This window comes from Salmo trutta, chromosome 12 (genome assembly GCF_901001165.1).
Source record: "Salmo trutta chromosome 12, fSalTru1.1, whole genome shotgun sequence".
Lineage (NCBI taxonomy): Eukaryota > Metazoa > Chordata > Actinopteri > Salmoniformes > Salmonidae > Salmo > Salmo trutta.
Genome location: NC_042968.1, coordinates 83,330,263 through 83,386,174, shown reverse-complemented (window position 1 = coordinate 83,386,174; position 55,912 = coordinate 83,330,263). Strand labels below are relative to the sequence as shown.

Here is a 55,912-nt window from a genome sequence, read left to right as displayed (position 1 = left end):
GGTTTGAAGGATAAGGTAAACATGCAACACATGCAAGAGCAATGAATAATATACCACCCTTATCAATCACTCTTGAGGGGTCAATAAAGGGTCAATGGTAGGGAGAAGGGAACAGTATTTATCTGTTATATTTCTAAGCCAATAAGAATTCCATCTAGATAGCCATTACTATTAGGAGATACGTATCACATGTCATGTAATGGATATCTAAATGGCCTACTCATTGACAGCTTAAGACTGACTGATAAGAGTGGGATATTATTCACTGCTCTGGCCTTTGTGGCATGCTTGTCTTATCCTTGATGCTCATGACAATGGCTTACTTCCAACAATAATTGCATAATTGCAGATGAAGGGCCATGCTGTGGTACTTGCTAAGATCTTAACCCCTCAACCTCTGATCTGTTACTGGCCATTCATTTGACCCCTGTTGTCATGTTTGTTGGGGAATCTTTTCATGTCACACACACTCAGCCTCAGGATTAAATACAATAATTGAACTCTTCTTACTGTCTGTGAGGCCAGCTATTAGTTCATGTGTGAGGCCAATCTCATGTGTGAGATTTGGTAAATCCGACCACAACTCTATCCTCCTGATTCCTGCTTACAAGCAAAAATTAAAGAAGGAAGCACCAGTGACTCGGTCTATAAAAAAGTGGTCAGATGAATCAGATGCTAAACTACAGGACTGTTTTGCTATCACAGACTGGAACATGTTCCGGGATTCTTCCAATGGCATTAAGGAATACACCACATCAGTCACTGACTTTATCAATAAGTGCATCGAGGACATTGTCCCCACAGTGACTGTACGTACACACCCCAACCAGAAGCCATGGATTACAGGCAACATCCGCACTGAGCTAAAGGGTAGAGTCCCACTTTCAAGGTGCGGGACTCTAACCCGGAAGCTTACAAGAAATCCTGCTATGCCCTGCAACGAACCATCAAACAGGCAAAGCGTCAATACAGGGCTAAGATTGAATCATACTACACCGGCTCTGACGCTCGTCTTATGTGGCAGGGCTTGCAAACTATTACAGGCTACAAAGGGAAGCACAGCCGTGAGCTGCCCAGTGACACGAGCCTACCAGATGAGCTAAATCACTTCTATGCTTGCTTCGAGGCAAGCAACACTAAGAACATCAGCTGTTCCGGATGACTGTGTGATCACGCTCTCCGTAGCCGACGTGACTAAGACCTTTAACTTCTTATGGGACGGTAGCGTCCCACCTAGCCAACATCCGGTGAAATTGCAGAGAGCGAAATTCAAACTGCAGAATTATAAATATTTAACTTTCATAAAATCACAAGTGTAAAAACATCAAAATAAAGCTTAACTTCTTGTTAATCCTGCCACTGTGTCAGATTTGATATTACCTATAGGGCGTATTGCTGGGACCATGGCTGGCAAGTGAGCAAAATCCTAGAGGAAAACCTGGGTCAGTCTACCTTGCATAAGACCCTGGGAGACAAATTCACCTTTCAGCAGGACAATAATCTAAAACACAAGGCCAAATATACACTGTAGTTGCTTACCAAGACAACATTGAATGTTCCTGAGTGGCCTAGTTACAGTTGACTTAAATCAGCTTGAAAATCAATGGCAAGGCTTGAAAATGGCTGTCTAGCAATGATGAACAACCAATTTGAGTGAGCTTCAAAACTTTTACAACGAATAATGTGCAAATATTGTTCAATCCAGTTGTGCAAAGCTCTTAGACTTACCCAGAAAGACTGACATCTGTATTCACTGCCAAAGGTGATTCTAATATGTATTGACCTAGAGGGTTGAATACTTATCTTATCAACATATTACATTTACATTTACGTCATTTAGCAGACGCTCTTATCCAGAGCGACTTACAAATTGGTGCATTCACCTTATGATATCCAGTGGAACAACCACTTTACAATAGTGCATCTAAATCTTTTTGGGGGGGGGGGGGGTTAGAAGGATTACTTTATCCTATCCCAGGTATTCCTTAAAGAGGTGGGGTTTCAGGTGTCTCCGGAAGGTGGTGATTGACTCCGCTGTCCTGGCGTCGTGAGGGAGCTTGTTCCACCATTGGGGTGCCATATATTATATTATGTATTTTTTGTAGATTGTTGAAAGAAAAGGACAGTTAATTTTAATCCCACCTTGTAACACAACAATTGTGGAAAAAGTCAAGGGGTGTGAATACATTCTGAAGGCACTGTAAATGTAAAAAGATAAATGTAATATCATTTACATTCTTATGATATAAACCAATGTTATTTGGTATTTGAAAGATTCAAACAAAAAAACTTAGTGTGGCCACAATTTTATCACCACAAACATGGCTGGCTTCCAGTTTGAGGGGATAGAGCACAACTAGCTTTTACTGAAGGCATTTTACTGGAACCTGAGTCACAATCAGTGCAGGGATTGGCTATGGTGGCTATGTTGTGGACAGCTGATTGGTTCACTCCAACTGGTAGGAATAGAATGTGTCTGAAAGGTACGTTTCTGGAACCTGTCTTCACGTGTGTTGTCCCCTTTGTTTCAGTCAGATGGAGCCGATTCAGACTGCCATTAAGGTGATGAGTCTATAGAGTATAAATAAGCTACTCTATCTACACAGCAACCCAGTGAAATTAATTCCTCTAATGGGAGGAAGTGCAGCATCTGTCTTCCTCACTGCCTGCAGCTCTTTCTGGGAGAGAGATGGAGAAGGCTTATGATTGGTTGTTGCACTCATTTTAGGGTCGTGATTAAAAGCTGCCGAAAAGTACACACTTTACTTTGGCAGACCAGACTTTCCAGGAAAATTACAGTTAAAAAGCTACATTAAAAATGAAACAAAATATTGCGATTTAACTTAAATCATTATATTTTATGTTCTCAAAGGGAAAGAGTGTTCTGTTCTTCACTTCTCTGACTCAGCATAAAATGCATCTGCATACAGTTAACGGAATAAGTCATGTTTATTAGCTGTGAGCCCTGATTACTCCAGAGGCTTACAACTTGTACTGTAGTGTACACAAGCACATCCACCATGCTTTCATAAGTACAGAAGGACTATAGCAGTAGGCCTAGCCTTCATTACCAGGCATATACAGGAAGACAGTGTTCTTCCAAGATGTTCCGTTTCCCCTCTAGTAATACCTCTATCTATTAATATGTTACAAATTCAATGTACTGCATAGAGGTCACAGGTAGCCTAGCAATTAAGACCATCAGGCCAGTAACCAAAAGGTTGCTGGTTCAAATCTCTGAGCTTGCAAGGGGGGAAAATAGTCATTTTCTCCCCTTGCGCAAGGCAGTTAACCCCCAACAACTGCTCCCTGGGTGCTGATGACATGGAGGTTGATTAAGGCAGACCCCCACACCTCTCTGATTCAGAGGTGTTGGGTTAAATGCAGAAGACACATTTCAGTTGAATGCATTCAGTTGTGCAACAGACTAGGTTTTCCCTTCATACTGTGACTGTTGTCCTCGTGTGTGTTCCTCACCACGGCTTCTGTATTGTATAAAACATCCCCACTCCAGGCAGGCCTGTGGCACTCTTTCACCCCAGCACCTGATGAGCACCATTACCATGCAGCTCAGGCCCTCTGTCTGCAGAGAGAGAGACAGTACTCTGGAATAGAAATTACCTTGTTGACTCTCTTCCCTCATAGTTAGAGTGGACCTTTTCAGATCCTGCATGCATTAATGGAAAATAACCGCAATGTATAGGGACCCAATGCGTTGCTACGAACTGGTAGACAGAGATCACAGGGACATTAGGTAGAATGTTATCTGCTGATATATCAGAGGCTAAAATCTCATCACAAGGGGTTCTGACAAGGTCAACAGCGATGTTCTTCACTAGAAACAAACATCCTACCTTGATATAACAAATTATTGGTTTTGAGTCATTGGTCGTATTGAAATTGGTCCAATAGGTTCAAATGAAAAGGTTGGGGTTAACCAAGGCTCTACATATTCAAGGTCTCAGGCCTTGTGTTGGGGATATGAAAATAATTTATTGTGAATGAGGTGGAATTCTCCACTGGGCACACACTTTGAAAGAATGCAGATGTGTAGCCAATGAGAGGAGTTCTGCAGCAGCCTCTCCATCATCTGTGAGCACTGGAGTCGCCATCTACTGGTGAACAAAGGGAGACACCTGTCCATTCAGCCTGGTCTCATAGACTAGACGTAACATGGTAAATGTAAATCCGTGACACTGAAGTTAGGATGATATGTTACGTTTGGTATGGTTACATAAGACAGACAGTTACTTAAGGCAGTTGTTCCCAAACAGTGGGGCGCGAGGGGTCGGCAGGGGGGGTGCGGGGGTAGTGCATCATCAGTTAGGTAGTGCATCATCATACTGTCTAGAAATCCAAAGTTTGCGTGTTCAAATTTCATCATGGAAAACTTTAATAATTTTGCAACTACTTAGCATGCTAGTTAACCCTTCCCCTAACCCTAACCTTAACTCCTAACCATAACCTTAACCCTAACCCCTAGCTATGCTAATGTTAGCCACCTAGCTAACGTTAGCGTCAGTCACCTAGCTAAAGTTAGAAACAACAAATTGGAATTCATAACATATCATATGAATTGCAAATTCATAACATATTGTACAAATGGCAATTTGTAAGATATCATACAAATTGGAATATGTAACATGCGTGACAGACATCCACAAATTAATACATACCATACGAAATGTAGCATATCACGTAACACACTAAATGGGTGTCTTGGATTATGTACATAATAATATGAAATACTCTGAGACCAAGTTGTTCCATTTAATGTGGAGAAGCATGCTGACTGGACAAGGTATTGTCATCTGTGCACTTCTACAATGTCCAAGCTCAACTAATTAATTGCTTCAGTAATACAATCCAATTAATGATAGAACAACATACCATACTGGTCTTTCAGAAGAATATGGTGACTTGAGGTTTTGTTCAAGCAAACAATACATTTCTGCTGAAAGCACTTACCCTGTCCTGCCTCTCTATTGTTAATGAATTATTAAGCAATGAGAAAACAACACCTCTCAAACCTGATCATATGACACTATCCCTGTCGTCTTGGTTTTAGAAAATATTATTTTTAAATAAATTAATTGGTATCTTTTATATCATCTTTGTTTTAGAATAGTAACATTAACCTGTCCCAGTGTAAACCCCATTGGTTAATCTCTCTGGCTCTCCTCTCCTCTCTGGCTCTCCTCTCTGGCTCTCCTCTCTGGCTCTCCTCTCTGGCTCTCCTCTCTGGCTCTCCTCTCTGGCTCTCCTCTCTGGCTCTCCTCTCTGGCTCTCCTCTCTGGCTCTCTTCGCCTTTCCTTGCAGTTAGTCAGTGTGATGATGAGGGCTCATTCACTTGTTCAAAGGTGCAGTAATTGAGTGTATTCGACATCTGGTTGTTAAGGATTTCTGATGTAGTTTTGGAGTGTGCAGTCAGGGCTTGATTCATGCCATCTGGGTAACTGTCTGTAGAGGCCAACAAAGCCCACCAACAGGGTCATTATCTTAATGCTATGGAATCTCACTGGACAGCCATATCATTCTGGTTTGAGATGTGTCAGGGCCACAAGCGGCCATTGTTGAAAACAACGGTAGGATTAAGTTGGGCTGAATCAATTTTCACGGCAGAACATATAGAAAGAAACTCTGGGGTTTTGTTTACCCAGTCACACGGCCATGGTTGGTCTTTCCTACACAGTGGGATTGGTCCTCTAAACCAGTGGTTCCCAACCAGGGGTACTAGGACCCCTGGGGGTACTTGGCCTATCCACAGGGGAACTTGAGAAGACTCATGAGACCATAGTCCCACTGATAAAATGCACATGAGGGGTTCTTCAGGGCTTCAGAGCAAAATTCAGTTGGTGGTATAGTAACCGAAAAAGGATGGGAACCACTGCTCTAACTCCTCTCTCATCTGCCTCACCTCAACACTTACATGGGAACATGGACACGGCTGGTGCTCTCCTCCCAGCTAAAGGTGCTTCCTCCTCAACACGTTCTATAGGAAAGTGCTGATGGATTTATCAGGTACCATTTTGACAGGACAGGAAATGTGTTAACGCCTAAAGATTGAGTACAGCACTCCAGATGAATTGCTGCGTCAACCATGGTGTGCTGCCATTATCTATGCAGCAGAGGGCACTCTCTTCCAATGTGAATGTTATTGTTCTGCTAAACCTTTTCGTACTACTATTTTGGATAGCGCAGGATATATTGAATATAAATGAGATGAAATGATACGTGCCATCATGTAAATGTGACGACTTCATTTATTTATATTGAAACCAAACCCACGACTTGGACTACTAAGGGTTTTATCATAGTAAGAGTGCTGCGAACAGCATCGTCATCCTCTCATCATAACCATTCAAGGAAAAAGATAATAGCATTACAGAAGATAGAGTAGACCACAGGAGGCATAAGGCTTTGTCTCTCTAGCCACGTTTATACCTGGTTCTAACATGTGTCCTTTGTCCTGATCTTGTCGACATTCTGATTGAGCTCATATTTTTAGACAGGTGTCGACAATTAAAAGACACGTTGTGATCTGATTTTGATCAGATCTTATAACTGTAAATAGACAAGATCAGGACAACATCGGGACAAGCTCAATAAGAAGTTTGCATGTTAGCAGCAGGTATACACAAGGCTTTTCCCCCCTGTTGTGTGTTGGAAGAGGCCTCTAACCTATGTGCCTGACAAACAACCACCTATTCACTCTGTCATCCATTACACTCGTCTATTCTCTTCTGTCAATTACATAAAGTGCTTCTAAGTTGTAAGTATAGCTAGTAACTCAATACCTTGTATACTATTGTCAAAGAGTCATTAATAGGGATTCCAGGGCTCAATATTGATGCTGCTTCTGCTTTCTGTTAATACGAAAACACACAGTGACACGGGAAAGTTAAACACTGTACTGCAAAATATGATATTTACTGATTAATTATATACTGAATAAAAATCTAAACGCAACATGTGAAGTGTTGGTGTCACGTCCTGACCATGGTAAGCTGTTATTTTCTATGGTAGAGTAGGTCAGGGCGTGACCTATGTCTATGTTGTTATGTTCTTGTTTTGTATTTCTATGTTGGGTTGTTCTAGTTTTTGTATTTCTATGTTGGGCTTTGTTTGAGCTGATCTCCAATTAGAGGCAGCTGGTCATCGTTGTCTCTAATTGGAGGTCATATTTAAGTTGGTGTTTGTCCCACCTGAGTTTGTGGGAGATTGTTTTTGAGTTGTGTATGTTTCACCTCTGCGTCACGGTTTGTTGTTTTTGTTCTTTCAGTTTATGTTGTATGTGTCGCATTAGTTTCACGCTGAAAATAAAATGTGGAACGACACACACGCTGCACTTTGGTCCGCTCCTCCTTTCGACAACTGTGACAGTTGGTCCCATGTTTCATAGCTGAAATAAAAGATCCCAGGAATGTTCCATACTCACAAAAAGCTTATTTCTCTCAAATGTTGTGCACACAATTTGTTTACATCCCTGTTAGTGAGCATTTCTCCTTTGCCAAGGTAATCCATCCACCTGACAGGTGTGGCATATCAAGAAGCTAATTAAACAGCATGATCATCACACAGGTGCACCTTGTGCTGTGGACAATATAACAGAACTGACGTAGGACCTCCACATCCAGCTTCTTCACCTGCGAGATTGTCTGAAACCAGCCACCCAGACAGCTGATGAAACTGAGGTGCATTTATCTCTGTAATAAAGCCCTTATGTGGGGAAAAAGTCAGTCTGATTGGCTGGGCCTGGCTCCCCAGTGGGTGGGCCTATGCCCTCCCAGGCCCACTCATGGCTGCACCACTGCCCAGTCATTTGAAATCCATAGATTAGGGCCTATCATTTCATTTCAATTGACTGATTTCCTTTTAAGAACTGTAACTCAGTAAAATCGTTGAAATGATTGCATGTTGCGTTTATAATTTTGTTCATCATACAATGAGCATATTGAGAGAATGATTGTAAAGTTCAATTGAGAAATGCCACAGAAATAACACAGAAATTAGACAAAGCCACAAACAGTTTGGGATATCATTTGTTCTGTTACATTGACACTACTAATAATGGACTAGTTTCATTTACAAATGTTCTTCCATATCATAGGTTGTGATAACATAAAAATATTTCACAAACCTAAATCACTGTTGTGAATAATATTTCAAATCTGTCTCACTGACAAAAAAATAAACATTATCAGTCTCTTACACAACATGGAGGACCCAACTGACCCAACCTCCTACCAGGACATCTCAAAATGGCTACCCTTCCTGAATCTTATTTTTATTAGCAAATTGATGCAGCGCATAACAGCTCATAACCTAATCTCAGCCTTTATTTACATATAAAGACATGGTTGTGTACATTTTGGGGTGCCTCCATTAGATTTATTTCATCAATTTGGCCAGTGAACGAGGAATTTGAACTGATTCGGTCAATCAAATCAAATCAAACTAAATTGTCACATACGCCAAATACAACAAGTGTAGACCTTACCATGAAATGCTTACTTACAAGAAGAGTTAAGATAATATTTACCAAATAAACTAAAGTAAAAAAAAAAGTATAATAGTAACACAATAAGAATAACAATAACGAGGCTATATACAGGGGGTACCGGTACCGAGTCAGTGTGCGGGAGTACAGGAGGTGTTGAGGTAATTTGTACATGTAGGTAGGGGTGAAGTGACTATGCATAGATAATAAACAGCGAGTAGCAGCAGCAGTGTACAAAACAAATGGGGGGGTGTACATGTAATAGTCCGGTGGCCATTTGATTAATTATTCAGCAGTCTTATAGCTTGGGGGTAGAAGCTGTTGAGGAGCCTTTTGGTCCTAGACATGGCGCTCCAGTACCGCTTGCCGTGCGGTAGCAGAGAAAACAGTCTATGACTTGGGCGACTGGAGTCTCTGACAATTTTTTGGGCTTTCCCCTGACACCACCTATTATATAAGTCCTGGATTGCAGAAACCTTGGCCTCAGTGATGTACTGAGCCGTATGCACTACCTTCTGTCGTGCCTTACGGTCAGATGCCAAGCAGTTGCCATACCAGGTGGTGATGCAACCGGTCAGGATGCTCTCGATGGTGCAGCTATAGAACTTTTTGAGGATGTGGGGACCCATGCCAAATCTTTTCAGTCTCCTGAGGGGAAAAGGTGTTGTCGTGTCCTCTTCACAACTGTCTTGGTGTGTTTGGACCATGATAGTTCGTTGGTGATGTGGACACCAAGGAACTTGAAACTCTCGACCCGCTCCACTACAGCCCCGTTGATGTTAATGGGGGCCTGTTCGGCCCGCCTTTTCCTGTAGTCCACGATCAGCTCCTTTGTCTTGTTCACATTGAGGGAGAGGTTGTTGTCCTGGCACCACACTGCCAGTTCTCTGACCGCCTCCCTATAGGCCATCTCATCATTGTTGGTGATCAGCAAACATAATGATGTTGTTGGAGTTGTGTTTGGCCACGCAGTTGTGGGTGAACAGGGAGTACAGAAGGGGACTAAGTACACACCCCTGACGGGCCACAGTGTTGAGGATTAGCGTGGCAGATGTGTTGTTGCCTACTCTTACCACCTGGGGGCAATCTATACTATCTGTATTACAGATCAGGTTCAGAGATGTTTGAACTACTTGATGCCTCAATTTTCTCTGTCACATACTGGTGCCCTTATGATCATGAGAATGTGTTGATGTTGATTTGATAATGGAACTGTATTGGTTACTATGAACTGAATTGCATATGCAACTTTTTGAGTTTTGAATTAATATGGAGCTTACTATTGAGACCTGCATTCAAAGCTTTGCATTATGACCAATGACAGAAGGAGAGATCATCTTAAGAAATTCATTCATGTTATTTCTGTGGTTACGGTGAACGCCCTTTCAATGCCAAAGGCCTCTGAATACTGCTTGCATGAGATTGCATCAGTGGCATTAGCAAGCAATCTGAATGAATGAATTAATGACTTAATGAGTGGTTTGAGCACATGTTTTTGTCTATCACAAACATAATCATACAAATCAGATTCGTTTCTTGAGTGAATCGTGTCAATTTGTTTGATTGTGGGGTACCACTGCACATTGATCTGGTACCGAGAGCTTGGAAACATGTCAAAAATCTCAGGTCAAAAAACCTACAGTTCCCAGTCCTCCCACGTAGGGAAATAAGAGCCTGTGAGAAGAGCCCTGTGGCTTTAGGCTATTTGGCGTGGGAAATTGTGGGGTTTTGTGTCTAAGTACACGTAGCTAAAATGTTATCACAGGTAAGAAATGTAACTTGTTTAGTATAGTCCGTTTGTAACTCCACTCACTACTTGTATCTGTATAATTTGTTTGTGCAGTATTGGCTAGCGTTAATGTTCCGGTCGGTAGCTAGCTAGAACTCACTCACGTGGCTAACGTTAGCGCCATTATGAAAAGACGCATGAGAGGGAAGCCCTACAATATTACAGTATTGAGTATTGAGAACGCTCAGGAGCAGGCAATGTTGGAAAGTCATGTCTTTAGACATGTACTTTTCTTAAATGTAGTTTTGTAACTGACTAAAACAAGCAGACAAGAAAATGGTGTTTGCATTTTTTGTTGTTGCTGTGAGCCAATGGGGTAACCTAGGTAACCACAGGTTTATTTTTTTATGTTTAGAACTCTGATATTATTATTATTTTTATATATTTTTTTAATTCAAAATACAGATCAACAATTTACATTGTTACATCATACAAAACAGAACGCAGGTATTAACGAGAAAATACTAAAGCATACAAAAAAATCTATGAAGTAATAGCAATTCTAGTGCAATTGTAATCACTCTGAAAAAATCGTATTATAATGATTCAGGAAAATGTTATTCTTGTTGTTATTCACTAGGGTTAATGTTTTAATAAGATAGTTAAATTCAATCAAAAATATGTGTAATTTTGGTATAGAATTTTGGAATTTTTGTTTGTGTATAAGGTATTTGGCAACAAAAATAAAACAAATTCCAATCATTTCAATGGTCTTGTTATCATTGCAATAGTAACATATTATATCCTTCATGTCAAAAACATGGGTAGTGTTCATAATGGTAAATAAGTATTTTGCAAGGTTTTCCCAAAATTCTGACACAAATTTACATTCAAAGAACAAGTGAGACAGATTGTCACCTTCCTTTTCACAGAAAATGCAGATATCATCAATAGCCATAAATTTGGATAACATAGAATTACATGGATATATCTTATGTAAAACTTTAAAGTGCACTTCCTTAACTTTGTTTGGTATACAATATTTGTAAGGCCTTAACCATGCATTTTCCCAGACAACAACCACAGACACAGGTTGTTTTCCCCTGGGACTATGGGTTGACGCACTAGGCCTAACTTTTCCAATCCTTCCAAACTGTAAATTGTAGCTCTGTTTTCAGGAATTAAAAAAGTTCATAGACCAGGCTGCCTGGATAGTTAATTCATAATTGTATTAGTTAGACTCGTGAAAGCAAAAGTCTCACATTAAATAATGTACCACATATTTCAGACATTTTCTTTCGAACGCTAGGGGAGAGCGAGGTATGTTGTCACACTTTTTACGCAGTCTATCATTTACTGGGCACAATGCATCACAATGGTATAAATGTCATACCTAATGAAAGAAGATGGTATTGGGCACATATTTTGTATTCATTATATCTTCATATCTTCTTTCAGTATGGACTTGTAGACCGTTAAATAAAGAGTGTGCACTTGTGACAATTCAACTTCATTAAAGAACTCAAAATAAAAACAATCATGCCTAGAGAATCTGGCAAATCATGCCTTTCAATCAAGACAATAATGCTGGCAGAGTACACATTAATTAAGTGGCACGACCACTTTACTTTGAAATCGAACGTTCTCTGGCGTGCACATAGATCCACGGTAATTGTTGGAATGGAATGTAATGCTTCAGATAACTTGCTTAAATGTTTAAAGTCGTTTAAAAAACGTGGTGTTTAAACACACTAATGCACTAATGCACAGTTTTGTAACAGCCTATACGACGTACATCCGTATCTGACTAATCAGACTCCTCTTCAGAGTCACAGTTCTGGCACACATAAATTGCCTGGCCTGAGGTGCAAGCATCATGGGCCCATTTGTTGCATCTCACACACTTCACCCAAGTCTCCTTTGGAAGGCAGTTTAAAAATGGCTCCACACAGATGAAGCAGAACCCCTCCTATTCATCTGATGATGACTCTTCTATGCTTTTTCATTTTTTAGCTGCCTTCTTGTTCTTTGCAGATCCAGATTTTGACCCCCCCCTTGCTTCCCTTTCTTCGGAAACAGCCTTTTGTTAGATTGTGCCTTATTCTTTTCCATTTCTAGTGCCTGCTTCACTGGTGTGTCAATTAGAATTGCTGTTTTGCACCGTTTTATTCCTTTGCAAGCTGGTTTTCGGGGGCCAGCTTTTGGATAAGGCCGGATGTCAAATCAAATCAAATCAAATTTATTTATATAGCCCTTCGTATATCAGCTGAAATCTCAAAGTGCTGTACAGAAACCCAGCCTAAAACCCCAAACAGCAAGCAATGCATGTGAAAGAGGCACGGTGGCTAGGAAAAACTCCCTAGGAAAAACTCCCTAGAAAGGCCAAAAACCTAGGAAGAAACCTAGAGAGGAACCAGGCTATGAGGGGTGGCCAGTCCTCTTCTGGCTGTGCCGGGTGGATATTATAACAGAACATGGTCAAGATGTTAAAATGTTCATAAATGACCAGCATGGTCAAATAATAATAATCATTGTAGTTGTCGAGGGTGCAACGAGCACGTCCGGTGAACAGGTCAGGGTTCCGTAGCCGCAGGCAGAACAGTTGAAACTGGAGCAGCAGCATGGCCAGGTGGACTGGGGACAGCAAGGAGTCATCATGCCAGGTAGTCCCGAGGCATGGTCCTAGGGCTCAAGTCCTCCGAGAGAAAGAAAGAAAGAGAGAAAGAGAGAATTAGAGAGAGCATATTTAAATTCACACAGGACACCGGATAAGACAAGAGAATACTCCAGATGAAACAGACTGACCCTAGCCCCCCGGCACATAAACTACTGCAGCATAAATACTGAAGGCTGAGACAGGAGGGATCAGAAGACACTGTGGCCCCATCCGATGATACCCCCGGACAGGGCCAAACAGGCAGGATATAACCCCACCCACTTTGCCAAAGCACAGCCCCCACACCACTAGAGGGATGTCTACAACCACCAACTTACCGTCCGAAGACAAGGCCGAGTATAGCCCACAAAATCTCCGCCATGGCACAACCCAAGGGGGGGGGGCGCCAACCCAGACAGGAAGACCACGTCAGTGACTCAACCCACTCAAGTGACGCACCCCTACCATGGACGGCATGGAAGAACACCAGTAAGTCAGTGACTCAGCCCCTGTAATAGGGTTAGAGGCAGAGAATCCCAGTGGAAAGAGGGGAACCGGCAAGGCAGAGACAGCAAGGGCGGTTCGTTGCTCCAGCCTTTCCGTTCACCTTCACACTCCTGGGCCAGACTACACTTAATCATAGGACCTACTGAAGAGATAAGTCTTCAGTAAAGACTTAAAGGTTGAGACTGAGTCTGCGTCTCTCACATGGGTAGGCAGACTATTCCATAAAAATGGAGCTCTATAGGAGAAAGCCCTACCTCCAGCCGTTTGCTTAGAAATTCTAGGGACAATTAGGAGGCCTGCGTCTTGTGACCGTAGCGTACGTATAGGTATGTACGGCAGGACCAAATCGGAAAGATAGGTAGGAGCAAGCCCATGTAATGCTTTGTAGGTTAGCAGTAAAACCTTGAAATCAGCCCTTGCCTTAACAGGAAGCCAGTGTAGGGAGGCTAGCACTGGAGTAATATGATCAAATTTTTTGGTTGTAGTCAGGATTCTAGCAGCCGTATTTAGCACTAACTGAAGTTTGTTTAGTGCTTTATCCGGGTAGCCGGAAAGTAGAGCATTGCAGTAGTCCAGCCTAGAAGTAACAAAAGCATGGATTAATTTTTCTGCGTCATTTTTGGACAGAAAGTTTCTGATTTTTGCAATGTTACGTAGATGGAAAAAAGCTGTCCTTGAAACAGTCTTGATATGTTCTTCAAAAGAGAGATCAGGGTCCAGAGTAACACCGAGGTCCTTCACAGTTTTATTTGAGACGACTGTACAACCATCCAGATTATTTGTCAGATCGAACAGAAGATCTCTTTGTTTCTTGGGACCTAGAACAAGCATCTCTGTTTTGTCCGAGTTTAAAAGTAGAAAGTTTGCAGCCATCCACTTCCTTATGTCTGAAACACAGGCTTCTAGCGAGGGCAATTTTGGAGCTTCACCATGTTTCATTGAAATGTACAGCTGTGTGTCATCCGCATAGCAGTGAAATTTAACATTATGTTTTCGAATGACATCCCCAAGAGGTAAAATATGTAGTGAAAACAATAGTGGTCCTAAAACGGAACCTTGAGGAACACCGAAATTTACAATTGATTTGTCAGAGGACAAACCATTCACAGAGACAAACTGATATCTTTCCGACAGATAAGATCTAAACCAGGCCAGAACTTGTCCATGTAGACCAATTTGGGTATCCAATCTCTCCAAAAGAATGTGGTGATCGATGGTATCAAAAGCGGCACTAAGATCTAGGAGCACGAGGACAGATGCAGAGCCTCGGTCTGACGTCATTAAAAGGTCATTTACCACCTTCACAAGTGCAGTCTCAGTGCTATGATGGGGTCTAAAACCAGACTGAAGCGTTTCGTATACATTGTTTGTCTTCAGGAAGGCAGTGAGTTGCTGTGCAACAGCTTTTTCTAAAATTTTTGAGAGGAATGGAAGATTCGATATAGGCCGATAGTTTTTTATAATTTCTGGGTCAAGATTCGGCTTTTTCAAGAGAGGCTTTATTACTGCCACTTTTAGTGAGCTTGGTACACATCCGGTGGATAGAGAGCCGTTTATTATGTTCAACATAGGAGGGCCAAGCACAGGAAGCAGCTCTTTCAGTAGTTTAGTTGGAATAGGGTCCAGTATGCAGCTTGAGGGTTTGGAGGCCATGATTATTTTCATCATTGTGTCAAGAGATATAGTACTAAAACACTTTCGTATCTCCCTTGAGCCAAGGTCCTGGCAGAGTTGTGCAGACTCAGGACAATGGAGCTTTGGAGGAATACCCAGATTTAAAGAGGAGTCCGTAATTTGCTTTCTAATGATCATGATCTTTTCCTCAAAGAAGTTCATAAATGTATTACTGCTGAAGTGAAAGCCATCCTCCATTTGCGAATGCTGCTTTTTAGTTAGCTTTGCGACAGTATCAAAAAGAAATTTTGGATTGTTCTTATTTTCCTCAATTAAGTTGGAAAAATAGGATGATCGAGCAACAGTGAGGGCTCTTCGATACTGCACGGTACTGTCTTTCCAAGCTAGTCGGAAGACTTCCAGTTTGGTGTGGCGCCATTTCCGTTCCAATTTTCTGGAAGCTTGCTTCAGAGCTCGTGTATTTTCTGTATACCAGGGAGCTAGTTTCTTATGACAGATGTTTTTAATTTTTAGGGGTGCAACTGCATCTAGGGTATTGCGCAGGGTTAAATTGAGTTCCTCGGTTAGGTGGTTAACTGATTTTTGTCCTCTGACGTCCTTGGGTAGGCAGAGGGAGTCTGGACGGGCATCAAGGAATCTTTGGGTTGTCTGAGAATTTATAGCATGACTTTTAATGCTCCTTGGTTGGGGTCTGAGCAGATTATTTGTTGCAATTGTAAACGCAATAAAATGGTGGTCCGATAATCCAGGATTATGAGGAAAAACATTAAGATCCACAACATTTATTCCATGGGACAAAACTAGGTCCAGAGTATGACTGTGGCAGTGAGTAGGTCCAGAGACATGTTGGACAAAACCCACTGAGTCGATGATGGCTCCGAAAGCCTTTTGGAGTGGGTCTGTGGACTTTTCCATGTGAATGTTAAAGTCACCAAAAATTTGAATATTATCTGCTATGACTACAAGATCCGATAGGAATTCAGGGAACTCAGTGAGGAACACTGCATATGGCCCAGGAGGCCTGTAAACAGTAGCTATAAAAAGTGAGTGAGTAGGCTGCATAGATTTCATGACTAGAAGCTCAAAAGACGAAAATGTCATTTTTTTTTTTTTTGTAAATTGAAATTTGCTATCGTAGATGTTAGCAACACCTCCGCCTTTGCCGGATGTACGGGGGGTATGGTCACTAGTGTAACCAGGGGGTGAGGCCTCATTTAACACAGTAAATTCATCAGGCTTAAGCCATGTTTCAGTCAGGCCAATCACATCAAGATTATGATCAGTGATTAGTTCATTGACTATAACTGCCTTGGAAGTGAGGGATCTAACATTAAGTAACCCAATTTTGAGATGTGAAGTATCACAATCTCTTTCAATAATGGCAGGAATGGAGGAGGTCTTTATACTAGTGAGATTACTAAAGCGAACACCGCCATTTTTAATTTTGTCCAACCTAGATCGAGGCACAGACACGGTCTCAATGGGGAAAGCTGAGCTGACTACGCTGACTGTGCTAATGGCAGACTCCACTAAGCTGGCAGGCTGGCTAACAGCCTGCTGCCTGGCCTGCACCCTATTTCATTGTGGAGCTAGAGGAGTTAGAGCCCTGTCTATGTTCGTAGATAAGATGAGAGCACCCCTCCAGCTAGGATGGAGTCCGTCACTCCTCAACAGGCCAGGCTTGGTCCTGTTTGTGGGTGAGTCCCAGAAAGAGGGCCAGTTATCTACAAATTATATATTTTGGGAGGGGCAGAACACAGTTTTCATCCAGCGATTGAGTTGTGAGCCTCTGCTGTAGAGCTCATCACTCCCCCTAACTGGGAGGGGGCCAGAGACAATTACTCGATGCCGACACATCTTTCTAGCTGATTTACACGCTGAAGCTATGTTGCGCTTGGTGACCTCTGACTGTTTCATCCTAACATCGTTGGTGCCGACGTGGATAACAATATCTCTATACTCTCTACACTCGCCAGTTTTAGCTTTAGCCAGCACCGTCTTTAGATTAGCCTTAACGTCGGTAGCCCTGCCCCCTGGTAAACAGTGTATGATCGCTGGATGATTCGTTTTAAGTCTAATACTGCGGGTAATGGAGTCGCCAATGACTAGGGTTTTCAATTTGTCAGAGCTAATGGTGGGAGCCGTCGGCGTCTCAGACCCCACAGCGGGAGGAGTAGAGACCAGAGAAGTCTCGGCCTCCGACTCCGACTCACTTAATGGGGAGAACCGGTTGAAAGTTTCTGTCGGCTGAATAAGCGACACCGGTTGAGCATTCCTACAGCGTTTCCCTCCAGAAGCCATGAGAAAGTTGTCCCCTGGAGTTGGTAGTCCGCTGTCAGCAATGGCATTGTTGGGCAAGGGTGAGCTGGTGCTAGCATAAGAACTGGGCAGGTTTGTGTCTGAGTTTGTGCTAGGCAGGGCTGGAATGGTGCTGGGGCCTGGCAGGTTGGTGCTGGGCCCTGGCAGGGCTGGAATGGTGCTGGGGCCTGGCAGGTTGGTGCTGGGGCCTGGCAGGGCTGAAATGGTGCTGGAGCCTGGCAGGGCAGGCTTGGTGCTGGGGCCTGGCAGGGCTGAAATGGTGCTGGGACCTGGCAGGGCTGAAATGGTGCTGGGGCCTGGCAGGGCTGAAATGGTGCTGGGGCCTGGCAGGGCAGGTTTGGTGCTGGGGCCTGGTAGGGTTGGGTTCTGAATGGGGCGATATGTAACGTAGGATGTCGCAAACTCGGTTTCCAGAAATACATTCCTGTTGTAAGGTTGTACCCCAGCCACCCTAAAGCCAGCCTGAATGTTCAAGGGGGTTGCAGCCAGAGGATAGGCGATTGCCACAATCCCAGGAATGTCATAAATTGACATTGTCTTCCGGGGTTGTTCTTCATCCAGGCATCACACGCGGTGTTGATGTGCCTCTTTAGCTGCCCATAGACAGACCTGTCTAAGGGTTGAAGCCGATGAGAGCAATGTGGTGGGAATGACAGCATAATTATGCCATTTTCTTTGGTATAATTGAGTCCATCAATGGACAGATGAGACTCGTGATTTTGTCCAAAAGGAGTAAACAGGGCTTTTCCTTTGAGTACTTCGTATGCTCGACAAAATGTTTCAGGAAGTCAGGAAGTCAACAAAGTGCACATCTTTCATCCACCCAGAGGGATTTGCCCCTCCTTTGCTGCCAGGTGGCCCATTGATCAGGAAATGATCGCGGAAGTTGACACGGGGGAATATATAATATGGAGGAATACTATTCCCTGTGGCTGAGACAGCACAGGCCAGTGTGACGAGGGTTCCCCTTTCAGCGGACGTCAGTGACCCTACTTGTTTGACTCCACGTCTGCCCACCACTTTGTCAGGTTTATGTACAGTGGTCACCCCAGTTTCATCGACATTCCATATGTCTCCTGGTCCAAATTGATATTTCTGTAGCACTTCGGCTACATTGTCGAAGAAAGTATTAACATTTTCTCTGTTGAAGCTAGCTAGTTGCCTCTGGCTTTCTCAGTGAAAGGGTTGGGTGACGCTTTAAGAAGCCTGTAAACCACTCCGAGCTGGCCTTTTCTTTTTCTGCCCACATTAGCGTGAACTTCAGCTGGTGTGCCACAGCAAACTGGTAGGCAAGTCTTCTGACCTCACTTTGCGACAGACCAAAATAAATGTCAGCTGACCTGGTAATGTACTGAACAAGCTGCATCTCCAAATCATGTGTTCTGCAACTTCACCTGCCTCACTGCCTTTAACATTATGCCAGGTGGTGTGCTGCCATTCTCTGTCTTCCTTTTATCATTTCTAATCATCTTTCTTTCCTTCCCTTCTTTCCTTCCATCCTTCCTTCCTTCCTTTCTGCTTTCCTTCAAAAAATAATTTACTCATTGCAATTACATATACCATTGCAGGCTTATTAAGCCCACCTCCCTGTCTACTACCCTTGTTGCAACAATGCAATTCATAACACCACACTAAATTCATGACACTGCATGAAGTTGTGTGTGTGTGTGTATACTGTCTGATACAGTAGGCATGTAGTGTGTTAGTAGACACACACACACACACACACACGCCAGAGCCTGTCTTGTGTAGTCCAGGGATATGTCTGCTGCTCTAAACTATACATGTATATATGTGTATATATAATATTGCATTTACAGTAACATTTCATACTATTATTAGAGCTGATTACACAATATCACAATGTTTTTTGAGCATGTTCTATGTGTCTATGTATACTGGAGCAAGTTGTCACATGTGAAGACTTGCCCCTAGGTCATTGAGACTACTTGCCCCAAACTGACATGTGTGCTAATGTTGGCTAAATCACAAGGTTAGCTCAACATAGGACTGCAGCTAAAGTATCAAAATACACGTTATTGTCTCCTCTACTCAGTGCTAAATTATAATTTTGAACATTCATCCCTAACAAAGTTTTATTGCATAAAATGTAAAGTGCCAATGTTTTACTTCTGAAGGGGAAAAATAAGAAACTTGTGCTCACCTCAGATTAGAGTGACATTGACCATAGAACATGTAGTCACACAAAGTAGCTATTTGATTTTTGAGATAGCGCCTCTAGTGTTGGAGGTATGAACAGTTTGACAACTTACCTGTGTGAAAACTTACCCCGCTCTCCCCTACTCCTCTTACACTAGGCTAAAAACGCAATTCAAACTTTAAAACGTGCAGAACGTTCTGGAATAGTGTGCTTTTGAAAACATTTATACTTTTAACTCTTTGTCCTTCGAAAACCAAAAACGAATCCACTTTAATGGGATTTCTTCAAAGTTCTAAAGTTCCCATTGTTAACTTCCATGACTTCTAACATTCGATTCACTGTAAACATTTACTTTTGACACAAATCAACTACTTTTACAACAAGCAAAAACTTAGAGGGTATGACATATTGGCCTTCTTCTCTGCTATTAAAATCAGAAGAGAATTGTGTTCTACTAAAAGAGGTACAGCTGTTTTAGGAACTGCACTAACTACTTTCATTAAGCTAACTTCCCACTGTTGAATTAACAACTGCAATAGAACATTCAAAACGGACAAATTATAGCACTGGTTGAGTACATTGTAAGCATTAGACAATGAGTAAACATTGTGATTTATGACACACATCAGCTACTTTGACCACTTTCCCAACAAGGTAGCCTTTTCCTGCAGTCACTGACCAAAAGTGACCTCTTTGGCCTCATGGATGGAATGTTATTCATATTTTTTACAATTTCATAAATAATGAATTTTTTTATTTTATTTTTTTAAATCGACAAATCCGGTATTTCTATGTCAAATGGTTTTGTTACATTTCAGTCTTCTGTGATGTATATAAAGTGTATTATTGGGATGCAAACTCAAAATTGAACACATTTCTATATCTGACATGGTACAGGTGTCTTCTTTTATTTAAGCCCATAACCATGGGTGTGAGGCTAATACTTTTGTTTCAAAGTAGATTTGTTTGACTACCAATAATCACTCTGTGTAGCCAGTGCAGTAATAGGTTAACTTAGAGGGTATCAAATCTGACATTTTACCAATCCATTGATACAGCTGTTTTAGTAACCACATCAACTACATTTTATTTCAACTTTTAAAAACCACTGCTGTTTTGACCACTTTCCCAAGAACTTACATAAAGAGTATCTGCTTTTTCCCTCATGAACTTCTACAGATGCACCATCGAGAGCATTCTGTCGGACTGTATCATCGCCTGGTACGGCAGCTGCACCGCCTGCAACCGCAGGGCTTTCCAGAGGGTGGTGCGTTCAGCCCAACACATCACCGGGGGCACACTGTCTGCACACAAGGACATCTACAAAGCTGTGACTGAGATACCTAAAAACAGCTATCTCCAGGCCATCAGACTGCTGAACATTCATCACTAATCGGCCTTCCACCCGGTACCCTGCCCTGCACCTTAGTATAGTAATGTTTACATAATGTTTATTGCTCTGAAATCATTTCTGTAGTTTTAAACAGATAAGATTCTCATTCCTGCATCTTTATCTTGTTGAAATGTAATTTGATCTCTGAAAATTACGTTGATAGTTTTTTCGGTTTATATGTAAATACTGTATTCTTGACATAGCTCATCCACATAACTATTGCAGTACATTCCTTTTTCCTACATGTATATTTTCCATACTGTCTATATGTATTTATATTCCGGACTCTGATATAGTGCGTTCCGATATCTCTTGTTTTTTCCTCTTTTTTGTTGTTGTTGATTATTTGTGTATTAGTATTGTACTGTTAGATATTTACTGCACTGCTGGAGCTAGAAACACAAGCATTTCCCGGCACCTGCTTTAACAGCTGCTCATCTGTGTATGCCACAAATAAACTTTGATTAGATTTTGACTTGATTTAGATCTGAAATCAAAATGCAAATATCTTCTACAAATCCAACAATACAGCTGTTCTAGTAAACACATCAATTACTTTCTCTCCACTTTTCCAACCACTTAAGAAACAACTTAGAGTGAAATCTTAGTCTGCTTCTCTACTTTTCAAATCTGAAATCAGAACAGAAATATATTCTACAAATCAAATTATAGCACTGGGGGGAGCACATAAGACTGTGTCGCATAGATCACCCCACTAAACTACACCCACACTGACCAAACTACAGTAGCGACCCCATTTACTATAGCTAACCCATGGCCTACCTAAAACATTCAATTTTACTACTGCATTGTACTTCTGGGCTACTTACTACTATGTAGTCTCCCACTGAAGGCAACTATGTATATAACAGTCCCTCCCTCTACTACACCAGCCTCCATTGTTCAACACACATATTCCTTAAAAGTGTGGTAGTCTGAGACTAGTTATTTGTGATGAAATGTGCGATCTAACGCGATAAAAGTAATAATGTTGATATAGTAGTCTATCAAAGAAATCAGACCAGATATTTTAATATTTAACATTGACTAGGCTATAGTTCACAGCTTCGCCTAAGTAAAACTTATTTCACTGCCACAAATACATTTTTCTTCATGAAAAATTACCATGTAGTTTATTTATTTTGTATTTATTTGGAGCTCCTGTTTACTGCACCTGGTAGGTTACTCCATGTGATAGGCTACCTGGGGAGGGCCTCCACATGCTCCAATCTGATCCGTGACTGATTATTGGCAGTGGCTTCAAACGCCTTGCCAAACCCTTGGCGCTTAAGGCCGTTTGCAAACACTTAAGCTAAATGAGGCCCAACCTTCTGTCGCTCGAATCCCCTGTCAAGGAAAGTTATAATAGTTTGAAAGTCTTTGGTCAATTAGGCCTACTTATGACGTGAGAACAACATCTGATTGCCAAGTCGTAGTAATTCTACAGGGGAACCGCATTAGGCCAACCTTTTTCTCGTTCGTTTTAATTTGAAATGTCTGAAAACTGGGTTATAGCCCACCATTGTAACCAATGCTACACCTGGAAGCAAAACCGGATACAATTGTTCTGAAACATAAGTGATTATTGAGATAAATATAAGCTATAGCCTACATTAAAAAAAAAGAATAAAAAATCACTGAAACGTTTCATCCTTTAGGCACATGTACAGTAGGCTACACAGGAACATTACCATTCAATTAGCCTGTTTGAAATAGACCTACACTACAGTTTTTACGTGACATTGAAGTTTGCCTGTACAGGTCAAGTGTAATAAGCTATTTTTATGCATAATTGGGCAAAGTACGCACATATAGGCTAGTTGTATTATTTGGAGGTATTTACTTGTGCATGGACCATAACAACCTGCCTGGTAAATCATAGTGCAGGGGAAGCTACGGTCAAAATACTGCAGTGCAAGTTTGGTTGAATACACCATAATTAAATTCCCAAACATTGCCAATCTAAAGCAGTGTAGTGGTGGTAATTAAGCAATGTCACGAGTATAGCAACGACGCCCAGGAAAGTCATGGAACCCAGGGGAATAAGGCTACACTTTCTGATAGACAAGAAATACGACAGCTTGACGGGTTCGATGTTACTACAGACGCTTTCTACGTATATATGCAGTCTGCCAATGAGGAAATGGCTTTTCAATTCATTCACTGTACGAAAATCACGTGCCTAAAGGTTATCTTGGATGTCATTGGTTACTGTATGGTTGCTGCTGGTGCCGTATTTGGGCGGAGTGATTGACTTGAATCGACCGAATACATCGACTAGCCTAGCCGATAGCCCACGCAATCGAAAAGGGTGGGAGTTTGACCACCTCTCACATTTTGTGCCCTCTAAAAAACTTGGGATTTCAAGGAACTGTGGGTTAGCCTATACATTTAACAGAATGGAAGCGTACATATGCTTTTCGCACATTATGGACACTTTGGCCGCTATAAAGCAGTAAAAGGTTTATGTACTTCTTTACATAAGTTATATCTTCGGCGCTTCAACAACCAAGCTCACTGACCACGATGCGCAATTCTCCGCGCTTGGTGTCGGGGCGTTGGAATGCCAAGACATCTTGAACCGGGGGGCAAAGACCTTCGGTTAGGGATCATCCCGTATGGAGAGACCTCTCACTTAGCAGCCTTCAATCTAAGCTCCCCGTGTCAAGACGTTGCCGCGGCACAGAAGTCCCCGTTTATTCCCCAAGACTCCGGATACGCAGCTGCGCTCGGAAACAACTACGGCGGTCACTTTGGTTCACATGAATATAGAGCTATTGACTCCATGGATTTTTCGATCAGGTATCGCACTTCAGACATTGTCGATATAGCAACAAGGGATGCTGAGCACGGATTTTTCAGCCGCACCTCAACAGAAAGTTTGCGAATGCCCCTGATGATCTCTGAAAACCCGATGCACCCTCTATTTCCATCTATATACGACCAGAGCGCATCCCCAAATGGATACACAGCGAACCGCAGGGCGCATGTGGGTTCACGGGGAGACATAAACGTGGGAGCAGATCCGCATCAACCTGTCTCCAGCCCTCACCCACACGTCAGTGCTACCCAGCTCCACTTTGATCACAATGTGGACATGGGTATGAGAGTAGCAACACAGAATGGTAACGGTGCTTTCTTTCGATACATGCGACAGCCCTCTAAGCAGGACGTCGCCTGTAAATGGATAGATGAGAATCAGACAAATCAACCCCAAAAAACGTGCGGCAAGATGTTCTGCTCCTTGTTTGAACTGGTTACGCACGTCTCCATGGATCACGTCGGCGGTCCAGACCAGGGTCATCATACTTGCTTTTGGAAGGATTGTCCGAGAGAAGGCCAATCTTTTAAAGCAAAGTATAAATTAGTCAACCACATTCGTGTACACACTGGAGAAAAGCCATTCAACTGTCCGTTTCATGGCTGTGGGAAAATATTTGCCAGGTCGGAAAATTTGAAAATACATAAAAGGATTCATACAGGTAATGAGCCAGCCCTACATTCTATCAAATCAACATGCCTAACATAATATGCAATGTGTTATATGAAACTGGTTGAAGTTACAATGCTCTCTGTTTTAAGACTGCTATGGGTCTAACTTTGACTAACTACCAGTCAATAGGCCTATCCAACTGCAATTTTGACGCACAACGCAATTGCAATTTATTAAATTAATTTCTACATTAAAATTACTCATTTTCTTTGGCAGGTGAGAAGCCCTTCAAATGCCATTTCGAAGGCTGTGACAGGCGGTTCGCAAATAGCAGCGACAGAAAAAAACACATGCACGTACATACCTCAGACAAGCCATATATCTGCAAGGTGTGTGACAAGGCCTACACTCATCCCAGCTCTCTGAGGAAACACTCGAAGGCAAGCCATCTTTTCTGGTGAAAAATGCCAACGTATATGACCTATATTTATATGACGTAGTATATAGAAATCAAATGATTCTCCATTGTTATATGTAACTGAAAGAAAACACAAAATATAGGCTATGGAAAAAATTGAAGGACTAGGCTACATATCCTGTGTTTGTAAATTTGAGCAATCAAAAAATACACTTTTGAGTTACCACATCTACAATAAATGTTCTCACTTTACAGGTTCACGAATCTCAAAGCTCAGGGACCTCCCCAACGGGAACATCTGGATACGAGTCATCCACGCCACCTGCTGCGTGTAGACCTATGTCCTCAGCCATCGAAGACTTGACAAAACCATCCATGCTGGTCAAGCATCATACGTCAATATTTAAAGAGGATCTCTCATCCAATGTGGTTGAATGGTACGTTTGAAACGGTTAGAGTTAACAGTCCAAGTGAGAACACTAAACGTTTATATAGTTATCCACTGGGCACACTGGTTGAATTAACGTTTTTTCCACGTCATTTAAATGAAATTGTGGACGGTAGGCAGGAACTCAGGCCCATAGCATAGGTTTGCTCCGTTTTCAACAAAAGTTCAGAAAACACAGCGTAGTCCTATGCATTGCCTTAGTGTTGAGCTGTAAATGCACACTCAAAATGCAGAGCAAATGCAATCAAATGGCAATCATTCTGGAGTGATGTTTCTTCTATAGCCTCCCAAATGTTAGGAAAAGTCTGATCCTTGGAAAATACTGCACATTTACTACGGATTTACAGATGAAAATGTGGCCCACTGCACCAAAGCCTTTACATTCATAGATAGGCCTCCATATAAGCCTACTGATAAATGGACAAAGACATCCCCCCCCCCCTGTTTATTTTACCAGGTAGGCCAGTTGAGAACAAGTTCCCATTTACAACTGCGACCTGGCCAAGATAAAGGAAAGCAGTACGACACAAACAACAACACAGAGTTACACATAAACAAACGTACAGTCAATAACACAAAAGAAAAGAAAAATAGAAAAATCTATGTACAGTGTGTGCAAATGTAGAAGAGTAGGTTAATTAATACATGAAAGAAAGAAAGACATACGAAATGAATCATCAAAAGCAACATATAGAAACCGTAAAGTGCATAAAAAGAAAGGAAGTAAGTTTAGAGAGAAAAAGGAACCAGATAAAGGAGGAATTGAAGTATTACAGTAGAACAGTATTTTCATGTGTTGTTAGATTTCAGCTCTGTTTTCAGAATGAGTTTTAAGACAGAAAAAGATGGGTTTACTGTCATCCACATGGAATGTTGCCTTTTGCAAATAACAATATAAACATGTATTCCTTCATTTCTCTATCTTAAAATATACTGTTTACAATATAATTCATACAATTGTATTTTTGTTGCAGTTTATTGTAATGTTGTTGTATACATTTACAGATATAAACGGTTATATATAAATCAACATGATTTAGGCATGCAACTTTAGTCAACACTTCAATGAAAAACATGTTTATGGATATTTTGTACATTTTGTTTATGAGTGATGTTAAATCTAATAACTAGATACACTTGTATAGATTTTGGGGCTTTTATTTTTTAGATGTTGGATTTTGGAGTGGTAGCCTACCTTTTGCTAAATGATTTACAAGATCCAGCATTTGTGGACAAAGTAAAGTTGACAATCCATTACGGCCCAGAAGACAAAATATTCTTAAAGTGTTCAGTGGAACATCAAGGAAAATATTTTAAACAGGCAATTTAAATATGTACTGCAGTGTATCCCAAATTACCAATAAATTGGTAAGACTTTGATTTGGGTTTTCCCTGTTTATTTATCATGATGATGCTGTACATTATGTGTGGATCTGTACACAAATATGCTCTCATTATAGCCTATTAGATATCATTGGTGTAGCAAATTAACCAATTGTGTTGAAATATCAGTATATCTTTTATCCGATTAACCCTCATGCTACCAACATATTTTACATACTGTACATCGATTACCAACTGGGGTCATTTTGACCCCAAGAAGAAACTATTGAAAAAGGAACAATCATAGCAAAATATCAATTTATTAGTTATCAAAACATCCTTAGACATGTAAATAATGTTATCTGAAGCAGAAAATGACCAAAACAGACTGTTATTTTAGTAAAATTACCATTAATTAGTAAATTCTGTCAAATGAAAATATGAATGTTTCCTTCATATAATGTGCAGCTTTTTCCCAAAGTGCAATCCACATTAGAACTAAGAAGGTAATTGACCATAATTTGATTGTATCATTACATTTTTCAGAATCCTTAAGTATATATACATGTTTTTTGGTAAAAACGACTGCCTATTTGAAATATACTTAATTATTTTTACAAAAAGTGATTCTGATAGACATTGACCAAAAATATGGCTTAGTTTTCTTTATTTCCTTAACCCACAGCCAGCATTAGCATCGCTGCTGGTGAAACAGCTGGAGTGGGATGGGCTACGGCAACATGCTTAAAAAAACATGCCCGAATCTTTTTAGTCACTTCAAAGTGACTTAAAAGATTTTGTATACCATTGGCAGATTTTTATATGAACAGAAATAAGGTCATTTTGGTTTTTGTACACAGTCATAAGAAAAGTACAACCTTAGGCGAGTACATGGGGCGTTATATTGCTGCAGGTGATCTGTCTATCTGGTCAAAATCACTATCCTCTGGTGGTATGGATAACTTGTAATTCTGTCTCCAGAGAAACCTAGATTCAAATAAAGGTCATATAATTGATCATATTATATAGGCGGAATCAGGAGCATTTTTATTGATACAGTTCAAATTGATACAAAAACACGAAACAATGATTTAGATTTGTTAAGAACAAGTTGATTGACAAAATCAGGAAAAATATTAAGAATTGAATAAACCATCTTTGGACTATGATGTAAAAAAATGCCTCTGGGGTCAAAATTACCCCAGTCGGTAGCTTGAGGGTTAATAAAATACCTTCTGATGATAAACCCATGCGCTGCACCATTCATATATTGTCTTTTGCAGGTGTTTATTTTGCTGTCCGCCATGAACGGGCACACAACACTCCTCACCTTTTCAGCCTACCCTTCAGCTCTATTAGTCTATATCTGCTGGCTTAGCTAGGAGTACGTTCTAAGAGGATCAACCCATAAGCAGTTTCCAACGGCCCTTTGTCACGCAAATGTCTGTGTCATCTTTGTGAGAGTCTGGTCCTGTGTTGTTTTCTACGGATAGCCATGTCAACTGACTTCCGGTCAGCTCTAGCCCTGCTTATTGGTAGATACCCTCACCAATATCAAGTACTCCCCTCAGTAATATCACACCAATTTGGTTGTCACATTTTTAACAAAGATTTTTTTATTCTCCAAAATGCCTCCTAATCTTCATCTTCCCTGTTCTCCACCTTCCTCTTCACCATAATCATCCTCTTTGCCCTCCATAGCACTCTTCTGAGGACACCCGTCATATGAGCGGAGCCATCAGCCATGGTGGTGGTAGTGGTGACAGGCTGGAGCCTGCAGTAATTGTGCCCCTGCTGAGATGCTGGCCTGTCTGGGATCAGGGCCCAGCAGGAGGGGGGGCCCAGCCCCGCAGCCATGGGAACAGCCAGGGGAGGAGGAGGAGCCTAACCTGTCAGAGATTTAGACCTACTGGTTGATCTCTCATCCCACATACTCACTCAGCTGAACAAAAATTAATCTTCCACCTCTTTGGACAATTTGGGAGAGGAGAAACTGATGAACAAACATAAATTCCACCTACAGTTGGGGTTGATAAGGAGAGGAGGGAAGTTAGAAGTTACCTAGTGTTCACAAAACCATTTATTGTCAGTCTCCTTTAAGTAGATTATCAGAAGAGATACGAGACTGAGAAACAGAAACTATTTGTAGAAGATATATAGGAAATCATCAGATGTTTATTAGCAAAAATCTGTCGCTCCACTTTTCTGATTCCAGTCAGTCCTTTTTTCTGTGTGTATGTGCGCGCTTGGCGTGCATGCATGGGTGTGTGTCTACTCCCATTCATTACTTTTTTTTCAGCAGTCTCTCCTCTCAGTGCCAGACCAAGCTTCTTGCCCAGTAGGGTACACATCTACCCCTGATCACCTGCTGGGCTCAGAGCACGGCCCCATGCATGACTCTCTCCTTCGCCTTCCCGGTTCCCTCCATTCCCTCTACAGACTTTTGCTTTGGTCCATATTTTTGTCCACTTTCTTATCTTTACATTTAGGTCATCATGGTCAGCCCCTCTTACAGTAAGTGTATGCAAAAAGCAGAGGAAGACTCAACCACAGGACTTTCAACTGAAAAGGGGGTGGAGACATCCTGAATCACATGGGTTTGAAGTGGCTTAACTCTAGTGACCTCCCATTGGGTTATATTTGTGAGGTGTGGTACATTGAAGAGAAAAAAGCCAAGTTGGGCTAATGGTACCATCCAGAGACATATATTTAGAAAGTTAGGTCAACTTTTAGAATTTTAGAATTGTAGTCATTCAGTTAAATAGCGTTAAATATTCCCCATGTAATGTTAATGAGGAGCTAACGTGGCTGCCATAGAATGTTGAAGTGTCATGCAAATGCATCATAATACAGAAACCACATTGGCCCAAGTCTCTAAATATATATATACTGAACAAAAATATAAACGCAACATGTATTTCTGTCTGTAATAAAGCCCTTTTGTGGCAAAAAAAAACTCATTCTGATTGGCTGGGCCCTGGCTCCCCAGGAATTGGGCCTGTGCCCTCCCAGGCCCACCCATGGCTGCACCCCTGCCCAGTCATGTGAAATCCATAGATTAGGGCCTAATGCATTTATTTATATTGCCTGGTTTCCTTATATGAACAGTAACAGTGAAATCGTTGCATGTTACGTTTATATTTATGTTCAGTGTACATGGCCCTGGTGCCATCTAGTGGTAAAGAGGAGATACATTAAGCAGCCTTTTAACAGGGTGGTGGTCAAAATAATACTGAATCTTCCTTTTTACTTTCTAAAACATCGTTATTGAACAGATCACTACATCAATAATAACCTAATGTTAAAGTCAGAAGAGCCTCCTAGTAATGTGACAATCATCTTGTAAAATAATGGTTATTTTCGACATGAATATCGGGAGCATTGTGAATGTTACTGTGTTTGAACATGCATAGACAAAAAATAATCAGATTTATAGTAACATTATAGTAACATACGAAAGAGAGAACCCATCATGATGAATGGGCTTTTTTCTCGGATTCTACACAGGAAAACAGCCGGTCAAGTTCTGCAGACACATCAATTCACAGACTGCTTGATACACAGATTATATCACAGAAATAGAATTCTATTTCTATCAATGATATACAGGAGATCTTCCATTTGCTGGGTACAAGGGGCTGGGCTAACTAAGAAAGATGAATGTGTTTTTTCTCTACATTGGCCATGTTAAAGCAGGCTGCTAAAACAGGACACATTCAGCCACAGGGGGAAGGAAAAGGTTGCTGCAACGTAGCTACCGTTACATTATGATGGCAACTGTAAATGGTATTTACACATCCAGGTGACAACACATGATCTAATGAAAATAGAGATAGTTTGTTACCTTAGGTTCACAGCAGCCTAGACAACCTCTTATCATATCATATTTCAGTGTGGGCACCATGTGTCTTGGCTCCTGTGAGCAGTGGAGTGAACTCTTGGCCAAAAATACCCCAGCTCCTAAGGCACAACCGGGTTGTCAGGTTTCTCGCTCTGCTGAGACCTAGAGTGGGGTCCCACTACTGTCCAGGGGCTTGCATGTACCAGGGGATGTACCAGGCTCCTCTTGGGCAAGGGGAGTTGCCGTTAGGGCCAGTGACTCGGCTGCTGGGCAGGGTGCAGATGGTGTGGCTGCCAGTTGGCTCTGACCCACAGCTCATGAAGGCCAGGAAGCACCTGTAAAACTGTAACACATGACCTCATCAATGCAACGCATCCTGTGTGATAATGGAGTACTGATGTAAAGGTTTCAATTTCATCATCAAATCATTGACATGTGAGAACAATGGCCAGTGTGTGTGCCACTGACAGGCTGTTACCTGGTTGTTTAACAGCATATATATGATAGGGTTGAGAAACGTGCTACTTTTGGCACCTGGCCGAAAGTGGCTAGCAGAGCTACCACGCCGTAGGGCATCCAGCACAGCAGGTAGCAGGACACCATGGAGACAACCGTCACCAACACATGGGTCTCCCGCTGATGTGCAGACAACTGGTTTGTTTTGGCTACCTGAGGAGATGTGACATTTTATAATATAAGAATATATGCCATTTAGCAGACACTTTTCTTCAAAGCGACTTTCAGTCATACACTTTGCATGCATTGGATATACGGGTGGTTCCAGGAATTGTCATGATGTTGGCCTGTGGGTAAGGTTTATGACCCCCCATAAATACCTTTCTCCCTTTCCTCTCTTGACTCTACTGAAGGACTCTTGAAAAGCCTTTGTTAAACATAGAGAGTCGGGGAACATCAAAGTTGGGGGGAAAGGAACCATGTTTCGGTAATCCAAACAGTTGAAAATATGCGTTGGGACTTAATGAATATGATGTCAGTTCAGTTGGTGTCTGAGACATGATTACTCATGATAGGATGACATAAACTGTATCTGTCATAGTCCGTGTATGTAGGTGGCAGGGAAGTCAGGCGCAGGAGAAAACAGAGTGGTTTAAAAAATGGAATATTTATTTCCAAAACCAACGTAGAAAAGAATCCGGGTAAAACAATAACCCGTCGCACACCGATATAGAAACAACACGTACATAACAAACAAACACCGACAGAGAAATGAGGGGAATCAGAGGGTTAAATACACAACATATAATTACTGGGATATGAAACAGGTGTGTAAAGAGACCAGACAAAACCAATGGAAAATGAAAAACTGATCAATGGTGGCTAGAAGGCCGGTGACGTCGACCGCCGAACACCACCTGAACAAGGAGGGGCATCAACTTCAGTAGAAGTCGTGACAGTATCCTGGAAAGTCTACACATTATAGTTAGCAGATTCACATGGAATTGTTGTGCAATTTAAATGTTTAAATATGAAACTATTTGTGAAAATATGAAATGGACTTTTAGCTTCCAAATTAGAGAATTGGGTTTTCATAAGGTTTGAGCTCTGCTCACTCAGTGGCCCGCCCATGTGAAGAGACATTGGTTATAAACTATGAAACACGCCCTTCTCTCCCCTCCTATATATAGCCTTTTACGAAAATATTACTTTCTGTTCCGAGTACGCGAAGCCTGCAGCCTTACGTTAAAAGGACTCAGATAATAAGCTGTTCCGGGTACATTAGGGCGACGGTCTGATGTCAGAAGGATTCAGATAATAAGCTGTTCCGAGGACGTGAGGACGACGGTTCTACGTTAAAAGGACTAACATGTCAACTACAGAACTAAGCCAACCTCAGCGTGAGCTTTGGATGCGAATGGTATGAACTTTGAACTCTTATTCACTACAGAAGTGATACCTCCTAGCCGCTGAGTTAGCAGCGGCCGCTGTAAACATGGGCTAGGAAAGGACGGATGACGGTTCCAGTCTACCACACAACGACGATACTACAACGTATCCAATTTACCACCAGAGACATTCTTCCAAGGACAGGAAGATCTCTTTTGGGCAACACGGCCAGCATCTACGACCAACCTACCGAAGCGCAGCTCAGAGTAAATATTTATTGCATTTTCCTTTTCCAAATGGGAGGTAATTTAGAATGCATAAGATACTGTATTTATGATAGCATAGCTTCTCCCTTTGTTCCTCAGTCTTCCCGCTCTTTCACTCAAACCCAACCCCCTTTCCTTTGTGTAACCAGCCGTCATGTCGGCTCCGTCCACCAGGGACGTTTTCTGTATGACATCATTTGCATTCTGTGTATATGTAATTCTGTGTGATTATTTAGGTATTTAGTAAATAAATAATTAAACCAAAGTTTCTATTGTTGATTCAACTTGTTAGCCAGGGTTTGTGAAGATAACCAAGAATTTACAACTTTCAGATGAGACTGAAATAAGTTGACGAATAATATTGACTGCTACTGATGTAAAATATTACTAGGTCTTTAAGAGTTTATTCGGAAGATAACAGCTCTATAAACACTCTTTCGTGGTGCCCCGACTTTCTAGTTAATTACATTTACATGATTAGCTTAATCAGGTAATATTAATTACAGAGAAAGAAGTTTATAGAATAGCATGTCATATCACTTAATCCGGCATAGCCAAAGACACGACAGAATCAACCCACTGTCCTGGCGTTGCAAGTGCAATGCTCTACCAATTGAGCTACAGACTCATAGGACTATTTTATTCAAGTTACTTACGCTGACTAATTTCTCCAATCAAACCAACCAATCGAATCACTACCATCTAAAGAAGGCCACTACCATCTGAAGAAGGCCACTACCATCTGAAGAAGGCCAGATCAACATCCTTATGTACTGTAGATTATTGTTGTTATTCGAACTCGTTGTGTCAGCCACCTACAGTGCAGTCATGCGGTCATTATAGACTCCTTATTTGTAGAAGCTGTGTTGAAGACCTAATCTAATGCACAAAACCACAGTAGGTCTACAGTGTATAATAAGCATGGAAAAACTGATGCTCAAAATCATACCCAGTGTCACGCCTGCTCCCACTCCCCCTCTCTGGCGCTTGAGGGCGCTAGGCGGCCCATCATTACGCACACCTGTCACCATTGTTACGTGCATCAGCGATTCACGGGACTCACCTGGACTCTTACTTTATTGATTGCCTCCCCTATATCTGTCCTCACAGAATGCAGACACCAATATTGGAAGCATCAGGGAGTTTTTTGTTGTTGTTGGGGTTGGTAACGTCGGGTCCGGGTGCCCTTGCCGAAGGAACCGCAGGTGCCTCAGCTGGCTCGTCGGGCTTCCATGCTTTAGCTGGCTCGAGAGGTTTCCTTGCCTTGGTTGGCTCGGCAGGCTCCCATCCCATGTCATGCCTCAGCTGGCTCGACGGGCTCCCATGCCTCGTCACGCCTCGGCCGGTTCCCCCACCTCGGCTGGTCGGCTCCCCTGCCTCGTACGCCTCATCACGCCTCGGCCGACTCGTACGCCTCGTCGCGCCTCGGCCGACTCGTACGCCTCGTCACGCCTCGGCCGACTCGTACGCCTCGTCGCGCCTCGGCCGATTCGTAACGCCTCGGCCGGCTCGTACGCCTCATCACGCCTCGGCCGGCTCTTACGCTTCGTCACGCCTCGGCCGACTCGTACGCCTCGGCCGGCACTTACGCCTCGTCACACCTCGTCACGCCTCGGCCGACTCGTACGCCTCGTCACGCCTCAGCCGACTCGTAACGCCTCGGCCGGCTCTTACGCCTCGTCACGCCTCAGCCGACTCGTACGCCTCGACCGGCACTTACGCCTCATCACGCCTTGGCCGACTTATACGCCTCGTCACACCTCGGCCGGCCATTACACACACCTGTCACCACCATTACGCGCATAAGCACTTCATGAGATTCACCTGGACTCTATTACTTTATTGATTGCCTCCCCTATATCTGTCTTCACATGCAGGACATGCATTTGTGGCCCAACACTCAGGAAATGTGTTCCTAAATGAACACAGGGAATATCTATCTGAATGAAAGGAGAGTGAATAAAGAGTTATGTTTATGTTTATTTTATTTTTTATTTCACCTTTATTTAACCTGGTAGGCAAGTTGAGAACAAGTTCTCATTTGCAACTGCGACCTGGCCAAGATAAAGCGTAGCAATTTGACACATACAACAACACAGAGTTACACATGGAATAAACAAAACATACAGTCAATAATACAGTAGAACAAAAGAAAACAAAAGGTCTTATATACAGTGAGTGCAAATGAGGTAAGTTAAGGCAATAAATAGGCCATGGTGGCGAAGTAATGACAATATAGCAATTAAACACCGGAATGGTAGATGTGCAGAAGATGAATGTGCAAGTAGAGATACTGGGGTGCAAAGGAGCAAGATAAATAAATAAATACATTCTGGACCCTATTCCAACTAAACTACTGAAAGAGCTGCTTCCTGTGCTTGGCCCTCCTATGTTGAACATAATAAACGGCTGTCTATCCACCGGCTGTGTACCAAACTCACTAAAAGTGGCAGTAATAAAGCCTCTCTTGAAAAAGCCAAACCTTGACCCAGAAAATATAAAAAACTATCGGCCTATATCGAATCTTCCGTTCCTCTCAAATATTTTACAAAAAGCTGTTGCGCAGCAACTCACTGCCTTCCTGAAGACAAACAATGTATACGAAACTCTTCAGTCTGGTTTTAGACCCCATCATAGCACTGAGACTGCACTTGTGAAGGTGGTAAATTACCTTTTAATGATGTCAGACCGAGGCTCTGCATCTGTCCTCGTGCTCCTAGATCTTAGTGCTGCTTTTGATACCATCGATCACCACATTCTTTTGGAGAGATTGAAAACCCAAATTGGTCTACACGGACAAGTTCTGGCCTGGTTTAGATCTTATCTGTCTGAAGGATATCAGTTTGTCTCTGTGAATGGTTTGTCCTCTGACAAATCAACTGTAATTTCGGTGTTCCTCAGGTTCCGTTTTAGGACCACTATTGTTTTCACTATATATTTTACCTCTTGGGGATGTCATTCGAAAACATAATGTTAAATTTCACTGCTATGCGGATGACACACAGCTGTCCATTTCAATGAAACATGGTGAAGCCCCAAAATTGCCCTCGCTAGAAGCCTGTGTTTCAGACATAAGGAAGTGGATGGCTGCAAACTTTCTACTTTTAAACTCGGACAAAACAGAGATGCTTGTTCTAGGTCCCAAGAAACAAAGAGATCTTCTGTTAAATTTGACAATTAATCTGGATGGTTGTACAGTCGTCTCAAATAAAACTGTGAAGGACCTTGGCGTTACTCTGGACCCTGATCTCTCTTTTGAAGAACATATCAAGACTGTTTCAAGGGCAGCTTTTTTCCATCTACGTAACATTGCAAAAATCAGAAACTTTCTGTCCACAAATGATGCAGAAATATTAATCCATGCTTTTGTTACTTCTAGGTTGGACTACTGCAATGCTCTACTTTCCGGCTACCCGGATAAAGCACTAAATAAACTTCAGTTAGTGCTAAATACGGCTGCTAGAATCCTGACTAGAACCAAAAAAATTGATCATATTACTCCAGTGCTAGCCTCCCTACACTGGTTTCCTGTTAAGGCAAGGGCTGATTTCAAGGTTTTACTGCTAACCTACAAAGCATTACATGGGCTTGCTCCTACCTATCTTTCCGATTTGGTCCTGCCGTACATACCTACACGTACGCTACGGTCACAAGACGCAGGCCTCCTAATTGTCCCTACAATTACTAAGCAAACAGCTGGAGGCAGGGCTTTCTCCTATAGAGCTCCATTTTTATGGAATGGTCTGCCTACCCATGTGAGAGACGCAGACTCGGTCTCAACCTTTAAGTCTTTATTGAAGACTCATCTCTTCAGTAGGTCCTATGATTGAGTGTAGTCTGGCCCAGGAGTGTGAAGGTGAACGGAAAGGCTCTGGAGCAACGAACCGCCCTTGCTGTCTCTGCCTGGCTGGTTCCCCTCTCTCCACTGGGATTCTCTGCCTCTAACCCTATTACAGGGGCTGAGTCACTGGCTTACTGGTGTTCTTCCATGCCGTCCCTAGGACGCCTGCTGCTATGGAACCCTGACCTGTTCACCGGACGTGTTACCTGTCCCAGACCTGGGGTTTTCAACTCTCTAGAGACAGCAGGAGCAGTAGAGATACTCTCAATGATCGGCTATGAAAAGCCAACTGACATTTACTCTTGAGGTGCTGACTTGTTGCACCCTCTACAACTGTGATTATTATTATTTGACCATGCTGGTCATTTATGAACATTTGAACATCTTGGCCATGTGCTGTTATAATCTCCACCCGGCACAGCCAGAAGAGGACTGGCCACCCCTCATAGCCTGGTTCCTCTCTAGGTTTCTTCCTAGGTTTTGGCCTTTCTAGGGAGTTTTTCCTAGCCACCGTGTTTCTACACCTGCATTGCTTGCTGTTTGGGGTTTTAGGCTGGGTTTCTGTACAACACTTTGAGATATCAGCTGATGTAAGAAGGGCTATATAAATACATTTGATTTGATTTGATTTGATAGATGGGCTGTTTACAGATGGGCTATGTACAGGTGCAGTGATCTGTGAGCTGCTCTGACAGCTGGTGCTTAAAGCTAGTGAGGGAGATATGAGTCTCCAGCTTCAGAGATTTTTGCAGTTCGTTCCAGTCATTGGCAGCAGAGAACTAGAAGGAAAGACGACCAAAGGAGGAATTGGCTTTGGGGCTGACCAGTGAAATATACCTGCTGGAGCACGTGCTACAGGTGGGTGCTGCTATGGTGACCAGTGAGCTGAGATAAGGCGGGGCTTTACCTAGCAGAGACTTGTAGATAACCTGTAGCCAGTGGGTTTGGCGATGAGTATGAAGTGAGGGCCAACCACCGAGAGTGTACAGGTTGCAATGGTGGGTAGTGTATGGAGCTTTGGTGACAAAACGGATGGCACTGTGATAGACTGCATCAAGTTTGTTGAGTAGAGTGTTGGAGGCTATTTTATACATGACATGACATGTTAGGGCATAATACAGGCAATGTGGGTATATGTCCCACTACTGCACTAGTGGTAAGGTGGACTAGCCAGCCTGCCTCACCTTCAGAGTGACTGCAGACCTTCAAGCTGGCAGAACTGAGCATGAATGATGGTGGCCCACTGGAATTGCACAGCTGTCTCAACATGATAAATGGTTTCACTGTGTTGAATGTGTAGTGTTAAGGATTTCCAAAGGGGGCATTTTCTTGCTATTATCTTTAGCTAAGGTCTGCTGTACATGTCACAGATTTAGGACATACATTGTGACATTTCCACTTCCTGCTTTTTCAAAGATTGTCACTGTCTTGCATATTTCACCATAGTTTATCCTCCTTTGTATTATTACCAAAACACATACAGTGGGGGAAAAAAGCATTTGATCCCCTGCTGATGTTGTACGTTTGCCCACTGACAAAGAAAGGATCAGTCTATAATTTTAATGGTAGGTTTATTTGAACAGTGAGAGATAGAATAACAACAAAAATATCCAAAAAAAGGCATGTCAGAAATGTTATAAATGGATTTGCATTTTAACCTGTTGGGGCTAGGGGGCAGTATTTACACGGCCGGATAAAAAACGTACCCGATTTAATCTGGTTACTAATCCTACCCAGTAACTAGAATATGCATATACTTATTATATATGGATAGAAAACACCCTAAAGTTTCTAAAACTGTTTGAATGGTGTCTGTGAGTATAACAGAACTCATTTGGCAGGCAAAAACCTGAGAGATTCCTTTACAGGAAGTGGCCTGTCTGACCATTTATTTGCTTTATTTGACATCTCTTCCAAAAACTAAGGATCTCTGCTGTTACGTGACACTTCCCACGTCTCCAATGGGCTCTCAGAGCCCGGGAAAAACCTGAATGACGTAATTCAAAGCCCTGGCTGAAACACACGAGCGCTTTTGCTAAGTGGTCTATCAGCAGACAAAAGGCTTAGGCGCGTGCACTGCCCGCCCTTTCTGTTTTTCCCTCTATTTACAGACAGGCAGATTCCCGGTCGGAATATTATCGCTTTTCTACGAGATAAATTGCATAAAAATTGATTTTAAACAGCGGTTGACATGCTTCGAAGTACGGTAGTGGAATATTTAGAATTTTTTTGTCACGTTATGCGCCATGCGCGAGACCATGATTTACCATTCTGATAGTGTCTAGAACTCACGAACAAAACGTCGCTTATGGAACATAACGATGGATTATTTGGGACCAAACCTACATTTGTTATTGAACTAGAAGTCCTGGGAGTGCATTCTGACGAAGAACAGGAAAGGTAAGACCATTTTTCTTATAGTCAATATGATTTTGGTGAAGGCTAAACTTGCCGGGTGTCTAAATAGCTAGCCCGTGATGGCTGGGCTATGTACTTAGAATATTGCAAAATGTGCTTCATCCGAAAAGCTATTTTAATATCGGACATATCGAGTGCATAGAGGAGTTCTGTATCTATAATTCTTAAAATAATTGTTATGCTTTTTGTGAACGTTTATCGTGAGTAATTTAGTAAATTGTTAGTAAATTCCCCGGAAGTTTGCGGGGGGTATGCTTTTTCTGAACGTCACATGCTAATGTAAAAAGCTGTTTTTTGATATAAATATGAACTTGATTGAACAGACATGCATGTATTGTATAACATAATGTCCTAGGTGTGTCATCTGATGAAGATCATCAAAGGTTAGTGCTGCATTTAGCTGTGATTTGGGGTTTTGTGACATTATATGCTAGCTTGAAAAATGGGTGTCTGATTATTTCTGGCTGGGTACTCTGCTGACATAATCTAATGTTTTGCTTTCGTTGTAAAGCCTTTTTGAAATCGGACAGTGTGGTTAGATTAACGAGAGTCTTGTCTTTAAAATGGTGTAAAATAGTCATATGTTAAGTTATAGCATTTATCAGGTATTTGTATTTCGCGCCACGAGATTCCACTGGCTGTTGACTAGGTGGGACGCAAGCCCAGGGAGGTTAAAGGGAGTGCTCCTAACTGCAGCTTGTTACCTGTAAAAAAGACACCTGTCCACAGAAGCAATCAATCAATCAGATTCCAAACTCTCCACCATGGCCAAGACCAAAGAGCTCTCCAAGGATGTCAAGGACAAGATTGTAGACCTACACAAGGCTGGAATGGGCTACAAGACCTTCGCCAAGCAGCTTGGTTAGAAGGTGACAACATTTGGTGCGATTATTCGCAAATGGAAGAAACATAAAAGAACTATCAATATCCCTCGGCCTGGGGCTCCATGCAAGATCTCACCTCGTGGAGTTGCAATGATCATGAGAACGGTGAGGAATCAGCCCAGAACTACACGGGAGGTGCTTGTCAATGATCTCAAGGCAGCTGGGACCATAGTCACCAAGAAAACAATTGGTAACACACTACGCCGTGAAGGACTGAAATCCTGCAGCGCCCGCAAGGTCCCCCTGCTCAAGAATACATATACATGCCCGTCTGAAGTTTGCCAATGAACATCTGAATGATTCAGAGGACAACTGGTGATAGTGTTGTGGTCAGATGAGACCAAAATGGAGCTCTTTGATATCAACTCAACTCGCCGTGTTTGGAGGAGGAGGAATGCTGCCTATGACCCCAAGAACACCATCTCCACCGTCAAACATGGAGGTGGAAACATTATGCTTTGGGGGTGTTTTTCTGCTAAGGGGACAGGACAACTTCACCGCATCAAAGGGACGATGGACGGGGCCATGTACCGTCAAATCTTGGGTGAGAACCTCCTTCCCTCAGCCAGGGCATTGAAAATGGGTCGTGGATGGATATTCCAGCATGACAATGACCCAAAACACACGGCCAAGGCAACAAAGGAGTGGCTCAAGAAGAAGCACATTAAGGTCCTGGAGTGGCCTAGCCAGTCTCCAGACCTTAATCCCATAGAAAATCTGTGGAGGGAGCTGAAGGTTCGAGTTGCCAAACGTCAGCCTCGAAACCTTAATGACTTGGAGAAGATCTGCAAAGAGGAGTGGGACAAAATCCCTCCTGAGATGTGTGCAAACCTGGTGGCCAACTACAAGAAATGTCTGGCCTCTGTGATTGCCAACAATGTTTTTGCCACCAAGTACTAAGTCATGTTTTGCAGAGGGGTCAAATACTTATTTCCCTCATTAAAATGCAAATCCATTTATAACATTTTTGACATGCGTTTTTCTGTATTTTTGTTGTTGTTATTCTGTCTCTCACTGTTCAAATAAACCTACTATTACAATTATAGACTGATCATTTCTTTGTAAGTGGGCAAACGTACAAAATCAGCAGGGGATCAAATACTTTTTTCCCCCACTGTATTAGGATCTGAGCAGTCTGTTGGGAGTGGTCCAGGACAGGGCCATGGCAGGTGGATGGCTCTGTGTGGAGGGAGGTGAAAGATGCTTTAAGAGAGACTGATTCTGCCATCAGAGAAGGAAGAAGATGTTTACTGAAGATGTTTACTCAGGGCCACAAGGCTATAAAAAAAGCCTTCAGCACATCATTCATTTCCTTTGTGTGACAAACAGTCGAGAGACATAACCAACTTTGACGTGATCATCAGTCGCTATTTTTCATGTACAAGCATGCCCCCCCGTCATCATCGAAATACTCACCATCATCAATATAAATCGGTTTTAGCATTAACCAATCACGCTGACTCAACCCACGGATGAAAAAGAGGATCTTTCCATAGCAGATGACCATGAGCAGCAGGGGAAGTAGGAGGCAGAAGATGAAGAGGCAGGTGACATAGGAGATGTTCCTAGAAGAGCGCTGGGGCCACTGCACTGAGCATATGGTGCCTGGGTCCTCAGGACCATAGCTGCTCCAGCCAAAGAAAGGTGGCACCGTCCACAGCAAGGAGTAGAGCCAGATGCCCGCGATGGCCAGCCAGGCCTTCTTGTAGTCAGACGGGTCAGCCTTTGTGTAAGACAATATCGTGGAGTAGCGTTCGTAGGACAGGACGGCCAGAGATACTAGAGAAACGATGCCTGCACAGAGAAATGGATGGAGGTGCCCCAGTTTCTGTGCATTAGAGATGTATAAGATAAGCATGAAGTGTCTCCTCTCTAATGGGAGTTTGAGTCAGAGCTTCCCGGGCGTTAAAGAGGAGACACGTCATACTCATCGTAGACATACCTAACACACAGATACTGGGTGAGTGTGGAGGTAGAGTAGTAGCTGTGGTGAGAATAACAGAGGAAGCAAAAGTTTCCACATTGTAAACCATAAGTCATAGCATTGTGTTAGAACCTATAACATACATTACACTCTGTCTCCAGATGTCAGCCTTTTAATCCACAATCTAAATGGTGGACAAGTAGTCTACTCCACTTGGTATATGAAAGGTATGCAGAGCATACCATGTACAAGAGGACAATTTATATAATTTCTGCTGTGGACAAAAATCCAGCTAATAAATAAGATGTAAGTATTATTCTACTGGTCAGCAGACACCGTAACCAAGGTGTAACGGCCGTCGTTGAAGAGAGTAGACCAAGGCGCAGCGTGGTTAGTGCTCATCATGAATTTATTAAAGATAGAACACTTTAAACAAAAACCAAGAAACCGACAGCCAAACCGTTCTGTCAGGTGCAAAACACTAAACAGAAATTAACTACCCACAAACCCCAAAGGAAAACAGGCTGCCTAAGTATGACTCCCAATCAGCGACAACGATGTACAGCTGTCCCTGATTGAGAGCCATACCAGGCAAAAACAAAGAAATACAAAGCATAGAAAAAAGGACATAGAATGCCCACCCAAATCACACCCTGACCAACCTAAATAGAGACATAAAAAAGGCTCTCTCAGGTCAGGGCGTGACACAAGGTGACAGTTTGCATATTGTTGAGCCATGGACAAGATACAGTGAAAGCTTACATAAGAATAATATACTAACATTCATCAAGAAAAACTGGTTTGACTTGAAAGTTTGACTCAAAATGTGCCTCTTTACCAGTCAAATTGACTGTGTAGCGAGTATCAAAGATCAAACATGTTATTTGCTTATTTACTGTTAATTCAAGACTAGGATGCATGTGGTATGTATCTCTCACACAGGACGGAGAGCATGGTGCGAGGGGACCTGTTGAAACATGAGATTGACATGCAAGTTTCTTCCTCGGTTTTCAGTCTCTCTAAAACTTTACCATTATGAAAAGGAGAGGAAGCGTATAGGTTACCAAGTCAACTAACCGAAAAGCATGTTGGCGAAACCGTACCACTTGCACCCTTGGTCTCCGATGAGCCATCTGGCTTAGAGGCTCGCAGCAAAACTGAAGGGAGTTCCAAAGATAAACACCAGCATGTCACTCACGCTTATGTTGAGCAGAATGAGGTTGATGGGAGTCCTCAGCACCTGAAACCGTGCGAAGAGGAGAAGGACGAAGAAATTGCTGATGAATCCTAATAGTAAAATGACACCGAGGAATACTGCAACCACTGTGTGCCCTGTCCCGCTGAGCTCGGACTTCTCGCTGTATTTGAGAGAGTCACGGACACTGTCATTCGCGTTGGGGTTCGTCGCGGAGCTGTCCTCGGTACTGAAAATGAAGTTGCGACTTTCAACAACTATTGTAGCGCCTTGCGGAGTCAGTGGTGCTGAATGAGACATTTCAAGGGGCCGGGGGAGATTGTTCTGGACCTTAGCTCTCACTCACACGTTGTCAGTGCGGTCATGGGCAATACATCTAAGACTCGCCTGCAGATTTCAGTTTCCACTGCTCTCGCTCTCGCACTCGCTTGCAGGCTATCTATCGACGAATCGGCCCCAGACGGCTCAACGCCAACTCTTTATTTATCTCCCATTCCCATTTGTTTTTTTCTTAGTTTTAATTGAATGTGCTACGCGATGAGGAAGTCGGCGAAACACTAAAATAGTTGAATTAACCAACAAGGGTAGACTATGGCTAATAGACTCATGTAATTAGATAAGCACCCACATCAGTCTCTGTTCAATGAATACAAAGCACACTGACGTAACACAATGGGTGCTTTACATAGACAGGCCAATTACGATAGTTGTCCACTAGCTGGTCTTTTGACCAATCAGATTTTTGCCAATAATTGGGCAAATGGTCAGAATTGACCGCAGCCAAACACTTAAGTTGCATTTCCCAAGGACAATTGCCCCCTCAAAATACTGTACGTTCAGACTGTTTCACTAATGCACAGTGTCCCGAGCCATAGTCCATTACTGAATACAATAGGTTCTGTTGAGTGGCTATTTTCCTATTAGTCACAACAACCTGCTCACTTGTATATGCCATACTGTTCACAGTTAGATAATGTTACACCAATGTTCTGGTAAATATTGAAATAGCTGCATGACGATCTGGAGCCCAAGACTTATATTTACATGGAGCTTTTCTTCCTGTGGTTGAAAGGGCCATGATACTGTTCCATCCCAGGGGGTCATCTCACTTCCTCCATACAGAGACACACAGAACTGCATTTCAGCATAAACAGGTGTTATTACCTCTAGCTTTGAGTATGTTGGTCATCTAAAGAGTAAAGAAAGCATGTATTTACAGAGCCCGAGAGTGTGGAAATTGGACTGCTCAAAAGCTTTTCAGATCGTTATCTGTGAAAATTGAATTATTCGAGCCATAACTCTCTCAAGCTGTATCCAAAGGTTGGGATGTAACCCTTGGAGAGATATTTTGATCTCATCAGTCTCAGCAGCCTATAAGACCCAGCAAAGTGCTCCCATTGAGGGAGCAATCCCAAATAGGCCAGCTGTCACACTGGAGCAGCTTCTAGATCACCTCTCTACTTTGTTCTTCCACTGTGGTAATGAATTGTAAATAAAATAACATTTTATTGGTCATATTTAGCAGATGTTATTGTCGGTGTAGGGAAATGCTTGTGTTCCTAGCTCCAACAGCGCAATAGTACCTCACAATACACACCAATCTAAAAAGAAAATAACGGACTTAAGGAATATAGAAATATTTTGACAAGCAATGTCAGATTCCGGAGTATATATATATATATATAAACACATACATACTCCGGAATCTGACAATATATATATATATATATATATATATATATATATATATATATATATACACTACCGTTCAAAAGTTTGGGGTCACTTAGAAATGTCCTTGTTTTCCATGAAAACATACATGAAATGAGTTGAAAAATGTATATGAAATATAGTCAAGACATTGACAAGGTTATAAATAATGATTTTTAATTGAAATAATTATTGTGCCCTTCAAACTTTGCTTTCATCAAAGAATCCTCCATTTGCAGCAATTACAGCCTTGCAGACCTTTGGCATTCTAGTTGTCAATTTGTTGAGGTAATCTGAAGAGATTTCACCCCATGCTTCCTGAAGTACCTCCCACAAGTTGGATTTGCTTGATGGGCACTTCTTACGTACCATTCGGTCAAGCTGCTCCCACAACAGCTCAATAGGGTTGAGATCCGGTGACTGTGCTGGCCACTCCATTACAGACAGAATACCAGCTGACTGCTTCTTCCCTAAATAGTTATTGCATAGTTTGGAGCTGTGCTTTGGGTCATTGTCCTGTTGTAGGAGGAAATTGGCTCCAATTAAGCGCCGTCCACAGGGTATAGCATGGCGTTGCAAAATGGAGCGATAGCCTTCCTTCTTCAAGATCCCTTTTACCCTGTACAAATCTCCCACTTTACCACCACCAAAGCACCCCAGACCATCACATTGCCTCTACCATGCTTGACAGATGGCGTCAAGCACTCCTCCAGCATATTTTCAGTTTTTCTGCATCTCATAAATGTTCTTCTTTGTGATCCGAACACCTCAAACTTAGATTTGTCTGTCCATAACACTTTTTTTCCAATCTTCCTCTGTCCAGTGTCTGTGTTCTTTTGCCCATCTTAATCTTTTCTTTTTATTGGCCAGTCTGAGATATGGCTTTTTCTTTGCAACCCTGCCTAGAAGGCCAGCATCCCGAAGTCGCCTCTTCACTGTTGACATTGAGACTAGTGTTTTGCGGGTACTATTTAATGAAGCTGCCAGTTGAGGACTTGTGAGACTAGACACTCTAATGTACTTGTCCTCTTGCTCAGTTGTGCACCGGGGCCTCCCACCTCTCTTTCTTTTCTGGTTAGAGCCAGTTTGCGCTGTTCTGTGAAGGGAGTAGTACACAGCATTGTCCGAGATCTTCAGTTTCTTGGCAATTTCTTGCATGGAATAGCCTTCATTTCTCAGAACAAGAATAGGCTGACAAGTTTCAGAAGAAAGTTCTTTGTTTCTGGCCATTTTGAGCCTGTAATAAAACCCAGCTTCAATAGTCATTTACAACATTAACAATGTCTACGCTGTATTTCGGATCAACTTGATGTTATTTTAATGGACAATTTTTTTTTGCTTCTCTTTCAAAAAGAAGGACATTTCTAAGTGACACCAAACTTTTGAACGGTAGTGTACATATACAGTACCCGTCAAAAGTTTGGACGTACCTACTCATTCAAGGGTTTTTCTTTAGTTTGATTATTTTCTACATTGTAGAATAACCGTTCCACTGGTGCATGTTCATTAATTGTTTATGGTTCATTGAACAAGCATGGGAAACAGTGTTAAAAACCTTACAATGAAGATCTGTGAAGTTATTTGGATTTTTACAAATTATCTTTGAAAGACAGGGTCCTGAAAAGGGGACGTTTCTTTTTTTGCTGAGTTTAGTTATTGTCTGACTTAAAGTCATGCATCCCCATTCCAAACAGAGCATGCAGAAATGACAGACAATAAGGCACTTCCGGGTGTCAGTATCACATTGTCCCCCTCCCCAGTAGATCTGGGGGCAATGTGTAGGAGGAAAAGGAACTCACGTTTCACGCTTAGTTCCCCTGTCCTCTTTTCTTCATTAACCTTGCAAGACTGTGATGCAGGATTCCATGTGGGCTCACATCTAATCAAAATTATTGAGGAATAGACACTTTCAAGCTACTGTAATTGGTTGACATTCTGAAATACGTGATGGTGGGCAAGGAGTGTCGAGGATAAAACAACAACTGATATCATGTTCACAGTCTCACCAGACATGCTTCCCATCTACACACAGTGGAGGGGGATTGTGACATGAACTTCTGGCATCTCAGATAAAGGTTGCATTCCCAATGGTTGTATGCCACATCATTGACTGTGTCAGACTGGCAGATTGCTATAACATGTGGTTAGCTGATACTTAAAATACCTATCCAGGCGTTGTAATATCTGGCATGTGTCAGCAACCCCCAGGGCAGAGGAACATGCTCATTGTGGTTAGCTGATATGTAAAACACCTATCCAGACCAGGTGTAGTAAGACCTGGCATGCGTCAGCAACGCCTGGAAAGAGGAACGTGCCCAAAACCATTACTTGGAGGTGGAAAATCTGTCACAGTTAGAGTATAGGGGCAGCAGAGTTTTGTGTGTGAAAGACAATGTGTGGGAGATGATGGCTATTGGTATAACAGCACCTTAGTGATACATCTGTGCACATGATTAAGAGGCTGGACGTGAGCTTGTCTGGAAGTTGGATGTGTGTGGGTGGCATGGACGTAAGTGAATCTGCCTTCCCCAGAGGACTTATCACCTTAATCCAGCACAGCCAGCCAGCTACTGAGAGAGTAGACATATCGATCTTTCCCTCCCACACAGGCTGAAACTTCCACACTGCACAGGTTGAAACATCCACACTGCACAGGTTGAAACGTCCACACTGCACTGGCTGGCTGAAACGTCCACACTGCACAGGTTGAAACGTCCACACTGCACAGGTTGAAACGTCCACACTGCACTGGCTGAAACGTCCACACTGCACAGGTTGAAACGTCCACACTGCACTGGCTGAAACGTCCACACTGCACAGGTTGAAATGTCCACACTGCACAGGCTGAAACGTCCACACTGCACAGGCTGAAACGTCTACACTGCACAGGTTGAAACGTCCACACTGCACAGGTTGAAATGTCCACACTGGTTGAAACGTCCACACTGCACAGGTTGAAGCGTCCACACTGCACAGGCTGAAACGTCTACACTGCACAGGTTGAAACGTCCACACTGCACAGGTTGAAATGTCCACACTGCACAGGCTGAAACGTCCACACTGCACAGGCTGAAACGTCTACACTGCACAGGTTGAAACGTCCACACTGCACAGGTTGAAACGTCCACACTGGTTGAAACGTCCACACTGCACAGGTTGAAGCGTCCACACAGGCTGAAACGTCCACACTGCACAGGTTGAAACGTCCACACTGCACAGGTTGAAACGTCCACACTGCACAGGTTGAAATGTCCGCACGCACAGGCTGAAACGTCCACACTGGTTGAAACGTCCACACTGCACAGGCTGAAATGTCCACACTGGGTGAAATGTCCACACTGCACAGGCTGAAACGTCCACACTGCACAGGTTGAAACGTCCACACTGCACAGGTTGAAACGTCCACACGCACAGGCTGAAACATCCACACTGCACAGGTTGAAACGTCCACACTGGTTGAAACATCCACACTGCACAGGTTGAAACGTACACACTGCACAGGCTGAAACGTCCACACTGCACAGGCTGAAACGTCCACGCTGGTTGAAATGTCCACACTGCACATGTTGAAACGTCCACACTGCACAGGCTGAAACGTCCACACTGCACAGGTTGAAACGTCCACACTGCACAGGTTGAAACGTCCACACGCACAGGCTTAAACGTCCACACTGCACAGGCTGAAACGTCCACACTGCACAGGTTGAAACGTCCACACTGCACAGGCTGAAATGTCCACACTGCACAGGCTTAAACGTCCACACTGCACAGGCTGAAACGTCCACACTGCACAGGCTGAAACGTCCACACTGGTTGAAACGTCCACACTGCACAGGCTGAAACGTCCACACTGGTTGAAACGTCCACACTGCCAGAAACACTTCCCACTACTTCCCCAGTCTCTGCTGCATTTTTGAACATTCCACAACTCTCCCACTGGGCACACGCTGGTTGAATCAACTTGGAATAGACGTCTGTGCCCAGTGGCTCTAATGTGTGGTTACTTTTTCACACAAACAAAACCAATCTGCTGCCTTATGGCAACATCTACAGAGCAATCAATAATAGAGGTGAAAGATGAAACAATATCATGCATGGTTGCCATTGGTAAAATTGTCAAATTGATTTTCCATCTCAAAATAAATCATATGACAAGACAGACACTTGAGTTCCAGCTTTAAGGTTGAAATCGAGTCCACTACGAGAGAGCCAATGAGAAACACGGATGTAAACCCTTTCAGTTTTACACTTCTCCAAGGCTAAGTCCCCAATTGTGTTTCCATTCCAGATGACTCATATCAAGACCAAGATCATTTAGTTCATTACACAAATTCTTAGTATAAAATACATTAAAGCGATTTTGTACATTTTTTATGTGTTTTTAAGGGAAATAATCAAAAATATCTAAATCACTTTTTTTTAAATTAAAATCGCCAAGTATTCAAGAACAGAGTACTTCCATGCCAACAGTTCAATTCCTCAATCCTCAGTGTGTCACATTCCACCAATCAAACTGGGAGGTGTGGGGCAGTTTAGCAGTGTATATCCTGAACAAGGGGGGTGTAGACAGACATCTCTCTACGTCTCCTCTTCATCACTTCCTGTCAGGCTGCTGTCAGTGGAACCTACTTCTGAGTCCTCAGAGGTCTCTGGTTCCACCCCTGGGTCATCTGCTACCTTCACCCCTGCTTCCTGGCTCTGAGAGTTGGAGGGCTCTGCTACTCCAACTACTCACTCAGTTTCAGGTTGGATGGTGTCCTCAGGTCTCTGCTGTTTGTTTGCTAGAGCACCCTCCGTATAGCTTGGAAAAAGGAATCCTTGGTAGCAGTAATCCATTCAGGTAATTTTGTCCAAAATTAGGTTGTAGGTTTGGAATTTTGACCTGGAGTGAATGCCATCCTGTGGAGGGTAGCATCCTGTATATGTCCCTGCCAAAACATCCAAGTTTAGCTAACTCCAAATCTATCCTTTTGTAAAAAAACACGTTGAAAAATGTGAGAGCTCACATGCAGCTGTGTGTCTCTCTTTCTCCCTCTAATGCTCATCCACATTGGTGTTAAGTGGAAATGCCTGGCTCATATGCTACTCTCTTAGGGAGACTTCCTTGACAAGTGTGTTTATCTCCCATTAAGATTGAGTCAAAGCACAAGCTGCCATGTTACACAGAAGCAAGCTAGGTCTGATATTTCAGATTGCACAAGCTGCCATGTTACACAGAAGCAAGCTATGTCTGATATTTCAGATTGCACATGCTGACTGCACAAGTTGACGTACAATCTTTGTTTTTCTATTCATTCATTTAGCACAAATGAAAAGGTGTTCCTCCTTGCTGAATTTGAAAGGTGTTAAGGGATGGGTAGCCGATGTCTTGGGTGAGATCCATCTTGCCAAGTAGGCCCCTCGTAGTTCCCCTCCGCTGGGAAAGAGGCGCTCTTGTGAGGAAGAGGAGTGTGGTTGCGTTGGACGCGTGGTAGTGCCAAGCAATTCTCATACACGAGGTCTGCCAACCAGGGCGAAACAAGAAGAACATATATTTACACCATAAGCACCTTCTCTCTAATCACTCATGATAATGTCCTAATATGAGTCATAGAATAATGATAAATCAGAATGATTCTTACTTGGAAAAAATGGGATCTCACCAAAGTTAGGTCTTCTGATGGAGATTTGTCGTTGACTGGAGTCGGAGAAGGCTGAGGTGCTATCTGTGGCACTGGACTTGATGGACCTCACTGAGGGCATGCGCAACAGAGGGCTAGGCCTGGATTTGGCTCCAACTGTGGCAGTATGGCTCCATTCTGAACAAGACAAGTTATACATTTATAACTTTTTATTTTCACATCAACATTTATTTTTTGTATACATTTAATTTAATATGACAATGGTCAAACTGAATAATTTCATTTCTAATTTGGGTGGTTGTAAATACCAGAGTATTCTTGGAGTCTAAAGCTGCCAAAGCACAAATGGATTCTCCATTGTTTCCTCACATTCTCCTTCATCAGACAGGGGAACAGAAATATAAAGAACCCTGAAACACAGTGGTGAGACTGACGTTAGGTTATACCCTGTTTACCCAATACCCTATGACGTAGCCCTTTCCTGTAGTCAAATACAAGCATTTCGCTACACCCGCAATAACATCCGCTAAACACGTGTATGTGACAAATAAAATTCGATTTGATTTGATTAACAAAAGCACTCTCTTTGGCCTCATTGGTGGAATGTTATTAATATTTTTCATAATTGCATAATTAAGAAAGATTATTTAAAAGAAAATGAATAAAATCTGGTGTTTCTATGTCTAACAGTTTCGTTATTGTCACGTCCTGACCGGTAAAGGGGTCTTTTGTCATTGTAGTATGGTCAGGGCGTGGCAGGGGGTGTTTGTTTCGGGGTTTTTGGTCTAGGGGATTTTGGTTCTAGTTTTCATTTTCTATGTTCCATTTTCCAGGTTTGGCCGAGTGTGGTTTCCAATCAGAGGCAGGTGTCTTTCGTTGTCTCTGATTGGAAGCCATACTTAGGCAGCCTGTTTCCTTTGGGTTTTGTGGGTGGTTATTTTCCGTTAGTCTGTGAACCTTACGGAACTGTTTGCTGTCGTTTGTTTTTTCTTTTTTTACGTGTTCTCTTTAAATAAACAAGTAAGAATGAGCACTATACCCGCTGCGCCTTGGTCTGTCCTTAACAACGCTTGTGACAGTTATAGTTCAGTCTTCTGTGATGTATAGCATATAAAGTGTAATATTGGGACGCAAACTCAAAATGTAATACATTTCAACTCTATATCTGACATCGTATATGTGTGTGAGGTGTATACTTTTGTTTCAAAGTAGATTTGTTTAAGACTACCAAGAATCACTCTGTGTGACCCTGATTTAGCCCACTGCAGTGAAAGGTTAAAGGGATGAACTGGCATCAGGTTATACCCTATACCCTATGACTTAAACAGATGAATGCCTGGTGCTTGGCAGCAGTCACTTACCTTGCAGACCGTTCAGGACACAGAAGACGTAGAAGAGAGGAACCTTGGCTGCCCCCCAGGCGAAGAAAGCCACAGTCCAGGTGAGACCCAGCAGGAAGGTGAGACTGGACACCCCCTTCAGGTCCTGCAGAAGGAGTCCACTGTGGATGCCGGCTGGCTGATTGACCCGCATGTGGCGGATCTGGACCAGGACCACAACGAAGGTAACCATGTTGCACAGCAGCACCAGCAGAATGTAGCGCACCACAAACACATAGAAAGCCACTTCATCTTGGATCCAGCAGCTGATAATAGGAGAGAGTAGGATTTATGTACGCATCTGAATAACAACCTCAGTCCAGAATCTACAAAACACAGATATACTATACAGACACTAATACCACACAATGGTCATCCATCATCTACACGTAGCTCAATTTAACTGTATAAAGTTTTGACTTGAGTTGACATTGAGAGTGTCAGATACATGTCATTCAGTGTCATAAAAGAAAGTGCTGATCATCTAATGACCGGGAATGATAAACTACCGCCGGATGAATCTAATACCCACAATGCCTCGGAGTTATCCAGTGGTTCCATGGACTCACTGCCGAGGGAACTGCCATAAGAATCTCTCTTCACAACCAGAACAAGGCAACACATAATCAGAGGGATTCCTGCAAGAGGGTAGGAAGATGGAGAAGGAGAAGAGGTGATATGGTTCAGTTTATAAAAGTAACGGGGAATACTCATAACTAGTAAAAAAATATATATCAAAAATGTGACTGATGTTCTAAATGAACTGAGAGGTTGATCTCACCCCATCCCAGGGCGCAGAGCTTTAGAATGTAGGAGGGTACATAAACATTGAAGACTCTGACCAAGGCAAAGTACATGTGCACAGCCTCCAGGCCCATCCAGGTGAAAGAGGCCAGCAGGACGTAGTGCAGTGTGGAAGCCACCGCCACACAGAGCCCATAGCTGCCAAAGGAGGAGAGCCAGGAGTTGACCAGGAAAACCATGTTGAGCCCCAGCAGCGCCAGAGACAAGTTCATGAGGATCTTGGATGGATAGTCTCTGCGGAGCTTCCTGTGAGGGAAGATGGGGGGATGTGAGACAGAGAGAAAGTAGAGAGGGCAAGAATCAAGTAGATTGTATAAAGTGTATGAAAAAAGGAGGAGGCTGTGGAAAGAATAAGTTACTTTACAAAAGACGAAAATATGATAGTGTGAAAACAGGAAGACGGTAACACTCTAAAAAACAGAAGGTGCCGGGTGTACAGTATTTAACTGGATTGATTCATACTCAAATGCTGTGTATGTCAACACAGTGATTCCCAGGAAGAGAGAGGATACACCACAGCCAAGATAAGTTATGATGGTCAGAATTTCCTCATTTGGTATGTCGATTGGTGTCCTGGATACGTCCTACAATACAAGTGAGGACAGTGGGGTAGAGAATGGCATCATAGTGACAACAAAGCTTCTGTAAAGTTTTGTAAGGTGACTGGCCTTTACCAGAAGTACTCCAAAATGAGTGAGGTGGTCACACAGGCATGTGGTATAGTAAGCACTGGTGTTGTGCTTCCTGCATCCATGCCGTTCCCATCCTCCCTTTCCATCTGTAGTAATATAAACAAAATACTCCATCTACCTCTGATATAACACACATACAAATCAACTCGAAGTATACTCTTTCAAAAATGTTCTGATTTTATTTGTTTGATAATTATTCAGTGATTTATAATGGGACTCACCATTTTGATTGAAGTCCCAGTAGACACACCTCCTTACCAAGCTTCAAGAGAAAATATAATTGGATCAGGCAGTAAAATATGGGTTTGATTGATCATTTTACAAGTGGTTGTTCAATTGATTTATTGTCACCCTTACGAAAATGGATTGCAGTTAGAGTGCAGTATAACTGTTGTCGTGTCTTTAGTATCCTTAATGTGAAGATTGTTATTTTATCAAATCAATTCTCTGTGTAATTATTATTACTACGTGATTAAACTAATCATGTAAACTTTAATTAACTAGGAAGTCGGCGCACCACGGGAAAAATGTTTATAGAGTCTCTATTTCCCGAATAGACTCTTCAGATATTTTCATATCTTATCAATTAGTCTTCCATAATTGATTATTAATTGTTACCTCATTAATCTCATTCCAAACGTCATAAAATTCTTGGTTATCTGCACGAACCCTAGTTTCCATAATAAATCAGCAATATACAAATTGGCTTAATTATTTATTTACTAACTAACTAAATAATCACACAGAATTACAAACATACATACAACAGGATAGATTATACATTGATTACTAATCATGCCATGAAAAGTCCCTAGTGGACTAACCCGAAATGACAGCTGGTTACACAAAGGGTGGAGGAAGAAAGAGCGGGGGGAGGAGAGACAAAGGAATGAGTCTGTATCGTATCTTGAGAAGCTATGCTCATGTAAATACAAGAGATCGCCATTGTCCTTTGTAAAATCTTTCTGGTCGTAGTGTTGATTAGTGTGGATACAATGGAGTACCCTGTAGTTCTTAGAAGATTGTCTGTGTCCTCGTGATGGCAGAGCATACAGGAGAGAGAGACAGAGGGAGAGAGAGAGGGGGAGAGAGAGAGAACATATTATACGTTCTCAGCTGCAGACTGATAACCGTGACGACTAGGATTTAATCACTTATTTTATGTAGTGATCGATAGTTCAGAGTTCATACCGATTTGCCATATTGAGGCTGAGCTGTATTCTGGCTGGTGTAGTAGAAAATTAACCATTTCAACATGGGGCTCGTGACCTCCACGTTATCTGGTCTCATGTAAATTTAATGAGGTAGTATTGTAGTTCAACCATTTGCAACCTCAGTTTACACCGTGGTTTGCGTGGTTTTAACCATTCGAAACATCAGGCTTACCATGGGTCTCTTTGGCATGAAATGTAAATTTCATCACAGGTGGTTTTATACATTTCAGAGAAAAGAGCGGTCCATGATGCCTAATGTGATGTCTGGGCTCACGGGGGTGTGGCCACTGACTGGTTAATCTTTATCTGAAAATCCATACTCTCATTTAGAAGGTTAACATCAAATTACATATTTTCACAAATAGTTTTATGTTTAATCCCGTTTCACAATATTTAGATGTACACCTGACAGCTGGGAAATGTACACTTTAAGAGATACCGTTATGTGTGTTTCCTGTCCTTCATGAGATCAACAAATGAAACACACTCGACATGACGTCCCTTAATTAAGTGTCCATGTTCTACACCCAGAAAGGGCCATGTCACGACACTGTAGTTTGAGTGCAGTACAACTGCAGTATGCTACAAATACTGCATCCAAAATAACACTAGTTTTTTTTAGTAATTTTGTAGTGTAACTGCAGTTAGAGTGCAGTATAACTGCAGTTCAACTGCAGTACAGTGTTCTGCAATTACTGCGTCCAAAATACCAAAGTCGACTGCAGTTACTGCACTTTTACTGCAGTTTCAAAACTGAAATCTTTTTTTGTAAGGGCAGTAAGTGTTCCACATACTGCATTGGACATCAGGTGATGCAGTGTCACCTCAACATCCTCCTCTAGGTCCTTGATGGGGCCACTGCTATTGGTGACACTGGCTGAGACCAGATTTACTTCTATCCTTTAACACAATACAGTTCTGACATAATAAACCCTGCTGTGGTGCAACTCTGTTACCATGAAGAGAGTTGGGATTGCATAAAGCTGAAACTAAACCCGCGGCTAGGTTCCACTGCGTTGAGGAAATCTGTACTTCAAGGCTGAGGGTAGGGAGATGAATGCAACCGTTCCTTTGAATGGATCCTTGTTGATATAAATCTAAAACACCAAGATGAATTAAGGTCATGACCAGAATGCCATCTCAATATCAATGACTGTACAGATGGTTAAACTAGCTTTATATTATATTACCTTGTGTTTTGAAGGATAACGCTGGTAAACTGTTGTTATGTATGGAATTTAATTAGCGCTAACCTCAGGGTTCAGGCCCTCTGCAGCAGACGAGACGCCAAAGGTGAGGCTCTGAAACTGGTCAGGGTCAACATCCACCACAGAGATCGCCATTGCAGGAGCAACCAAAGTGCAATTTGTCTGGTAAAAACAAGACATATTGTCCCCAACCATCTCTGTAACGTTCAGTATTCTACAGCGCAAAGAGAAGGAGACAGAGAAGAAAACACAGTGAAGACTGATGGCAGAGCATACAGGAGAGAGAGACAGAGGGAGAGAGAGAGGGGGAGAGAGAGAGAACATATCAATTCCTACAGCTTCAATAGACTAGGGCTACAATCCAATATCCATACTAACATTTGCCCAGTACATTCCTTCATTCTAAGTGGTATGTTAGTGTGGATACTGGACTGGGTCCAAGGTCTATCGTGTTCATCTGTGTGGTTTTGAGAAAGCCTCCTCCTGATCACTGCTCCATTTCTTTAACCAACTAATCTGTGTGGTTGGGCTGAGTGGAACAGAGAGAA

General features: G+C 42.4%; 1 protein-coding gene and 1 pseudogene across 1 annotated transcript; one reads left to right on the top strand and one right to left on the bottom strand.

Moving 5' to 3' along the window:
• Positions 1-22,906: 22,906 nt before the first annotated feature.
• On the top strand, positions 22,907-24,794 carry LOC115202638 (zinc finger protein ZIC 3-like). The gene is made up of 2 exons (XM_029766723.1): positions 22,907-24,382; positions 24,610-24,794. The coding sequence occupies exons 1-2, from the start codon at positions 23,464-23,466 to the stop codon at positions 24,792-24,794; spliced, it is 1,104 nt and encodes a 367-aa protein (XP_029622583.1). The 5' UTR covers positions 22,907-23,463.
• Positions 24,795-30,541: 5,747 nt separating this feature from the next.
• On the bottom strand, positions 30,542-43,072 carry LOC115202637 (pinopsin-like; annotated as a pseudogene).
• Between the last annotated feature and the right edge of the window lie 12,840 nt (positions 43,073-55,912).

What these genes read in the sequence shown, in the direction of transcription:
- LOC115202638 (XM_029766723.1), top strand. Translation starts at nt 23,464, where the DNA reads ATGCCAAGACATCTTGAACCGGGGGGCAAAGACCTTCGGTTAGGGATC. An exon ending in ACATAAAAGGATTCATACAG is followed by an intron (nt 24,383 to 24,609) that starts GTAATGAGCCAG and finishes TTTCTTTGGCAG; the next exon opens with GTGAGAAGCCCTTCAAATGC.